This window comes from Pan paniscus, chromosome 1, assembly GCF_029289425.2.
Source record: "Pan paniscus chromosome 1, NHGRI_mPanPan1-v2.0_pri, whole genome shotgun sequence".
Lineage (NCBI taxonomy): Eukaryota > Metazoa > Chordata > Mammalia > Primates > Hominidae > Pan > Pan paniscus.
Genome location: NC_073249.2, coordinates 195,057,049 through 195,109,742, shown reverse-complemented (window position 1 = coordinate 195,109,742; position 52,694 = coordinate 195,057,049). Strand labels below are relative to the sequence as shown.

General features: G+C 57.4%; 1 protein-coding gene across 16 annotated transcripts; it reads right to left on the bottom strand.

Moving 5' to 3' along the window:
* Positions 1-6,998: 6,998 nt before the first annotated feature.
* On the bottom strand, positions 6,999-43,975 carry ADGRB2 (adhesion G protein-coupled receptor B2). 16 transcript variants are annotated; one of them, XM_008953476.4, is made up of 31 exons: positions 43,823-43,975; positions 35,941-36,757; positions 24,536-24,619; positions 24,081-24,245; positions 22,725-22,889; positions 21,940-22,104; positions 21,687-21,854; positions 21,511-21,612; positions 21,260-21,366; positions 20,240-20,434; positions 20,003-20,071; positions 19,819-19,927; positions 19,201-19,528; positions 18,725-18,830; positions 18,480-18,523; positions 18,093-18,219; positions 17,545-17,648; positions 17,322-17,424; positions 16,466-16,616; positions 16,214-16,283; positions 15,720-15,786; positions 15,473-15,558; positions 15,077-15,175; positions 12,866-13,037; positions 12,411-12,506; positions 12,010-12,049; positions 10,695-11,314; positions 8,480-8,515; positions 8,064-8,162; positions 7,907-7,963; positions 6,999-7,487 (listed from the first exon to the last, which is right to left on the bottom strand). In XM_008953476.4, the coding sequence occupies exons 2-31, from the start codon at positions 36,740-36,742 to the stop codon at positions 7,302-7,304; spliced, it is 4,722 nt and encodes a 1,573-aa protein (XP_008951724.3). In that variant the 5' UTR covers positions 36,743-36,757; positions 43,823-43,975; the 3' UTR covers positions 6,999-7,301. The 16 variants fall into 16 exon arrangements, with proteins under 16 accessions (XP_008951724.3, XP_008951725.4, XP_034815922.3 ...); XM_008953477.5 differs by lacking the exon at positions 43,823-43,975 and adding an exon at positions 40,629-41,198; XM_034960031.3 differs by lacking the exon at positions 43,823-43,975 and adding an exon at positions 40,629-41,198 and having other exon boundaries at positions 8,064-8,159.
* Positions 43,976-52,694: the final 8,719 nt, after the last annotated feature.

Below are 52,694 nucleotides of genomic sequence, written 5' to 3'. Positions count from 1 at the left end.
AACTGAACTCAGTCTGCCCATTGATCACCCAGTGCTAGATGGCAGGGCTTGCCCAACCATCCCCTCAATGACATGGTCTTGGCTTCTGCACTCTGGATAACGAGGAGGACCAAGGGTGCCGTTGTGGCCCAGGCCTAATTGACAGCAAGCAGCCCTACAGGTAGGAAGAAGGCAGTAGCACTGTCAGCAGGTTTTGGGAGCTGCTCATTGTGAGAACTCTGGGAAATAACCCTCCTTGGACCATCAAGCTTGCTCCTGCCCATCCCTGACCCTCTAAAAACAGTACCAAGTGACCAAGGTCCAAGAGGTCTCTCAGAGGAGGTATCTAAGGCTCAGAGAGGTTGCTTAACTTGTCCAAGGTCACTCAGCAAGTTGGAGATGGAGTTGCAGTTGGGACCCAAGCCTGGCCCCTGAAGCAGACTGGAGGCATTCCCTCCCTGGGTGAGCCGGGCTGGGGAAGAATGCTGAGGGGCCCCTATCTGGATCCACAGAACTGATTAGAACAAACTGGAAGTTGGACCCAGCCAAGCCTTTAAATGGGGTCTGCCCTTACCCCAGCCCCTCTGTCGCTACCCAGCTGAGCCCTAAACCTCTAAGCTCAATGCTCCCTCAGCCTCCTCTCTGGGTCCTAGAGATGGACCACATCTCAGGTCCCCCATGTGACTTCCACAGCATCACACAGACACAGAACTGGGCACCCAGGAAGGATCCAGAAGCCGAGTCTCAAATTTGTTCTCACTTCTCTCCCAGTGGCCTATGTCACAGGTGCTAGCCCTCCTTCACTCAGTCAACCCCCAACCACACCTGCTTTATGTATGGCCCCAGAAGGGAATTAGACTCAATGTGGGGGCCTGGGAGAAAAGTTGACCTCCCCTCCCCACTTCACTGACCTCCCCAGGGATGGCACTTAGGAAACTCAGACAAAGCAGCTCAGTGATTCTCAGGGGATTGGAAGCTGGGTGGTTGAGGGGAGCACCTCCACATGCAGGCCAGTTTTCCCAGGCCAAGTCCAGGCTGAGCTCTGCCTCTACTAGGCTGCACCCCACCCCACCCCCAGTGAGTGGGAAGTGACAAATGAGCCTGAGGAAGGAGGAGGGAGCTGGCGATCGATGGCATTAACATGGTGCCCAAATTAAATATTGACTTTCTTGGTTGACTCTAGGGACACTTGGATTGATGGCTGAGGCTTTGCCATGCCACCACAGGGGATAGGGACATAACAGCCTGGAGCAGGTCCATAGGGAAGCTGAGGCCTGGAGAGGAGGGGCTCACCTTTGCTTCCACCTGCTCAGGAGGAGTAGAAGTGAGGGCTTCAGGGAGCCTGGAGCACCGTGCCTGCTTCTCCACCTTCCCCATGGAGTCCAGAGTCCCATCCTTCCAGAAGGTCTTGGAGTCCAGGCCTTGTTGAGTGTCCCCCCAACCCCATTCCCACCTCCAGGAACTGTGGCTAACCTGAAGTGCAACAAATGAGCAGAATCAATCTCTGTGATGATAACCATTACTGGGTCTCAGGACCCGGCCTCCCAAGGCGGTAGGGCTGGTTATTTCTGATCATTATGTAGGATCTTGGGGAGGAGGTAGGGACAGCCTCTCTGTTCATGGAAATCTCCCATCATCCTCTCCAGCTAACTCACCTTCAGAGACTACAGTAAGCCCTGAGCTTTCTCTCCCTCTTTTCTCTTTTTTTTCACCTGTCCTGAACAAAGGGAGTCTCCCTCTTTTCAAAGCTCCATTTTAAGAACTGTCTCTAGTCCCTTGGTTTATTCACCTCCCACCCCACTCTACAACCCACCTCAGTGCTGGTTCCTCCCATAGTAATGACTCCAGCCCAGCCCCTCATTCTGAGTTCCAGCCCTGTGTGTTCAACTACCTACTTTCCACTTGACATCTCCCCTTGACCATCTCAAAGTTGACATGCCTGCTATGGTTTGAATGTGTCCCCCAAAAAGCATGTGTTGGAAACTTAATCCCCAGTGCAACGGTGTTGGGAGATGGGGTCAATGGGGGGGTGTGTGTTTAGGTCATGAGGGCACCGCCCTCATGAATGGATTAACACTGATTATAAAAGAGCTTGAGTCTTTGAATTCAATCTCTTGCTCTCTCTCTCACCCTTCTGCCTTCTGCCATAAGATGATGCAGCAAAAAAGACCTTGCCAGATGACAGCCCCACAACCTTGGACTTCCCAGCCTCCAGAACTGCAAGAAATGAATCTCTGTTCTTTATAAATGACCCAGTCTCAGGTATTGTTATAGCAGCACAAAATGGACTAAGACAATGCCCAAGGCCAAATTAATGACTGTCTCCCCCAAAGCTGGTCCTCTTCCTGTACCTCTATGCCAATGACACGGTCATCCATCCAGGTGTGTAAGACAGAAGCCCAGGTGTCATCCTTGGCTCCTCTCTGATACCCAATCCACACCAGGAGCTGAGTGCTGACAATTCTACCCACTACATATATAGAAACTCCATTCCTCCTCCATAGCACCCTCTAAAGTCTCCATGCAGATCATCTCCTTGCTGGTCTCTCTCTCCACCCTCACTCTTCAGTGTCCCTGCCCCCACCAATCCATTTTCCATCCACTCAAGAGAAATCGTGTTGATATAGAAATCTGATCATGCCAGTACTCTGCTCAACACTCTTCCTTAGCTTCCCACTCTCCTTAAAGGCCAAAACCCTCAATGGGGTCTCCTCTGCCTTGGACACTTAGCATGTGTTTTGAGGGCCTGAGAGGGTGGAAGTCTTCCCAGAGTCAGTGGCCTTGGAGGAGTGGAGGGAGGAATACGATGGGTACTGGGGACTGGATTAGAAAAGCCCCAACTGGGGGACCCCATGAGGTGCCAGGGTGGGCATGAAGAAGCCTGAAGGGAAATGAGTCCTGAGAAGCAGAAGTCAGCAGCATCCCGCACCCAGGTCCTCCCTCAGGCCACCTAATTTCCTTTTAATTGGTGCCTAATGGAAGTGATTTAAGCCCAATTAAGTTTTAACGTGTCTGTTCCAGTCTAGCCTCAACTTGCTTCCCTTCTCCCAGAGTCTAGGGCTGCAGGGGTAAGGGTAAGGGTGAGGGTAAGGGTGACCCCTTCCCCCAGTGCTGCTGAGGGAGGCCTGATACCAGTCCACAGGTCTCCTCAGGACCTTCCCCTACTTCCCCAACACCTCCTCCCTACCCACCAGTATCCCCAGGATATGTGGAGCCCAGGAACCCTGGCTTTGGACCTCCCTTGTGCGGGCACTGTGCTGGCAACTTTCCCTCCATCACCTCCTTAAGCCCTCTCCATGGCCCCATGAGGCAGGCTGTGCGGAAGTACCTCCTTTTCACAGAGGGCACTGAGTTCACTCGCTCAAGGTCACTGCCTTTGTTCTGCCTAGAGCTGTGCTGTCCGACATGGTAGCCTCATGGGAGTACTGAGCAGTCAGAAGGTGGTGAGACTGACTTGAGATGCACTGTAGCACTGTATGTATAAAACACACACGAGATTTCCAAGACTCCGTATAAAAAAAGAATGTTAAATATCTCAGTCATTTTTTATATTGATTATATGTTGAAATGATCGTTTTTTAATATATTGAATGAAATATATTATTAAAATGAATTTCACCTTTTTAAACTTTTAAAGAATGGTTACTAGAAAATTCTAAATTACATATGTCGTTTACATTGTATTTTTATTGGACATCTCCCAGGGTCTGTTCTCATGAAGGTAGGGATGGTCTGCTCATCCTTGACCCTGCCAGTCTGGAAAGCAAGAAAAGGCTGCAGCTGAGCTTGTGCGGGCGGGCCTCTCAGTCTCGTCTCCTCATTCTTTGGGTGAAGACAAGTCCCTTTCAGCACCCTGGACAGCAGCCAGGGCTGGCTTCCCACTTGGGGTTGAGGAAGGAATAACTGTGGGAGGAGTAGATTAACACCTATAAAATGCTTCCCATGAATCATCTTAAGTCATGCTCCGGATATCCAGTGAGGAAGACTGGGTAGAGATTGTCATTATCCCAATTTTGCAGATGAGGAAATCAATGTTCAGGGAGATTTGTGTATTCCACCCTTCACCCGCTAAAGATTCACTGATGCCTGCTTCATGTGGGCCTCTGAGTGCACAAACCAGAGCAAGGCCAACACAGATGACAGCAGTTCTGTGTGATCAGTGCTGTAGTGACAGTGCACGCCAAGGCCTGTGGGGGCCCAGCGAGTGCTGACTGCTGGGCCAGGGAGTTCAGGGACAGCATCACACAGGGGGCTACTTGGGCTGGGTCTGGAAGGCTGAAGGAGAGTTTCCCCTCTGTGAGGAGGAGGGAGTTTCAGGCAGCACAGGCATGGAGGTCAGAGAGATGGGCCAGAGGAGGGAGGCAAGGGCCACATCACCAAGGGCCTTGAACTCTAGGCTAATTCCAGGATCCACAGAAGGCATCTGAGCAGTGGCCTGGCCAGATCTGCATTTTGGAAAGATCACTTGGGCCATGTGGATGAAGGGCTGGAGACTGAAGGCAGAGAAAATGAGGGCAATGATGTGAGAAATTTGAGTCCAGGAAAGAAATGACAGGTTGTTAGATATTAGCTCAAATGGAAGGGAGATCGAGCCAACTCATTTTACAGATAGGGAAACCCATGTCAGACAGGGTCCAGTGGCCTGTCCAAGGTCACGCAGCAAGTCAGTGCCTGGGGGAGCAGGGACTGAGGGCAAGGGAGGGACAAAGCCCCCACCCCAGGAAAGCTAAGTGGCTGGTCTCAAAGCCAGCAGAGGCCTCTGCAGGTAGCTGTGGTTTGTGTTTGAGCAGAATCAACTAGGTAAATACTAAACTTCCTCTTCAACCAGATGCAAAGCAAGAATGGACAGGAGGGCAGGGACGTGCACATCACACCTCAGCCCCAGAGGGCCCCAGAGGTGGTGACCAGCGGAGCCTAAGACCAGGAAGGAGGGAGGTGCGAGCACAGGACAAGGCATTAAGAGGGCCTTTAGGTGATGGTCAGAGGAAGGAATGTGGAGTAGGATCTGCTGGTACATGGTCGGGGATGGGGGCTTTGTTTGTGCAAACCCCCTTTTAGGAACAGGCCCCCCTTTCTCAGAGACCTGCTCCCTCTCCTCCCTCTCCCTCTCCCCCATGGTTCCTGATGGGACTGCCAATCACAGTGCCCCAGCCTCCTTCCTGGGGCCAGCCAGAGCTCTTCCTTCCTTGGGGGTTTTCTAATTGGAATTCAAGAGAGAAAGTTTCTTCCCCTCTAGGGGCAATGCTGAGTGATCGAGCTGGGAGGAGGAAGCCTGGCAGGCCCAGGGGGAAGAGGCCTTAAAGAATGAAGCCGACACACATTCGAGAGAATGCCAGGAGAGGATGAAACATGCGGTGGCACTCCTGATCCCGGGTCCCATCACGAAGGCCAGCCGCACTTGCCCACTGCTGTCCTTGCGGCAGCGCGCTCCTGGGTGAACAAAGCTCCCAGGTGCCTAAGCTGGCTGGTATCGGATTCTGCCACTCCCAGCCACAAGTCCCAGTCACAAGCTGAGCTGTGGGAGCTTGGGAAAGTCATGTCCCCTCTCCCAGCCTCGATTTACTCATCTCCAAAATGGGGCAGTCACAATACCTACCTTGAAGAATCAAATGAGGTAGTGCTTGAGTGAACTCTGTGTACACTTAAGTGCTGGGGCTGCCCGAAGGGAGGGAGGCGGAGGAGTGAGTCACAGGAGCTCCAAGGGTCTAGGAGCACAGTCCTGAGTGGACTCTGCCCGCACGGCTCCTCTGACCAGGTCTCACAGCAGGCAGGATTGGAATGAGACCAGAGCAAGCCTGTGCCATCAAGGCCTGCAAAACTCTGAAGAGGCCTCCGCCCCTCCTCCAGCACCCCTGGGCAGGCCATTATCTGTGATACCCTCTACCCCAGCAGCCAGTCACTTCTGTCACTCCCACCCAGGCTGCTGCAGCACCTAACCCTCCCTCAGCTCTCCAGGGACCTGTCTGTGTCTCCGAGTCCCTGGGAAGGGGCCCAGAGGTGCCCATGTTCCTAAATGACCCTAAAAGGCAAGCAAGGACCTGTGACCCTGCTAACCGTGCCTCTGCTCCAGCTGCTGCCTGACTCCAGAATGTGTTTCCACATGTAATCCTGTGCCCCCTCTTTCTGGGGGCCTGAAAACTGAGCAAGGATCCGCTCACTCAGGCATGTAATGAATGCAACTCAGTACAAGCCTCCAGCCCCTGGCACCAAGCCAGCCTGGCTCCAACACCCCACCCCAGCCCTGGCCCGGTCCAACACCTGCCTCTCCACCACAACCCAGCATCTGCGGCTCCCCTGCAGCCATGGTCAAGTTCCAGGAAGCTGAGCTGAAGCCCCACCTCCATCAAGCGTGGGTTTGAAGTCCCAGCTCTGCCTCTGACTGTGGCCTTGAGCAGGGCACTGCCCATCTCTGGCCTCATTTTCCTATCCACAAAATGGGCAACCTAAAACCTTCCAACAGGGTTGTTGTGAGGGGCCAGGGGATATGTGTGTGAAGCTCGTAGCTTAGAGCACTGCATGAGACTGGTGCCACGTGGTCACAGCTAACCCTTCAAGAGCTTATCCTGTCCCAGGTATTTGCTGAACACTTTACAAATAGGAATTTGTTTCATCCCTGTAACAACCCTGTGAGGTGGGCACTCTTACCATCCCCATTTCACAGATGTGAAACCAAGGTCACTAAGCTCTGTCTTGGCTCTAGCCCAGGAAGTCTGGCCTCTGTGCCCCAGTGAATGGCAGCCACGACCATCACAGCCACCAGGAAAAGCCAGCCATAAGAGGTCCCCTCCCACACTCCCAATCTGCTTCCCACAGCCCAGATCGGGGAAAGGATGAATCACCCAGAGAGTCAGGGACAAAGATGGGGTCAGAGCCTAGGCCGCCCCCTTCCAGGCAGGGCTGGACTGACCCCATCACATCATCTGATGAGATCAAGTGAGTTCAACCCAGGAGACAGAAACAAAGTCGGGGTCCCAGAGCTGGGCCTTTACCTGAGGGAAGCAAACAGCTCAGCAGCAAAATCCACAGAGTGAAGTTTATTCCCAACAAAGTTCCCCTCCCCCCTCCCCAGCCCGGGACAGGGACGGACAGGCTGGGCTGAAGATGGGGTTCCAGTGGCTGAGGGGCCTCTGAGAAACAAGGAAGGGCCCTGGGACCCCAGGCCAAGCCATGTCCGGCTCCCCCAGCCTGGCTGAGTCCACGGCGCCTCCCTGCCCAGCCCTCGGGAGAGGGGAGAGGGCGCTGGCTCCTGGGTAGTTCCAAAGTGGAGTGTGAAAATAGAGAGATATATATATTTATATGCAGTGGGCAGTCCAGCGTGGCACTCACACCTCTGTCTGGAAGTCACCATCTGGTGGTTCTGTGGGCTCCCAGGCTGCTGCCCGGTGCAGAGTCAGCCGTTCTCGGGGCTTGGGGGGCAGCGAGCCCAGTGTCATAGATTTGAAGGTGCTCCAGCTCTGATGGCGCCGATGTTGGGACAAGCTGGGGCGCTCCCCAGGGCTGGGCTTATCCTGTGGAGGGAGCGGGAGGGGCCGTGGAGATGGGCCAATATCCTTACCCATTGTACAGACGAACAAACTGAGGAGTCCCAGAGAGGGCTGGTAATGCCCAAAGTTATGGAGCAATCAGGTGTCAAGCAGAATTCAAATACAGACCTGCCTGGTTCCAGGGTGGGGCTCCTGACCCCTGTTCTCAGTGGCCCCCAGGACATGTCTCCTGCTGACCGCTCTCCCTCCCAATCCTGGAGGACCTCCACCCCTGTTCGCCATCTGCAGCACCTTCCCCACCCCCAGGCGGCCCCAGACTGTTGCCCATGCCGTGGGGGAGGCCCTTGGTGAGACAGGCTGGGGTTGCCTGGGAGGGGCAGGAGGGCAGGGAGGGCACGGGTCCCTCAGGCCCACCTCACCCCACCCAGCCCGGGGGGACTCACGGTGCACACGCTCCGCTCGGCCGCCCCACCCGAGGACACACTCCACCGCTTCTCCCTCTGCAACGGGGGCCACCGGTCAGGCTCCAACCCCAGGGGCCACTGCACCAGGTCAGGCCCTGAGCTTCGGGGCAGGGGCAGCCACGGGAGGAGCCCTCACCTTGGCCGTGGACTGGCTGCGGTAGCGGTCGAAAGTGTGGAACTTCTGGTTGAGCTCGTGGTAGAGTTCTGAATGCCGTTTCCGGGTGTGCATCACCTTCTAGGGGCCACAGGGCATCAGAGGGTCGCTCCCCGGGGCAGCACCATGATCCCCCCTACCCAGGGCACTCAGCACCCCAAGCCCCCCACATCCCTCCCTGCTGCCAGCCCCTCTGGGACAAGACCTAGTTCTCTCTTCACGTCGGTGCTATGGGCTTGGGCAGGGAGGGAATCATGGGAAGATCCCACAGAACCCCCGGGCTTGGGCTCCTGGGGTCAGGCTCTGCAACAGAGCTTGGACTACTTTTAGGAGTGAGCCCTCCAGGGACAGACACCACAGCCAGATGTCCCATCGCCCAGCACACACATGGCCCTTACCTCAAAGTCCAGGTCTGAATACCGTAATTTCTTTCGCTGGGAAGGAGCAACAAGGAGGCAATGGAGGAGAAGAAAGCTTTTTACCACTGGCAGGGGCTTTAGAGACAGGAAGCCTGGCATCCCAGGGGTCTGCCCGCTGCACCTTCCCCCCAACCCAGGCCCAGAAGTTGCGGACCTTCATGGGGCAGCTTTTCAGGCCTCACTGAACACACACACACACACACACACACACACACACACACACACACACACACACACACACACGTCAAATGGCATGGTGCGGACTTCCAACATGACAGGCCCAGATGTCCACATGGAATCAGAGCCAGTGCTCATTCTCTGTGCCCTAGAGCCCACCCTGCATCCTTCCCCATCTTGCCCCATTCTCTCTGCCAGCCATAGCCACCCCTCCCCTTGGAACCTTCCACTTGTCCTGCAAACACAGGTATTCAGGCTTTCAGAAACCTTCCTTTGACCTCACACTGCCCCTTTTCCTGCCAAACCAGGCGCTGCCTCCCTGGCCTCTCTGCTCCCTCATGCCTCTCCTGGCCCTCCTTGTCCCAGACCACTTTCAAGGCCCCAGTAAGCTGTACTGTACCCAGTGCTACTCAAGAAAGAGGCCTGAGAGTCTTAAAATGTCGGCACAGGGAGACCCATGAAGCCAAGGCCAACTTTCCCAGGTTACAGATAGGGAAAGTGAGACCCAGGGAGGTGAAGGAATTGCTCCCAGGCCTTCGAAGGTGATACTAGGACCACCATCTGGATCTCCCAGGCCTGTGGGCATGCTCACCACCATGGACCCATGGCATTCACTCTCCTGGTTTTCCTCTCCTCTCCCTACCTGCTTTCTCTCCGCTGCCTACCCTGGCTTCTGTAATACTAGGCACTCACACTCTGCCCCGGCACCTTCTCCTGCCTTTACCACACACACGTGTATCCTCCCCATCCCGGCCGCATCTCTCTTTCTGGGGGCAACAGGGCACCTCTCCCTGTCTGATGCCCCACAGGCACTGCACATGCAGCTCACACCAATGGAATACACTTGTAATTCCCTGCCCAAACCTGTTCCTCCGCCCATCACGGTTGCCCACGCCCGAATTCTGGATGTCATCCTTGACCCCTCAAAGCGCTGCTGCATTTACTACTGCCTCCCACACAAGGAGCCTGATGTCCGCCCTCAACAGTGGCTGGCAGGCAGGTGTCCACAGAACAAAACCCGCCATGACGCCAAGCGCGCCCTTCTCCGACACTGGCGTTGCGTTTTGTCTTTGTTACGCCTTCCTGTTTTTGCCATCTGTGGCAGAAGCAGGCACCAAATGTTCCAGAAACACTTTGGGAGAAAAACTAAACTTGTGAGCCCCGTAGCTACTAACTTAATTTTCGTCTTGTGGCGGATGGGGAGTGGGTTTCTGAGGCCGAGCAGGAACAGCCAATTGTGGCTAAGCCACGACTTCTGTCCCTTTCCTTAACCACATCCCCTTCATGACGCCAATAAAGTTGCAGAATGTTCTAGAGTTCCACAGCAGGCCACTACTGTCTGTTCTCAGTGATCCTCTGCAGGGAGCAGACCTGAGGAGGCCAGCGGGAAGGTGAAGGATTCACAGAACACACACAGGCAGGGACCCGGAGGGGTTTGCTTTTCTCCGGAAGAGAGGGTCAGTTACCACAGGCCTGTGGGCAGCATCTGCAGCTGATTTCAGGGATGCTAACAGCAGCAATCCCCAATTATCTAGCACTTTCTACTTGCTCCACATAAATGTTTTACATCACTCAATCCTCAAAACGACTCCACAAAGAGACTGCTACGGTATCCCCACTTTACACACGAGAAAATGAAGGCTCACTGATCTCACTGCCAATCAGAGTCCAGACTGGAACTCAGACCTGCATGACGCAGAGGCCCAGGCTCACACATTGCCTGAGCCACAGTCTCCTGAAATGAGGACTCATCCTAACCAGTCACCCCAAAGTAGGCCCTAAAGCAAGTGTGAACGAGTCGAGAAGTACACTTCTACTGTGTGAAGTCCCAGCCTGTCTGAAGGATTCACAGACACCACGGAGCTGCCATGAGCAGAAACAGAGAAATGCTCAGTGTATCCACTCCCAGTGACTTTTACGAGAGGCCGCTCTGGGGAGGATGAGGCTGTCCCCTCCTGGCTGCAGCCTGTGATTGACACAGTCTCAGACACACACCCCATTCCCTACAGCCCCTCACCTCCAGGGAGCCCATCTTCATGGTAGAGCCGGGCACGGTGCGAGGCATGGTCCGGCTGCGCTCCCCTGGCTCGGGCACTTGGCGGGCGCTGGGTGTCGGCGGTGGCGGTTGGAAGGTCATTCCATAGGGATTCTGGAGAGATCCATAGGCAGGGCCCAGCCCCAGGCCCGAGTGGTCCACGGACAGGAAGCTGGGGTAGCCTTCAGTGTGGGCCACTGTCTTGGCAGCTCGCCGGGGGGTCCCCTCGGGCCGGGCCCTGGGGGCATCCTCACCACCTCCACCCCCACTGCCAGGCTGCAGGCTCAAAGTCCGCCGGGGCAGCACCATGTAGTCTCCCTCAGAGCCTGGCTCAGTGGGCCGCAGCCATGTGAGGTCCAGCTGCCGCAGGCCGCCCTCCCCACACATGTAAACAGGGTTGGCCTCCTGTGGGGGCGGAGGCTCCCCCAGCCCTGGTGAGGCTGCCATGGGCACCAGGATATTCCCAGGCAGTGGTGAGAAGCTGAGGCTGCCCTCAGGGCCCACGAGGCAGGACTTGGGCTCCTCATCCTCATCCAGGGACAGGCGGGATAGTGTGCCCGTGATGGTGGACGGGTTGCAAGTGTTGACCTCCTTGAACAGCACTGGGGGCAGGAGTGGGAGGGAGGGGGTGAGTCCTGAGGAGAAGGAACCTCCAGATGCCATTGCCCAGGCTGGGGAGGTACCAAGCTTCTGCGCTTGGACAGGAAAGGAAACTGGGTCCTGGAGAGATGGCTGGGTGGTTGGTAATCTCTCACATATAAGAGGGGTTAAGAAGACAACGGCTCCAAAGTCCCCACATTGAGACAGGGCAAGAAACAAAGGCAGGGCCCAGCTCCCAATGTCCTGGTGCAGGTCCCGACTTTGACCCCACAGCCCCACGGCTGTCAAAGGGCTTTGTCTTCCCACCTCCCTGTGCATCAGCTCCCCAGGAGACAGAAATGGAAAGATTCTGGTAAGAATCTGGAAATGATATAATAACGTAACACTCTGTGCCATGGGTCCCGCTAAGAACTCGATGTCCCCGAATTCATGCATGCCCCTAAGCCCCCCACCTGCCCTGGGAGGACAGTATTCTCTCCTTTACAGGTGTGTTAACTGAGGCTTAGAGAGGCAGGTTGTTTGCCCAGGGTCATACAATAAGGGACATTCGCAGCCTTGCGTCCAGCTCAGGGCTGTCTAACTTCGAAGCTGGACTCCAGCAGCCAGAACTCCATCAGGGCCTCCCATGATGGGGCTCAAGGCCTCCCCTTCTTCTCCAACCCCAGGACCATTCTCAGTTCTGCCACGGCACACTCACCTGTTTGACAAGCCAGATCCACATCCTTTTCAAAGTCTGACTATAGGCAGAAAGGGAGGGGCAGGTGGCAGAGGGAGGATTAATGTATCAGGGTGGGAGGAGGCTCAGGCCCTCCCCAGCCAGCTTTGCCCAGTCTGCCTGCCTTAGGGCTGCCCATGGCCCATAGCCCATGGCCCAGCAGAGCCCAGGCATGGCCTACCCCAGCCCACCTGATGGCTAGGAAAACTGAGTGGGGGAAGGATTTGCCCAATGCCACCCAGGTGTTAGTGGCTGAGCCTGAATCAAACCCAATCCCTGTCCCAACCCTGCCATGGATGGGGAAGGTAAATGGTCTAGGGCAGGAGGACTGGGGTGGGGGGTGCCCAGAATCTGCCCAGGCCCTGCCCAGGCCCCTAACTCACCAGGATCTGCAGCTGCCCGTTCTTACACGAGTCAGGGGAGTCTTCGCTCTCATCAGCCCGGCACACCCCCATCTGGCACTTCACCACATCCTGGACCTGGGGACAGAGGGCGCCTGCTGGGCCTGAGGCCACTGCAGGGCCCCCGACCACAGATGGCTGTGCTTCCCACCCCAGATGCCCAGGCAAGTGTAGAAGGAAGGCAACACATCCAACCTTGGGGAAGGTGATGACACCTGGGCAGGGTGCAAGGGGAGGAGGAGACCCAGGAGGCCAAGGATAAGCATAAGGGACAGTTGTGGGTACCCCGGGCTATCAGCTTCCACAGTAAGGGCTGCCCAGATGGGGCCTGGGGCACCCTAGTCGGGGCCTCGATCCTCCTGGTCTGCACAGTGGGGAGAAGCCAAGGGCCTGGCAGGTGTGGTGGGCACACACGGGCGGGAGAGGCCCAGCCCCACCTCTCGGCGCAGGAAGCAGTGCACAGCAGTGATGACAAAGCCCTGCGCGGAGTTGAAGACAGCAAAGAGGGCCTGGAAGAGGACGGAACGGCGGTCTGTCATAGCCAGGACGGCAGACATCCAGGTGAGCGCCAGCAGGGGCAGCACCACGCAGGAGCTCCAGAGTGAGGCCCTGAGGGGACAGTGGCAGAGCCCATCAGAGTGACACTCCGGGGGACAGGATGGCTGGAGCCTAGGCCTCCACTCAGCTGGAGCTCTTCAGCTGCCCAAGACTGGGAGGGCCCCAAACCCCAGGGCCTCAGTAATGTCCCCAAGCAGAGAGGGGCTGAGGAGCCAGAGCCAGAGAAACAGAACAGAGACCGAAAGCAGCGAACTACGGGGTCAGAGCAGGGACCAGGAAGGTGGGGAAGGACACGCAGACACAGTGGGACCGAGCCACAGACAGTGGAAAGGGACGGGGAGAGAGAAGAGGAGGCAGACAGATGCACAGAATCACCTGAGGAGCTTTTTAAAAATGCACGGGGCCTGGACGGCATCCCCAGAGCCTAACTGGGTAGGCTGGAGAGGGGGACTGGAAGAGGGACAAAGCAACAACAACCACAGTGAGAGAACACATGCGACAGAGACACCCAGACAGAAAGATTAAACAGGCAGAGCACGCGGGGGACATCCAGAGCACGAATCCTCAGGGAGAAGACAGGGGGCCAGGACCAGTGAAGCAGAACTCCCCCCACACACAGAGAAGACGCCAGGCTCCCACGGACTGCTCAGAGCCTTGGGCAGAAGGCTCAGAGCTGGGGCTAAAAGCTGGGGTTGGGCCAGGCCTACACCTCCCTGGCCTCCCTGCCAGGGGAGGGCAGAAAAAAAGCAGATGGGGCCTGGCATCCAAGCCATTCCCATCCCTCCCTAACCTGCTATAGCACATGAGGGACAGCGGGGCCACCATACCCTCCCGGGCCAGGTGCCACACTCAGCCCACTCTCCTTCGCAAACACCCCCGGTGGGAGAGTCAGGCACAGCTCTAGGCATGGCAGAGGGTGGCACCATTCCGCAGAGACAGCCGGGGGAGGCCAAAGCAGAGAGATGGGCAGGGGGCCAAGACCTGCCCTAGGAAGTGCAGTTCAGGGCTGTTCAGCCTGGCAGGGGGCAGGCACAATGGACTCTGAAGCCCCCGGAGGTGTAGCCAAGACTAAGAGAGGGTCTAATCACAGTAATAAGAGCTACGCTGATTAACCACCAATTCTCTACCAGGCCCTACACTGAACACTTTACATATATTACTTCAAATCATGATCAAAACAACTCCAATTAACAGGCATGGGATTATTATCCCAATTTACAGATGAGGAAACTGGAGTGTGCCCAGCTGGGCAGGGAGAGGCACAGTTGGGATACAAACACAGCTTGACCGACTCCAAAGCCCAAGCATTGAAACAGCTAGTGCAGACGGGGTGAGGGAGGCAGACGGCAGCCCAAGACAGAGGGAGCTTCGTGGTGACGGTGCCAGCTGCCTCCAGAGGCCCTGAGCTCCCTGACCCTGCAGGTGTGCAAGATAAAGCTGGACCTCACTGGGCATGGAGGCTTGGGTGGATTTCTGGACCTGGGTGGGAGGTTGAGCCTAAGGTCTTTGTGGATTTGTTTTACCCTTGCATAGCTGGGATTTTAAGATTCTCAGATGCTAGGGCGGGGGTCTCAGTGAAATAATTCTCTACCTCTGTGATTCTCTGTCTCCAATTGAGTGTGAGATTCAATGCCTCTGAAATGCTAAGTCTCAGATTCTATGACAGATGATAAGACTGGATGATTCACTCATTCTAACATTCTTAGCTTCTGATTGTCTTATTCTAAGATTCTATCATTCTAATTCTAAGGTTCTATAGCTCAAAAATTCTAAGGCTTAAGATTGTCTGAGCCTCTGTAGGTTGGGGGTGTGGGGCTGTGCAGGATAGAACATTAGCTGGGAGTGAGGGCAGGGGCGGGATCCAAGGGTGGGCGAAGGAACTGGGCACCTGTGGGAGGCACAGACATCCACTCCTCATCGCCTTGGCCACCTCTTGCCGAGCCCTTGAGAGTGTGTGGTGGCTGGCAGGAAAGGGCAAGCTTTCCAGGGCACTGGGCTGATATCCCTCCTCCTCCCCCCACCATGGGCACTGCCCCCCCCAATTCCTTTGCCCCACCCACCCCCACCGCCCCCCAGGGGGCACGACTAACATGGCGTTCCTGGCCGAGGCTGAGCTGAGCAGGGGGCTGGGGACCGCTCCACACGCTGAGCAGGGGAGGAGCAGGCTGGCCCAGGGGCACCGCTCCGACCTCGGGGGCGGCACAGACATGGGAGAAGGAGGGGAAACACATGGGAAGCCGGGAGATGGGGCAGAATGAGCCCCGAGTGGGGTGGGAGGGGAGGGCAGACGAGAGAGAGAGAGCTGGGTTAGGGTGGGTGAGGGGCTGCGGCTGAGCACTCCGGGTGCCCACCTTGCCTGCAACCTTGATGCACCAAGGTTGGGGAGCCCCGGTCGCATCATCGAGCCCTGAGTCTCCAAGAGCACCCATGTCCCTCCCTCCCTGCACCATTTCCAGAAAGGCCAAGTCTCAGAGGCCCCCCCTTACCCGGCCCTCTGCTTCTTGGATTTGTCGGAGATGCCATCACGTGCCATGAGCTTGTTGAAGACGATGATTCCGATGAGCATGTTCACCTGGGGGCCCAGCAGAGTGGAATGGGGGAGACAGGATCACCAGGTGCCCTCCTGGCAGGGAAATCCCCATGTGGGAGCTGGAGCGCAGGGAGGAGGTAGAGGGAGAAACAGGATGACCCTCTGGGGCCATGCCCCTTCCAAGATGCTGAACGGGCACATACCAGGACAATGACGGCTGCAGGGCCCACAAAGGCGTAGAGCAGGCCGCCCTCCAGGGAGAGCCAGCAGCTGGGGTGGGGGAGAAGAAGGGTGTCAGACACCCAGCAGCCTCCCTCCCCACCCTCAAACACCATCCCTCAGTCCTCCCAGGCTGCCATGCCCACATCACCAGTGCAGTCTGAGCCCCAGACGGTGAGAGTGAGCCACTGGCTCCTGCTGAGCCTCGGTTTCCCCTCCAACAAAGGTCCAGAACATTAGGCTCATCCCCCAGTGCTCCCATGGGGATGAAGCAAGGCTGACTCCTGAGCTAAACAGTCCCTTAGGGATTACCCAGTCCTAGCACATTCCCTCAGTCAGGGAAACTGAAGCTCAGAAATGGGGAGGAACTTGCCCAAAGACCCAAAACAGGCATGGGCTAGGATTTCAGCCAGCGGCCCAGTCCGGTTCCCTAACAGATCCACTACCCGCTACCACCCACCACGGGAGGCCCACGTACTAGCTGGATGTACCGTATCCTTTCGTTCGGGTAAAGCCAACAGACACGGCCACCACCAGGGCAGGCAGACCTGGGGGAGCAGGGGTGCCAGAGTGAGACGGTTGCTGGTCTTCAGGGACCCCTTGTTCTCCCAGACTCCCATCCCAGCTGACCCCTGTGCCCAGAGAGCTGGGCCAGGGCCAAGGCTGAACCTCTCTTGCTGCCCCTGCCCACCAAGGCCCAGCAGCAGAGTCCAGCACTGGCCCTGCTCACCCCAGCCCAGGCAGAGGAAGCGCTTGCGAACGAGGCGGGTGCGCATCCGCCCAATGACAGCCAGGTAGGACTGCCAGGCCTCGGTAAGCACCCAGCAAAAGGAGGAGAGAAAGAAGAAGTGCAGGAAGGCAGCCGTCATGGTGCACACGCCCTGCAGGGAGAGGGAATGGGAGGGAGTGGCCCTGAGCAGCCGCCAGGGCAGGAGGCGCCGGGCTTCCCACGCCCGCTGCTGGGCGCTGCCACAGCCGCCCACCTGAGCCCCGCCCCCCACAGAGCCCTGCCAGGCACCCCCGCCTTCCTGCACCCACACACAGCACGACACGGGCCTGGTGACACACACACAGCACTCGGCATCCAGGGAGGCGGGTGGGCAGGCTGCCCACGCACAGACGGGGCTGGCAGGGAGGGGGACAGACATGAGCACCTGCCACGTCACAGCTGGGCAGGCCCTGTGCCTGGCATGCATGGTGCTGGCACTGTGCAGAGAAGGCCAAGGCGGCATAGGGAAGAGTCTGCACAGGTCGTCCACAGGTAGGTGGCAAAAGGAGGCCTCACTCAGGCTTCCACACGCTCACAGACACAAGGAGGCCCAATGCCACCTGCCCAACACACACCCAGCGCTCAGCTCACACACACGTTTACTGATGTTCACAGAAGTTCCTCACTTGAGTACACACCCCCTCTCCAATGTCCTCACATATGGTCTCACACACTATTTCATACACACTCTAATCCCAACATGGGGCACACATACGCCACCACTAATGGACGTACAAGCAAACACACACACTGCGCTCTCCACCCTCACCCCTCCACCCCACTCACAACCCTGGCAGCCCTGGAAGCCTGCACCTGCCTTGCTCAGCACCCGGGACTGGCCCACGAGGATCAGGATGTTGGATGCCAAGATGGACAGGCAGAAGTTCAGCAAGATGATGGAGCGTTCAGATTTTATGAACCTGCCGGGGCACAGCAGGCAGGGACAGAGGCGCTGGCTGCCCCACCCGACCTGGTGTGGCTGGCCACCTTCTGCACCTGCCCCCCCTCCCCCAGCCACAAGAGCCAGGTGTCAGACCTACCTCCAAAAGGCGGCATAGATGGCGAGCAGGGTGAGCAGCGCCATGCACGACACTGCACAGCCGATCACCAGGGGGACCGAGGGGGAGCCCGCCAGCTCCAGGGTCTGGGGAAGATGGGCAGACAGTCAGATGGGTTCCTGGGAGGGGGGAGCTGCAGGGGTGCCCTGTCCCCTCATCTACCATAGACTGGCATACCCACAGGCAGAAGGGCAACACCTTCTTGCTGTTGTACTCATGTATGCACAGAACAGACCCGGGTATCTATGTGGACACATATTTATGCTCAGTCACCTGCACTCTTCTACACACAACCAGACACACACATGTGCACACACACACATACAACTGGCCACTGCCGCATACTCCCAGGCAAATATCATTGCTGTGAGCACAATCCCAGGGGCACAGACATCCACGTACAATCCCACAAGCGCACCTGCAGATGCACATTCAGGATCACCCAGGCGCCTGCCAACATCATCACTGATGGCTGCTGGAAGCCCAGGGCCTCCTCCCTTATTCAGCCCAGGCACCTCTGTTCCACTCACCAGGTCCTTGGGCGGCTGGGCTAGTACAGCAAAGGTGGACAGGTGCTGGCACTGGCAGCGGGTGTGAGCTGCCTGGGTCTCCAGGGTCTGGCAATTTTCAGTGTCCCAGTCTCCTGAGCTGGCATCTCTTGGGTAGGGGAGAGATTCAGTGAGCCCCAGGCCAGCTACGTGGCCCTGCCCCCAGTCCTGGCCACTGCCCAAGGACAGGCTAAATCCACAGTAAGGCCACATCCACGAGGCAACAGCAGGGAGTCCCAGGATACGTTCTTGACCCCTTAGGCTAGGATGGCACCAAAAATCCCTCTTGCCTTTTAGGCAGGAGACCCCTTTCTGGCAAAGGGCCCTAGGGCTGCTCCCTTCCTCACCCAGAGGAGCCACCCAACTCACGCTCTGGAGTAGTCCCAGCTGGCGCAATGGGGATCCGTGGTCCCCTGGGGAGCAAAAGACATGAGTGCAGTCTAGGGAGGGAAGCTCACCACACCCCACCACTGCCCATGCCGTGGGGGCCACAGCAGCTCCCACACAGGTCCAGGGTTCAGCCCACCATCAGGGACAGAGTGCTTCCCACCAGCCAGGCCTCTGGCCACCCAGGTTGAGGTGCACCCAAGGTCTCTGCATGGATCTCCACTCACATTGATGATGTAGGAGAGCTCCACAGTGATGAGGGGCTCAGCTGGAGGCTGGGTAGGGGGGCGCACAGTCACTGTCATCACCCGGGATGTGACGGCCAGCGGGGGCCTGCGGGACAGGTACCGAAGTCAGCTCCTGCCAGCGGGTGCCAGCCCCAGTCAGAAACCCTGAAGCCACTTTGGATGGGTGTGCAGAGGCTTCCAAGGAGCCAAGGCCCAGGGGAAAGCCTAACTCAGTTGGGTCCAGGACTTCGGGTGAGGTCTAGAGCTCTGTCCCTCACCCCCTGGGTGGCAGCCCAGCCTCTGAGAGCAGTATGGATAAATTTGAGAAGCATGTGTCCAGAGCCAGGCAAGGGGTTCCTGAAGGTGGAGGAGGCTGCCATGGATCTCTCTGCAGCCAGCACTGGCTCAGTCCTCCTTCCCTTACCTGGGCCTTCCTGGACCCTCAGCAGCCCCAGCCACCCATCCCCAGGACTCACCTGGGAGGCGGCAGGATGAGGCCAAGGGTGCGGTAGAGTACAGCACCGATCACAAAGTAGGAGGACTCATCAGGGTCTGCTGGGAGGAGGCGCTGGTGGGAGTGGCCTGGGCCAGGAGGCACCGTTCCTGGGCCCCTCCCCCTGCCAGGGCTGCCTGCTGCCCCAGATGTGGCTGGCTTCCCTGGGGAGGAGAGGCTGAGCACCTCCTTGGGCAGGAAGAGGCGGTCCTCTGAGTGCCGCACCCAGTCCTTCATGCCCCGGCGGCCCCGCATGGGGAACGTGATGTCACTGGACACAGCTGAGACGGGCTCTCGCTGAATGCTGATCACTGCAGTGGGAGGAGGGTGGACAGAGACAGACAGAGGGGCAGAGACAAAGGGTGGCAGACCAGGGGAAGAGACAGATGTAGGGGAAACACGTACCAGGAAAGGTAGATGTGGACACCGAAGTTGGTACAAACACAGAGACAGACATACACAGAGAAACAGACCACACATAGATGAAGGAGAGGGTAGAATGTGGACAGAAAGATACAAATACGGGGTTAGGTAGAGGAAAGACAGAACGTCTTGAGTTCTGGCACATTCAGGACCCCCGCCCTTGCCTGACTCCTTCTACCTAGATTATCTGTGACAATCAGAGAGCTCTGGAAGGCCTTGAGAGCATCGCCCACCAGGTGAATGAAGTCCTCCACGACACGGAGCAGGTGCACAGAGCCAGGGGACACCTGGGGACAGAAAGTGTGTAAGGGTCCAAGGCAGGGTGGGTCACGGGAGGAGAAGCTGGCAGCTGTGCCCCGCACCTGCTGAGCATCGTCCCACTTCTCCTTGTTTTCCGCATCCACCATGAAGCTCACCACCTGGAAGAAGCGCTGAGGAGAGAGCAATGAGTGGCAGGGGGTCCTAGCCCCAGGGAACAGGGGGCTTCCCCCACTATAGCCACATTTGCCGCCTCTACAGCAGACTCTGCCTAGGGGCCTGGCCTCCCGCTTCAGTTTGGGCCTTCTCCACCCTCCGCCCTCCTTCCTCTTAGGCAGTACCTGCACATCATCAGCCGAGGGCACGTAGGTGGCCCTCTTAAAGGTGTCAGTGACATTCCTCAGAATGTCCACAGAGAAGAGCAGGTCCCCACTATAGTAGGTGCGCCGGGCCAGTAGCTCCTGCAGGCTGCGCACCACCTGCGACATGCCCTCGCCTGCCAGCATGCGCTGCCCCTTGGCCAGGTGCTCCCTAAGCTGTAGGTGATGAGGGGGCCACAGTCACTGAAGTGTCAGGAGCTGGAACCAGACCCTGGCCCATCCCACTCCAGTCCACCCACTGCTTGCATCCACAGGGAGAGAAAGGGGGAAAAGGTCAGAGAGGCTCAAAGGGGCACACAGGGGAGACAGAGTCCGAGAAAGAGACTCATAAAGAGAGAGAGAATCCCAAAGGGTACTTTAAAAAAGACTGAAATAGAAACACCTAGAGAAAAAAGGTGTTCAGATGTACATATAAAAGATATAAGCACAGTATGGGAACAGGGTACCTCCCCATCCCAAAGGGGTCATGTACATTCTGGAGTGTAATGAGCGTGTGTGTGGGCGCGCGTGCACACACACACACACACACACACACACACTGTCTTTCTCTCACTCTCTCTCAACACAAGCTCTAAATGCATTCACACAATTAATACCCAATTACAGTCAAACATGTACACACATTCACTGATGCTACTCTTACCCCATGACTGGCCCTGGGCTGGATGCTGGGGACACAAAAATAAATTCAAGGAGGCCCCAGTCTAGCAGCACACACAGACACTTGGATGAGCACCTAATGACTGAGGAGCTCATTCTGCAGGAGCGCAGAGGTAGGCACCAGGGATAAAAGAAGACACTTGAGAGTCAGGCCTTGAGGTATGAGTAGGAGTTTGCCAGACAAGGAGAGGCACAGCCAGGCAGAAGTGGGCACAGTATATGCCAAGGCACGTGGGAACGAGCGAGAATCACGCTCCCTCCACCCCCTAGCAGAGTCTGAGACAGATTCTGCTGTGCCCCAGCCCAGCAGGGTGCACTCACTGACAGATACAGGTAGCGGTACTCGTGGGAGATGCAGCGAGCAAAGCTGGGCAGCCCCCAGTACGCCACGCCTTGGGCACTGAGGAGACAGCGGCGGCTGGCAGACCCTGCAGGGCAATAGGACAGAGGTCTGGGCATGGGGGCCGAGCTCTCACCCACACTCCTCCGTATCTCAGAGAGGCTGGGGGCACAGAAGGGGGCAATGAGAATGGCAGGGGTGGTGGTGGTGGGGAAAGCCACCTGCCCTTTACCTGAGGCATTCGGGGGGCACTTGTTGTAGATGATCTCGCCAGCAGCTGCCTTCTTCCACGTCATCAGCATCACGTACTCATCCCTGCACATCTCATGGAAGGCTGTGGGTGCAGGGGTAAGGTTCAGCTGGGTCCACACATGGGGCCCCCAGCCCCCAGGGTCATTAGGGCAGTACCTGGACACCTCTTCTCACTACAAGGCTTCACCTCCTCTCCGGTGCCCTCGCAGGGGTAGCCCTGCGTGCCCGTGGCCTGGCACATGCGGAAGCGGCGCTGCCAGCCTGTGTCACACGTCTTAGAGCACAGGCTCCATGCATTCCATGGCCCCCACTTGCTATCAGTGGCTGTGGGAGAGGGGAGGCATATGAGTGGGCCCAGGTACCCCCGTGGTCAGAGCTGCAACTTGCCACCACTGTGCCAAGCACTCACCCGGGCACTCGAGGTTGCTGCACTCCCGGGTGTCAGTGAGGGCACCCGTGCATGTGGCCCAGGCTGGGCCCGCCACGCTGCACTTCCGGCTGCGCTGTTGGGTCCCATTGGCACAGGACGTGGAGCATGGGCCCCAGGGACCCCATTCTAGCCACTGGCCTTCCACTGCATGGGGAGACACAAGCAGGGGTGGCTGTTGAGCAGGATGTGTGAGGGCTGGTGGTGTGGAGAACCACAGGAAGACCCAGAGCCTGCTAGGCATTCAGATTTGAGCCAGGCCAGACCCACTGGAGTGGGGAGGGGAGGGGGTTATGAGGGAGGCTGGAGTGAGCAGGTAGTGCCTGGGCCTCATGCTGCCTGCCTGCCACCAGCTCCAGAAATACAGGACACCTCTCCTCTTAGCACAAGGCACAACTCACTTCTGGCTAAGGGAAGGGGCTGCAGGGGTGTCTTCTGATCTTTGCCAGCACTTCAGCCCAGCTTTGTGTCCTCTCACAGTCCAGCTGGCCATGCACCAAAATGCAAGGGCAGCCCAGGGCTTGGAGAAAGAGCTGTCCCCTCTTGATGGCGTCACAGGGTACTAACTCATGTCAGGGCTAGGGGTCAAATCAGGGCTAGGGGGTCACCTCGCACACAGGCAGGCATACTTCTCCAGTCTCCCCATGCTTGGTCAAAGTTTAAGGGGCCCCCAGGGGCAGGTCACTGGACCTGACTGCCTCCCCAGGTCTCCCGACCCCCCACCGGGCTGGGCAGCGCCCTCATGGAAGCCCACGGGTGCTACTGACCCGGGCAGGCAGCCATACTGCAGAGCTTAGTCTGCAGCTCAGGACCCTCGCAGGCCTTGCCGCCGTGCTGGGGGGGCACGCAGGTCCGCATCCGGCTCCGGGACCCCCGCCCGCAGCTGCGGGAGCACAGGCTCCAGGACCCCCACTCCTCCCACACGCCGTGCACTGCAAGGAAGCACGTGGCCGGTGGCTGGGCGGCACCATGGCCCCGCCCACCACCGGCGCCTGCCCATCCGCCCACCAATCAGGAGCTCCGCAGCTCTGCGGCTGCTCCTCATTGGCTCTGCCCCGGGATCTGTTGCCAGGGGGATCTCCCAGGGCCCCACCAAGGCGCGACCCTTTGAAGGGATGTGCAAGACACAGGCTTCTGGTCCTAATTCACATAGGACAGGCCCTGTGGACGCCTGGACAAGGGGGCCAGGACCAACAGGAGGGGAACCAGGGGTCCTCCTCTCCTGCGGGCACAGGAAAATTCAGGAAAGGACCCAGGACCCACGCCATTCCACCCCTCCCCACCCCACCCCACCCCTAGACCCAGAGCCTGAATACAACACAGCAGTCCGGGGGCAAGAGAAGCGCCCTTCCCAGCCCCAAGCGCACAGACACACAAATAAACATGAACCTCTACATGGACACCGACACACCGAGCTCACACGCTGGAACACAGCTTTGCCCCAGGCCTTTGCAAACTCCTGCCATACCCCCAGGTACCAAGAGCCCTTCCCAGGTAGGCCCTGCTCTAAATCCACAGCACCACTGGCATGGCCTAGGCCCCACTTCACCCACTTAGGGAGCAAGGAGCAGGACTGGCTGAGGCTGCCCTGCCCTTGCCGTCTCAAGCAAGCACATGCATTTCCTTAACAACTACACACTCAACTGAGGGAGGCTTAGGGGAGGCTCCCTTGAGAGGGGGTGTCCAAAGGAAGGAGGGGAAGGTCAGGGAAGTGGCGTTTGTCTTAGATCTTGAAAGACAGGCTGAATTTGAATAGCCAAGGTCAGGGAGAAAGGATAGGACAAGAATCAGCAAATGCAGGGAGGTGGGAAAGTGCGCAAGCTACTGATATGGCCAGAGCGGAGTGGGTAAAAACACGAGCCTTGGTTACCAGGATGCAGGCACTGGGGGAATGATGTGCCCAGAACCGGGCCCAGTAGCATGGGCCCTGGTCTGATCCATCTGTGCCCCCAGTGCCCTGCACCGGGCTGGCATGGTGCGCAGAGTTGGGCATGGTGTGGGGAACAGCCACATTTGTTGAATGAAAGGAGGAGGCAACCAACCATTTTGGAGATTAATCTGCCCAAGTCCCAGGCAGGACCTAACCCTGCAGGCAGGTGGGGTGGGGAGGAGGATGGGCCTACCTGGGCAGGTGGCTGAATTGTTGCAGGGCCGGGTCTCCCGCAGGGGCCCGCTGCACAGGGTCCCATAGGGGGAGGACACACAGGAGCGGGTCCGCACCTGCAGACCCTGCCCACACGTCAGGGAACACACGCTCCACGGGGACCACTCCTCAGCCGCCGGGTCGCCTACGAGAAAGGGACAGCGTCGGCGGCAGGGGGCACCTCCCAAGCACTCAGTCTCATAGGGATAGGGGGAGTGGCAGTAAGGTGGGGGCAGGCATCAGAGGGCTCCTCCTACCCTGACCCCAAGTAACAGGCTCTTCAGGAGGCCACCCAGCCCTTCCCACAAGCTTCATGTGGCACAGACGCGACTGAACTGCAGGACAGAGACAGATAGGCACACACCAAGCACACACACCACCAGACGCACGCAGTCGGGCCCCCGCCGCAGAGGAAGGGAGGCGGGCCCGAGTTACCTGTCTGCGCCATGTATAGCCCAGGCTCATCTGCAGACCTCGGCCACTGGGTTTTCACTTTCGGTTCCTCTTCCGGCTCCTCACCTGGAACACGGAGGTGGTGGCAGGGGCTCAGCAAAGGCCAGCTAGGTTCTGTTACAGTGGCACAGTGAAGGCAGCCTTGCTTGCCCTCCGCCTGAGGGCCTGGAACCAACTGCATGATGCTCTCTCAGGATCACATTCTGCCCTCTGCCCCACCACCACTATTTCACAGACAAGGAAACTGAGGTTCAGAAGGCTACACAGGACTAGGCCCTGACCTCACAGTCATCTTTTCCACCTCTTGCCTCAGCCAGATGTGGGGGAGATTTAAGGGGCATGGCTGCCCATATGAAAGAGCTCTGGGAACGCTTCTGTGCCAAGTGCGGCCCATACCCCTCTCCTTTAGTCCTCTCACTGGAAAGAAGAACCATCATCTCTGTTTACAGATGAGGAAACTGAGGGCTAGACAGGGGAAGTGCCTTGTCCAAGAGCACACAGCTGCATTTGCTCCTCCATTGTACTGACTCCTAGGGGCTGAAAAAACATCCAAGCTGAGCTGCTGCAACCCTGGCCCCGAGCCTATCTCTGAGATACAGTTCATGCTCCCCAAGCAGCACTGGACTGTGACCTGGAGGCACAGGTCAGAATGCCACTCCTCTGAGACCCAAGGGGCCTAAGGCAGGTGCCCACATCCAACAGACCTTTCTCCTGCTGGCCCTGAGGCCAGGAGAGCAGCAGGTGCTCGAGGAGGCCAGGCTACCTTGACCCTGGCCTCACCAGGCTCTCAGCTGCCCTGATTTATGTGTCTGGGCTAGGCCTTGGAAGTACTACCAGCCCTGGTGGCTTCCATTCTCCAAAGCCTGGCCCTCCTGCACAGACATGAGCTCATCAGGGCCCTCTCCCACAATGGGGTGTCAGAGAGGGGCAGACATGGGCACAGAAGGGAAAGGCCCAGCAGCCTCTGCATGAGCAGGTGGGACTGGAAGAGCCTTTGAGGATGGGCTCACCCCATGCTATCCCCAGACTATTAGGTGCTCCTCTCCCCCACCTCCAGGCTCCTTCCTATCTCTAAAAGCCAGCAGTACCGGACAGGCATGCTGAGTGTGAAGGGACCCACCAGGGCTGCCTCTTCCTGCCCCCTGCTGCCCAGCCCGGGCTCTGCAGCTGAGAGGAAGCTCTTTCTCACCAAGCATGACGAGCAGCCACCCTGAGCAAATCCGCTGCTGGGGACTCAGAACTGCCACCCAGCCCAGCCTCTGGTCTCATCCACTCTGGGGCCTTTCCCTCCACGTCAGTCACCAGCCCCAGGGCCTGATCCACATGATCCCTGAAATTTCTCCATCTCTGAAACCTGGACTCCCAGAAGAGCTTTGGAGTGAGTTAACCCTGGATCCCAAATGGGGTGTGGACATTGACCAGCTGTGTGGCCTCGGGCATGTCTCTTCACCTCTCTGACCCTGCTTTATCCTCTGGAGAACAACATTCATTATACTCCGCCCCCAGGACTCACGTGAGGACCCCCTGCCAGGAGGGCCTTGAAACCCTCAGCACCCTGCTTGGCACACGGCAAGTGCTCAGAAGACAGTCGGTCTCGTTTATTTTTATCATCTCCCTTCTCTTCACAGCCTCCACCCCTTCCAGCCCCTCATGTGCCACCCGAGCCTACTCCCTCTGAATAGCATCTGCAGTTCCACTTGGCCCCTGCCTCTCTTGGGACCACAGAGGAGGTGGCGGGGCCAGGCGTGCCAGCTCCTCGATCCCCTCCCCCAGCCCTGGAGCCTTGTGACAAGCTACCCTCTCCACGCCCACCCCCAGGCTGCTGAAGAAATCTATGGCTGTGCCAACTGGCACCATGACAGCTTCAGGGGCTCCACATCCGCTGGGCGCCCGGGACTTCTCAGTGGCCCTTCTTGGCTCTGTTCCTTCCTCATTCCCCGCTGTGGCCATACTGCACCTTGTCCTCTCTCCTCAAGCTCATCTCTGCCCACTCTCTCAGCGATGACCTCAACATCGGGAGCCCCCAGCTTCTTGCCCAGCCTCTCCAACTACCAACTTCCCTGCAGCCCTTCTCCCCACAAAGGCCAGCCCCGTGGCCTGGGCCTGCATCCCCCTCCTCCAGCCTTCTCAGGAGGGCTCCACCCATTATCCCCTCTCATCAGCACCCTGTCAGCATTCTCCCCTTGCGGCAGCCCAGGAACAGATCCAGGCCTCCTTCACTCTCGGAGAGGCCCTCCTCTGACCCTCCGTTTCCCTCCTCCATCAGTGACTGCTCTGCAGCCAGCACTCTGGTTTTTCACCTGACACTCACTTCCTGGCTCAAATGTCACCTCCCCTGTTAATCCACTGCAGTCTGGCTTCTGCCCACATCTCTCTGCTGAACGTGCTCTTGATAAAGTCATCAGTGTCCTCCTTGTTGCTAAATCCTGTGGATACTTTGCAGACCTGGTCTCACTTGACCCCTCAGCAGCATTTGGTCCTGCTGACTCGTCCTCCCTTGAAGCACTCTCCTGGTTTCCCACCTCTCTAGCTACTCTGTCCCCATCTCCTTGAGGGGTCTATTTTCCTGCTGTTTCCCATATCAGGAGTCCATGCTTTGTCCTGTTTTCACTGCACGTGCTCCCCACCAGGCTTAATTAACCCCCTCTGAACCAATGCTCCCAAATCATCATCCCCAGGCCCTGCCTCTCCTGTGCTCCATTCCTGGACATCCTCCTGCCTCCTGAGCAGTTCTCCTGACCATCAAATTCAGCATGTCCAAGAAGCCCACCATCTCCTCTCAAATCTCTACTTGCTTGTTTCCCCACCCTCTTTGCCTAGAAAACTCCTACTTGACCTTCAAAACCCACCTCAAATGACCTCTCATCTATGGAAACTTCCATATTGTCAACTCCCCAGGCAGAGTTGGCCACCCCCTCTTCTATGTGCCCTTTCATCACAGATGGGTCCATCTTCTGACTGTCAGAAATACCCCCAACTCTCTACCATAAGCCCGTTGAGGAAAGGCTGTGAGTCCTCTCCTTGACCCCCAGGGAATGCCAGCACAAAACTCAGCCCAGCGAAATACCAAGAAATAAGCACCAATGAATACATTGTTCCCAGCTTCCCCCACAATGGGGCTCACAAGGAATGGTCATTTGTAATCTTGACTCCCCATGCAAAGTATCAGCTCCGTCCCACAGCACCAGCATTCAGATTTGATATGCCAGCCTGCACCAAAGGGACCACTAAGACAGGCTCAAAGACAGAGCTCCTGGCCCCTATTTATTCACAAACACTTTGGAGGTACAAATCCAGCTGAGAGTCCTCCCATCCAGCTCCTGTGTGGGCTTCCTGCCCATCATCGTGTCTGGGGCATCTACCAGTCTGGCATCCAGTGCCCACCAAACGCGGACACGTGAGAGACCAGCCTGACCTGCTTGTCGGGGTCTCACACTGTTTCCTGTGGTCCCTGCTCCTCTTCTAACCACTCACAGACCATCTGCTGGCTAGCCCCACAATGTAACAGGAGGGGCAGGGCGAAGGGGGAGTGGGTTGGGGTCAGTGGTTTCCAGAATTCACCCTATTTGAAAATCAGAACATGTCCGAGGTTCAGTTTTTGGATCCCTTTTCCGGCCTCCTGAGCTGGGCCAGAGAGGGGAAGGTACAAGCCCAAGGCCACACAGCCAGGCCCTACACTGCCTGCCTGCCCCTCCATTCCCACCCATCCCACTCAGAGGAGAGGAGAGGCCAGCAATTCATTCCCACACAGGGGAAGGCTGGTTCTCCCTGGAGGGGGAAGAAGACGGATAAGAGCAGAGGTGTCATTTACTGAAACAAACACTTAGTCAGCACACACTGTGTGCAGGCCCCAGCCAGCCCTGAGGCCAAAACAGGGCAAGCCAAGAGGAAGCTGAGCCAGGCAGGGTCCAAGAGGACAAGGAGGGGCCCCCAGAAGGGAAGTGAGTACCCCCAAGAACTCCTGAGTGTTCCACCCAGTGAGCTCAGCGGCTTGTGGGCCAGGTGCCCCAAGGCCTGCAGTCCTGCAATCTATCAGCTTTCCCGTCGGGCTGCCAGTCGTGGGCACAAACAGATGTGCTGCCTGGGACACACTTCCCCACTTGACCACCTGATCACCTCATAAATATTCTGTTCTGAATAAGGCAACATTTACTAAACAACTCCTACATGCCAGTCACTGTGCACTCAGCATCACCTCATTTCATCCTCATCAGGGCTGGTTTCCCCCATTTTACTAATGAGAAAGGAAGCTCCAAGGTCTCATACTAGAGAGAGGCTGAGGTGGGATTCAAACCCAGGCCTGCCTGACTCCAGAGGCCGTGCTCTTTCCACTGTACTGCACTGGCTCTGACAAAATGCCACTCAACTTGGACCTCCTCGGAGACACCTTCCCTAATTTGCATGGGACCCCGAGTCACTCCCCGCCTCCATCTAAGCCCCGGTCCTTGCCCCTCTTATCCTGTTTTCGTGCTACTGTTTAATTGCTCCTTTGCACACCTGCTCCCCTTTCCCCTGACATGAGCCTGATTCTCCTCTGTGTAACCTCCAAAGTGAGCCTCGGGGATCCCAGCCCCAACCACACCACTCCCCAGCTGAGGAAATCTTCAGCGGCTCCTCCACGGCTACAGCCAGAGTGTGAAACTCTGAGCCTGGCATGCTCCAGCCCCTGCTGACCTGTCCAATACTGTTTCCCACACCCCACTGGGCAGCCAAGCACACTGCAAAGCCATATGGACCTGTGGAAAGGGCACAGATTCTAGAGCCAGACACATGTGGGTTTGATTCCCAGCTCTGCCACCGTCTTGCTGTGTACCCTTGGGCAAGACACCTCATCTCTCTGAGCTTCAGATTCTCTGAAGGTAAGGAGGACACTTTCTACCACATAGGTTCATTGTGAGAATTCAGTGAAACCAGAGATGTGGACTGTCTGGAGCACAATCCGCTCTCAATGAAAAGGAGATGTTAGCTGAATGAGGTGGCTCACGCCTGCAATCAAGCCCTTTGGGAAGCCGAGGAGGGCGGATCGTTTGAGCCCAGGAATTCAAGACCAGCCTGGGAAACATGGTGAAACCCCGTCTCTACAAAGAAATACAAAAAAATTTTAGCTGGGTTTGGTGGCATGTGCCTGTAGTCCCAGCTACTTGGGAAGCTGAGGTGGGAGGATTTTTGAGGCCACGAGTTCGAGGCTGCAGTAAGCCATGATTGTGCCACTGCACTCCAGTCTGGAAGACAGAGGAGTCCCTGTTTCAGAAAAAGAGAGAGAGAGAGGGAGAGAGAGAGAAAGAAAGAAAGGAAAGAAAGAAAGAAAGAAAGAAAGAAAGAAAGAAAGAAAGAAAGAAAGAAAGAGAAAAAGAACAAAAAAGAAAGAAAGAAAGGGAGATGTAACCCCTTTTCATTATCCCTAGAATGTACAAATGCTTTCCTCCCTCCACACATCTGCTAACACTATTCCCTGCCCTTGAAATATCCTTCCCTCTATTGCAATCTGCCAAAATCATCTACATGTCAGTTGCCACCTCCTCCAGGAAGCCTTCCTAGACTGACAATACAGTGGTTTGGATATGCTGGTCCTCTTTTCTATGGCCTAGTCCCCAGGCCACCTTCTTCTATACCTGTGAGGATCCTGGGCTCATCCCTCCCTCCTGTGGTCCCTGAGGAAGGGTCTCAGTCTCCCATGCTGCTCTTGTTCAGATGGCCTAGCTTCTGGGAAGACAGGCATTCAGCAAACATGGGCCAGATATTGCTGGGAGTTCCTCCACCCCAACCACAGAGAGGCCCCTCTTGCTTCATCCCTGGTGCCAGCAGGCGGGGTGAGCACAGGCTCTTTGTCACTTGCACAGGACTGCAGATACCTGCTATGCTGTGCTTCACAGACCCCGCCCCCCAAACTCCACACAGTCCTGTGCCCTCAGCCTACTATGGTATGAATGTGTTAAAAATAACCACAATAATCATCACTTCCACATGGAGAGAGCGCTGTGATTTACAAAGCAATCGTCCCTTCCCTGGGCTCCCTGCTTCCTTCCTGAGGCTGGTCCCAGAGCCCTGAGCAGGAGCCGACTGATCCCCTTGACACATGCTCTGTCATGTCCCCCCATGGCACCCTATCCCCAGCAGTGCTTCTTGCACCCCACAGTGTATCAGAATCACAGGGCGCAGTGGGGGAAAGAGGTGGCTTTTGAAAGGCACAGGCTCTACCCCTGCAGTCCAATGAAACTGGGTACCCCTATGAGATCATGTACCTAGCCAGAATGCCAGACCCCCCCCCCCCACCAATAATTCTTCCTCCCCAGGCTGCTGACCTATCTACTCAGCCTCCCACCACAGAGAGCTGGGTCCCTGCCACCTCCCCCATGTGGCCAGAAGCTCCTCGAGAGCAGGGATCGTGTCTGACTCAGCCTGCTTCCCCCAAGACGCCCAGTTTCTTGCTGCCATAAAGCCCTTGGCCAAGAGGATGAGGCCCCAGTGTCCTGGGATGGCAGTCAAAGCCCTGGCCCCGTCTCCCTCCACCAGGGCTACCATCCAGCAGCTCCAGTCTCTTTATAGCTCCTACCCCCAGCGTGGTTCACACCTCCACGCCCTTGCACAGGCTGTTTCCTCTACCTCGAAAGCCCTTCCTCCTGAGAGCTTCCCCAAAGCATGGGGCGGAAGATGACTTGGGGCGGCTCACAAATGTGCCATTAAATGACACTGGATCCTGGACTGAGGATGTCAGGCTCTCCCAGGTCTCTTCATCAGTTTGTACGGGATAGTCTGGTTTGTGCCTGTTGTCCTGATGTAATTGATGGTACCCACCTCTTCCCTTTCATAACCTCAGATGTGTCACAGTTTAGATGATAAATTACATGGTCACTTTAATCCTTCCAACTGCATGAGAGATAAAGCCTGTGCAGTTCCAGACTTTAACACATCCCCAATGTGTGCTAATTCCTCTCTCTAACAAATGGAGAGGTAGGAAAAGCATCTAGCTAGAAGTTAATAACGGCGCTTTGTTTTCACTGTGGTTGTTTCTTTGGTTATCTTCTATTTCAGATAAATGATACTCTTTCCATTTAGGATATGAAACTTATTTTTAATATATTAAATTTAAAAAATGATACAATTGAAAGAGAAATTTCACAGGCTAGTGAATTCCTATTCACTCCTTAAAACTCAACTCCAAATCACCTTCTTTAGACCACCTTCCTCCCCTTTGTGGTTTAATCCCTTCCTCTTCCTCTTCCTTTGACATCTGGCAGGGTCACAATCGTACCTATTACACTAAATTATGATGACCCAGCTACTACTTTGTTAGGCATCTACCATGTGCCAGGCACTGGGCACTTACTCTCATCCTCTCACTGAACCCTCCCCACAGCTCTGTGAAATAGCTCTCACTACCCCTGCTTTACAGGTGATGAAGTGGGAGTGAAGGAACTTATCAACAGTCACTCAGCTAGTCAGTGGTAAGGTCCAAAACTGAACCCGGACTGGGCGACTTCAGTCTGTGGCCTTGACCACCACTGTCCTAGTTAGTGCTCTCCCTCCCCCACCGGTGGGCAGACAGTGTGCCTAGCTCACCTCCTACTCATTCAGAGCCAGCCCTAGGCCTGGCACAAACTCTACTCTGATAAAGACATGAAGATGTGTGTGAGGGATTGGCTGGAACTCAGTCCCTGCTGAGATGTCTGGGGATGTCTGGGCCCCGCTCCCCACCCTATGGTAGAGCACACAGAGCCCCACCAGCACAGATCTGGGCTGGAAGGACCTTCCGGGAAATACCACCACCGTGTGTGCTGGGTCTCCCCGCCCCCACCCTGCCTCCTCACTGCCTGGGCCCCCAACAGGCAGGGAAGGCCCCCACTTCCTGCTGCCAGACCAGGATGGCCGAGAGAGCAGCAGGGTCTGAGCGCTGGGAGGGAAACGCCAATCTTAGGACAGGGCTGGGCAAATCAGAGGCAGCTTCCTAGAGGGGACAGGGCTTGAGCAGTGCTTAGAAGGATGCAAGAGTTCTGGATAACCAAGGGCAAACACCATTCGAGGAGCCTCAGTTGAAAGGGTGGGGGAGAATTCGAAAGAAGGCTCAAAAGCAGGTGGTAGCTAGGTCCCGGGTGGGGCTTGGACACCAGGCTGAGGAGTTTCAGTAGCACTGGGGATTTGCTGGGGGCTCGATCAGGGGGTGACACACAGATAACTGGGGGTTCTGAGGCCCCAAGATGGGCAGCACCTTGTCCAAGTCACAGAGCAGCAGTGGCAGGTGGGGTTTTGAGCCCACTCTTGCCTCCCAGGAGACCCCAGGTTCACCTGGTGGCCACACCTCAAGGATGGAGCCTGATGATGGGGAGGGTGAGCCTGCAGCAAGCAGCCAGGGGAGGCCAGTACCCACAGGGGAGGTAGGGATTGTGGCCAAGGAGAGAGGTGTGCATGAGGCGGGGTTCTTTCTCCCAAGTATCACTGGGCACAGCCATTCCCACTGCCCAGTGCCTCCTCAGGATTAGAGGGTCAGTGGGCAGGAACTGCAGGCTGGCACTGGCCATCAGGAGCTGAGCCCTGCAGCTGGCACTAACTCTGCGGCCCGCCTTCCAGCCCTGACCTCAGCCAGCCTCCGTGCCAGTCCTCCACCAAGCTCCTTCCTGCCTGCCTTTCTTTTCTTCCTTTTCCCCCACTTAACAGATTGCGGCAGCAAGATGGCACAAATTTATGGCTCAACTCACCAAAAATAACAAGAGATCTATCAAAGGCAGTTTGCGTGAAATTAACAGGCGCCTGTACCCTCTTGTCAAACTCACTCGGCTCTGAGGCGTCCCAGGCACTCTGCCCAGTCACTGCCCACCAGCCCCCAGCCCAGTGCTCTTCCGGTACCAGCCCAAGCCCACCCTGCTAGGCCTCGCTGTGGATCCTCCTTGGGGGTGTCCCAGAGAAGATGAACACAGCTTCCCTGCCCTGGCGCCTGGGAGAGGGGCCAGGACAAGGGTCTCACCCTTCCTGTTCACTACCATCCCCACGAATCTTGCTCTCAGTCTGGCAGCTGCAGGTGCCAGTCCATTCTCCTGCAGCCCAGTGGGGAGGAGACAAGGGGAGGAATGGAGGGGGCCAAAGGCTCGGCAAAGGTGGTGCTGCCACAAGGCACAGACGGTGCCACGGACCCTCAGACATGCCCTGACATGTGGAACAAACAGTCATGTGCCCGCTATGTCTCACACCAGAAAGGCTGGGCAGGAGGGAGGGGATGGCAGAATAGAAGAGCTTCCTGCCTGCCAAGGGAGGGGAAGGGGCTGTGCCAGCCCAGCTCTGGGCACCAGTGTGCCATGTGAGCCCACTTATGACAGCTGATGCCACATCATCCCATGCCAACTCCCTACAGGGGCCCTCCCTGAAAAGCAACCCCAAGGAAACATGCCAAGTAGGACAAGGGGCAAGAGCAGAGGTCAGGCTTGGGAACAGCTGGGAGCCCCAGCTCAGGGCTCCCTGCTCAGAGAGACACCTGGCCTCATGCCCAGGAATAATCAGGCATCCAATCTCCACCCATCTCTAGCCCCAGAGGCCTCTGCAGAGGCTCTGATGATGGTGCCTTTCCCATCACCGGCCCTCTCTGATCCCCAAAGACACCCCAGCTACCAACCAACTCCTGCTTCCGGCTTCAACCAAGCCCAGCTGGCTGCTCCTGGCTCTGTGCTCTACATGGCAGCCCGCCCAGATGGTGCCCGCCCATGAGGGCAGAGCCTTGCTCCGTCCACTGCAGATCACTGGGCCGATGGACCGCAGGGAAAGCCAGACAAAAGAACCCGCCTGCAGCTGAGCACGATGGGGGAGACCCCCACAGAGTGACAGGCAGTGGCGGCCATGCAGGAAGAGCCATAAACCTCCTGATATACGCCTGGCGTTCTCCACCGATGTTCAACAAAGAAGCAAAATTCAATTTCTTCCTACAGGCACTAAATCCCAGGCCAGCCTCCAGGGCCTGTAACCTACCCGCGGCCCGGCTGTCACTCGGACGGCTTCATTGACCGCCGTTAGAGGCCAAGCTAGCCTGGGAGAGAGGCCACAGCAAAGCCACCGGGCACTTGCCGTGGATGGGCACGATGTCAGATGTCTCATTGGAGAAGCCAAGAAGGCCCCCATCGAAAGTACTGGGTTAGGCTACTTTCAAGATAACTACCCCCTCTGATTAATTCAGGGATACCTCCCCATTCTGCAAAGAAACCACTGCCCACCAAAAATAAAGGGATCAACTCAAGGTAACAGTCAAAGGTAGAGGCCAACTCCAGGGCTCTAGCCAGCAGAGCAGGGCTGGGGACAGGCCGCTCTCCTCCAGCACTCCTAGCAGCCCTCACATGATACCCTGTCTCCTTGTAAACACTCTCCCAGTGAAATCCAGATGCCCTTTCCATCCTCTATCCCTGCATCCTTGATCCTCATGAGGATAGGCCAGCACCTGTATCCCAAATGGGGAAACTGAGGCCCAGAGAGAGGAGAGGCCTCCCTGTCGGTACCAGAGCTGCAGACCAGACCCCAGACCTGCCTCCTTCCCATCCCCATGTCATCGGTCCCTGTTCCCTCCAGGTCTCCTGGTCAGTCCCCGGCCCAGCACTGTTCAGCGGGCACACAGGATCCAGCTGAGGCCCTCAGGGCCTTGAAGCTGCAGGAAGCAGGGTCTGTAGAAGGCAGCCGTGGCTGAGGGAGCTGGGGTGGGAGCCGGAGCAGGCAGGACTCAAGGGCTCGCAGAGCTTTTGCCCAGTCAGCAGGAAGCTCTAGCAGCTGGCGGCCTCGGTCCCAGAAGACATGGGCCCTGATGGGGGAGACAGGGGACACCGGGAGCTGAGCCAGCCCAGCCCTCCAAGGCAGCCTGGAAGCTCAGGCCTCTTCACCCAGGGACACTCTTCCTTGCCTCTCTCTGCCCTGACCCCAGGGCAACTGCCAAAACTCACTGACCTGTGTGGACAGGAATGCATCCCTGCTCCCTGCCTACTCCAGCCTCCAGGCAAACTTGTCAACTTGCAGCGCCAGGGCCTGCCACGATCACTCCCAGCCTTGGGCCTTTGTGCACGCTTCTTGCTCTGCCTAGAATGCCCTCATCTCACTTCTGCTTGTCCTTCAGGTCTCTGTTCCTGTATTACTTCCTTCAGGGAGCCTCCCCTGGCTGCCCAGTTAGGAGGTCCCTCCCTGGGTTTATATATCACCCTGCATTATCTGATCTGTGCCCCCATTCATCTAGCCAGTCTGCAAACTCTTCAAGAGTGAGGTCTCACTGCCATGCATTTTGGTGACCGCAACATTTGGACAAGGCTCAGCAGAGGGATGACATCAGTGAACAGCTACATGCATGGCCAAGGATCTGCCAGGATGGACACCAGGGACACTGTCAGCCCCTGCAGACCCCGCCCCACCCAGGCCCTGCTCAGACTCACCATATCTCATCTCGGTTGTGAACAGATCATTGCTGCTCCCCGAGTGCAAATCGGCCTCAGCAGGTGGGGCTGGGCCCCCGGGCACCAGGGCATTGGACAGGGTGTGGGCAGCAGGAGGGCCTGGAGATGTGGTGGTGGCGGAGCCGGCCCCCGCCTCTCCAGGGCAGCTGCAGCCTGGCTGAGCAAAGCCGCAGGCCCTGCCGGCAGCGCGGCCACACTCCTCACTCCAGCGGCAGAGCACACCACAGGTGAATTGGCTAGAGTTGTTGTTGTTGATGAGCAAGACCTCGACAAAGCGGAAGGCTAGGGCAGCGGGCGCCAGCAGGCGCGGGGCCTCGGAGGGCTCAGCCGACAGGCACAGCTGCACGAAGTTCTTGTCGAAGTGCAGGAAGGTAAAGGGGCCCGAGCCGCTGCACAGCTCCAACCCCGCTGCCGCCTCTGCCTCCTCCTCTTCTGGCCGCCCCACCTCTGACTCCGCCTGGGCCACCGCCTCCTCGGGGCTAGGCCGCAGGCAGGTAAAGTTGACCAGGTAGTGGTCCAGGGGCAGCAGGCGGGGGGCAAAGTGTGCACACACCTGCTCCTGGCGGTTGAAGCGCAGGTAGAGGGAGTACTTGGTGGGGTCAGGGTTCTCCAGGGTCCAGGAGCAGCCCGAGGCGATGGTAGGAAAGAGGTCCTGCAGCGAGAAGGCCCCGTAGAGCACACCCGAGGCCAGGGCAGAGCAGGCACTGGGGGCGGGGTCGAAGGCGGCGGCCAGGCGCAGGGACAGAATCACAGACAGTAAGAGGGGACAGGCTGGGGTCATCCTATGTCCCTTGCCCTGTGGAGAGAGACACTGGTCAGCGGGCCCCCAGCACAGCCAGCATGGGCTCTGAACCTTCTATGGTGAGCTGCGGGAGTGGGCCTCATAAGTTAAGACCCTGGTCTTTGAAGTGTCACCTGGGTCCACCTGTGTGAACTTAGACAAGGGACTTGACCTCTCTGAGCCTCAGTTTCCTTACCTGTAAAATGGACCAATGATAGGACCTATCGCACAAGTTTCCTACAAGGGTGAAATGAGATAAGTAAGGGAAAGGACTCGCGAGAGTGCCTGGAATCTTGTGAGCCCTGAAGAAACAGTAGTTGTTGTTGCCATCGTTCTGTTTCCTCAGAGTCAGCCCATCAACTACAAGCATATTCGCCTTGCATTCAGATCCAGCCCCAGCCTCACCATCCAACCTGTATTCTCCATAACTCTTGCTCTCCGTCCCTGTGTGTCATGATCAGCTGTGAGGCATGTCACCGCGTAATCCTGTGGTAATTGTCAAAGTGGTGATGTTTGACTACGATTTGCTTTTTTATAAATTAGAGCAATTTGAGGTTATTCCTGGAACAATGTCATTCTCACTTGCTTTACTGAGAGGGAGAGAAAGGGGCGGAGTTACAGCCAGTGTGCCAGGAACTGCGCACAACCTGAGCCATGCCCACAGGAGGGCACTGTCAGTGTGGATGTCACATGTATCACTGCTGTGGATTTCCTGGTTGGAATAAGGGGGAGAGGCACCGAGTAAGGGGACATTGGGCTTGAGCCCCAACCCAGCCAGCCACCTGCTGGGTGGGTGACCCTCATGAGCCTCAGTTTTCTCATCTGTAAAATGGGTGCAGAAACTCCCCCTCTTACTTCCCTCTTCCCCTCCAGCTCCATGGGATTATCTTCCAAGGCCTGGTTCAGGGCCTGCTACCCCACCCCCCACTACCCACCTGTGAAGCCACCAGCCAGTCGTGACCTCTCTCCTATACTGTTTCCCCAAGGCTAGTTCATTCAGCTTATGGGTCTTCCAGTTCCTAAGAGTGGGGACCCAAGCTTGTTGCTTTCTACCTTCCCTTAAAGTGCTGCCCTAAGCTGAGCTCCCAACAGGTGTGAATGTACTCCAGGTGTGGGTGGGCACCTAGGACCCAAGCCCGACCCATACAGACACACAGAGCAGTCAGGCCAGAGTGGGTAAGGGCTGAGGATGGGGGGAGCTGCGGGTGCCCTCCCACCCACCAGGCCAGGGCTGTGTCACTGCCCACAGCCTGCGCAGCCTCTACCCAACTGCCCAGAAAATGGAACCTAGCGCGTGGTCTGAATCAGCCCCACTTCCAATCCTACCCCCCAAGTAATCCAAGCGGCCTCCCTCCTGCATGCCACAGGATAGCTCACAGCACTGCATGGGCCCCCTAGAGCCCAGCTGGTCCTCATCAGAGGAGAAAAGATGGGGCTAGGAAAAGGGAGACAACCCGCTCCAGATCACACAAAGGTGGCCAGAGAGGATGCAAGCCCAGGATCTGAGGCCCAGCCCAGGCCTGTCTCCCTCCACCAGTAGCCTCTGCTCCTTCCCTAGGCTTGCTGCTCAGGCTTCAGGCCAGATGGACCAGCTATTAGCTCTGGGGACTGAATCAGAAACACAGGACAATTCACAGGTATGACTAGATTCTCCCAAGACACAGTTGCTCCCAGGGAACAGACTTCCCCTTGGGTCTTCAGGAGTCTAAACAGCAGGCAGAGGGGGGACAGAATTTAGAACCCCAACTTTCCAGTCCCTGTGCAGCATCCATGGAGCTCCCCACTGCTCCAGATCCCACATCCCTTCATGCTGCACCTCCAAGCCAGGCCCAAGCAAACATCTTCCCCTCCCAGCCATACAGGGGCTGGGGGAGATGGTGGAGTAGCTCCAGGCAGACCTACTCACTGCAGAGGAGCCACCCCACCCTCCTCCCAAGACCCACATGGAGTTATTCGGCGGAAGCCAGACAGGCTGTGCCTCTCCCCCCAACCACCCACCCTCCTCCTCAGAGCTGAAAAAGGGATCAGACCCCTGGTCTTTCCCACCCTACATCATGCCTGTCCCAAACTGCTCAGCTCGCCCCACCTGCTGCGGCACTAGCCAAGCCAGCGGCTGATGATGAGTGACATCCAATCCCCCTGCTGCCCCCAATTATTTTTAAGCTGCAAAATTCAGGCCATGGCTGCGGCTCAGTGGAGGGGAGGTAGGGGCTCATTATAATCGGCCTCCCCTCCCCCACTTACAGCAGCTCAGGGAACCTCCCCTCACATACACACCAACACACATGGGTTTGAACACCCTTGTGCCCTGAGGACACACACACCAAAGCATGAGGGCACAGATGTTCACAGGAGTTCTGCATATGAACGGATACATATGTACACGGACATGCACACAGGTGAAACCCACAGATTCATGCTGTCACACACACTCAGGAGTTAACACGCACACACAGGGGTGTAGAGGCTCACACTTGTACACATGCACAGAGGTGCACACGCATTCTCGACTGAGAACATACATGAGTATCTGGCCCTCTGAGGCTCAGCATATGACAGCTAAGTGTCAGGCAGGATCCTCTGCGGGGTCTTCCTTTGCATGTCTGAAGCTGGATCTCCCTCCCCTACCCTGCTCCTAGGCTGCTGCTCCCTACTCCACAGCCCCGCCCCATCAAGAAGCACAAGGTCCACATCCTTCAGAGCCACAGGCTGGCTTCTCCAGAACGGAGTCACTTTTAACCCAATCCAACCCCCCTCCTCCCCTCAGTCTCCTTCAGACACCTTCACGCTCATTCTGGGATTTCGTCCTGGACATGCGTAACCCTCACTGTGCCGGCTATGACATAAGACCTTTTGGGGCACCTTTTTATATTACTTCCCACCATTCAAAATAAGGCAAAGACCCAATTCCAAGCTGGGTCACAGACAGCCACTGGTTCATTGAAGACCCTCCTGCCTGTGTATAGCCAGGCCTGTCCTCCTGGGGGCACTGATGACCCAGAGGCCTCTCCCTGAGCCACCCGGGAAGGGGACCTAGAAGGATGATCCTTGCCTCACAGGCAGCCCAAGTGGCTCTTAGTCATGATTAACCCCCCTGAGCCTCAGTTTCCCTCTCTGTGCAATGCAGACCATGAGCCTTGCCCTGGGGATGGTAGACACCTCATCAGCCTCCCAACAAGTTCCCAGCACAGAGCCTAGCTCACAGCCCTGTCTCCTCTCTGTCTTTTCAGGACCTCATAAACGCTGCCCTCTTGCCTGCTGAGGTACAGGGCACTGCCTCTGGGAAGGCTCTTTGGGTTGAACCATAAGTGGCTGGCTACCTCCAAACCCAGGAAGACCACAGACCCATCCCTGCACAAGAGTTAGATAGGAGAGGTACTAAAGTCAGCTCTGAGGAAGAACTTCCTGGGCCAGAGGTGGCTGATAGAGAGGAGGATCAAAAGGCCTCCTGCCTCAGAGATGGGTGCGGAGCTGGCTGAAGTAGTCTCCCTCTCACTTTTAACCCTACCAAGGCCCCTCCTCTAGGGGGCTGGGGGCTGCCTTCACCACATGCCCCTGACCCCAGCAAACCCAAGAATCTCACTCTGCCCAAACACACTCAAGTCCCCTTTCTTTCCACCCCTCAGGGCTCCCCAGCTTCCCTTCTGCACCAATAAAGGAATTCAAAGCTTTCAGCAGCTGAAAGGGCCAAGGCAAGACTGTGGGGTAAGGGGCAGAGCAGCGGGAGAGGGGTGTCTCAGGCCCAGGGCCGGTCCGGGATTCCCAGGATGACTCCCATTCACGCTGGGTGGCGGGGGAGGGGCGGGCCGGGGGAAGGGGCGCGGCGACGCGCACATCCGTCGCGTTTATCCACCTGGCAGCTCCAATTCGCCCGCCCGTCACTCACCCTCCGCCTCCCCGGCGCTCGCCGCCCGACCTGCCCAGGCCGCCACGCAGGCGGTGACCCCCACTCGGTGCCTTTGGGTCCTCTGCCAGCGCTCGGACCCAAGGACAGGGTCCTCAGGAGCCGCTCTCCCAGAGCTCTGTCGCCCTGGGGGACGCACACCCTCCATCCTGCCTCCGGAGCTGGGGACTGGGCCGAGGGGAGGGAGCGACCCCCTCTGTGCAGTCCTCCCGCTCCGACTGCCAGAGAGGGTCGCTCTCTTAGGGGAGGGGGTTCCTCCTCAAGGAGGAAAACGCGGGCAGAACTGGAAGGGGGACAAGGGGCAGCCCTCGGCCCCTGGGGGCGGTGCCGCGCGGGCGGCGGGGGAGGGGGCGGTGACTCAGCCGCCCTCCACCCGCCTCCCCGGAACTTTGCAGCAGCTGGAGCCGCCGTTGCTACAGGAACCGAATGCTTTTGTTCCCCAATGTCAGGGCTGCCGGGGCAGGCGGGTGATGAGGAGGCTGCCACTCCCCGGTGGGACCCAGGTCCGGCCACACTACCCAGAGGACTTCCAGCCATCACAGGTTCGAGTCCCCTTCCTCCGTGCCACCTTCCCTGCCCCCAAGCTACTCAGGCCAAAGCCAGGTTTCTTCAAACTCCTCAGGCCCTCAGGCCCGGTTGCCCTGCTAACTCTGACCCGAGGCAAAGGGCCCTGGGAAATTCCTGATGGTGTCTGACCTCCTGGGGTCAGTAGAGGCTCTTCTGTGGCTGAGTGATTTCCCACCTGGGCTCCCCCTAACAGGCTGCCTGCCTTCGGGGACTCTGACTGGGGTTTCTTCTCTGTACTTCTCCCACCTCAGCAGCCTCTACACTTGAACCAAGACCCCAGAGACCATGGCCTGGCTTTCACTAACATCCCTCTGGCCAGAGCTGATCCCAGAGAAATATAGTGGGAAGTTGCAGGACCAAGGAGGAGATGAGGGAAACTGACAGTCACTGGCTCCCCCTGCACCCATACTTTGGGGGAAAAGTGGGGACTGGGGGCTAAAGGTGTTTCTGTCTTTATTATACTGGGGGTTGGAGTGAAGGCGCTGGAACCTGTTTTTCATTTTTCTCCTTTGGGATTAGGAGTGGAGTGGAGAGGGGCCTGACCTTGGCCTTGAACAGAAACAGCCCTACACCCCTATCAATATTGAGCATTGCTAGGTGCCAGACACTCTATACAAACAACCTAACTTCATTCTCCCAACAGCTATATGAGGCAGTGATCACTGACCCATTTTATAGAGGGTCAACTGAGGCTCAGAAAGATTAAGTAGCTTGCCCATGTCACACAGCTTTTGAACGTAGGTCGTCTGACCGAAAGCTGAGTTCCTAACTACTTACTCAGCTTCATTACTTGGGGGTGGGAAGGGAGGGAGGGATGGGGGCAGATACCAGATGGAACCTCACTTTGTGTTACAGAAATGCAGACCACGCACGCACACCCCAGACTAGACATGTCCTTTTGAAGAGTGATACAGAAAGGGGGCAGAAGAGAGAGCGGAAGGAGGAGAGAGGGAAGAAGAGGGGAAGATCTCTTCTCTCAATCTTGGTCCAGAGAAGACCCTCCCTAACCTCCCCACTACCATCACCAGGACATATCCTGCGCAGAGTCCACACTGCCCCTCACCCCAGTAGCAGTGCAGAGGATACTCCCCAGGTGCTTGCTCTGTCCCAGGGTCAGGTGGATTCCCCCACAACCGACTCCATGCGCAAGCCAAGCAGAGCCCACCTTTGCCCCCAGCCCTCACCTCATGGGAAATGCCATGGGGTAGAGGCTCTCTGGCAACACCTGACCAAGCACAAACAAGCCCAACCAGGCGTCCTGGAGCCCGCGGCCAATCCTGCTGGTCTGTGCGTGAAGGCTCAAAGGACTCTTGACTTGCTGCTGGGGTGAGCCCTCCACCCCACCCCAACCCATCCCCAGAACATATGGCCTGACAACCAGGAGTGTTTGGGCATGGCTAGCACGAGGAGGCACCTGGCCTGGCCCACCAATCTCCTCTCCCCAGGGACTTCCCAGCGTCAGTCCTGCAGCCACCGCTGATGCTCTGGCTGCGGAAACCCGGGGTTGCCCGCGGGAGAAGGGGTGGCGGGTCCCGGGCTTCGGGCAGGGGGCGCCAGAGGACGCCCAAGAGCCCGGCCGGCAGCTGGCGAGGCGGGCAGGCAGGCGGCATCTCTCGGCCCGGGCGCCCCTCCCCCCGGCGGGCAACAGACCCGTCGCCTGCTCTGCACGGGCCGCGGCGCGGAGGACTTCCCCCGGCTGTGCCCTCGGACCAAGCTGACTGCGGGAGCGGCCGCCAACTTCACAGCCTACAACCCCCTCCGGATCATGCCGGCCCTGGGGCTGCGGGAGGGTGCGTCTGGTGCCCAGCTCTATGACCAAGGGTGGGAGGATAGGGATGGGGGATGGACAGATAGACTCCGGCCAAAGATGGACACGGGAGTCAGGGATGCGGGTCCAGTCGGGATCTCAGCTGGAGGGGAAGGGGCGCGGGGCAGACACGGGGGACACGGCCCCAATTCCAAGCTGGGGGGAGGGGACTTGCAGCAAAATTGGCGAGGGAAGGCGGGACTCTGGTCAGATAGATATGGGGGAGGGGGCACTAGGGGCAGAAATAGAGAAGAAGCATGGTCGGGGTACAGGCGCGGGGGAGGGTAGAAACTATGGGCAGACACGGATGGGGACAGGAAAGACTCCGGGCAGTGATGAAGTGGAAGAGAGGAGCAGGGTCCGGCATTCAGACCGTGATGGGAAATAGAGGGGGAGACACAGTTGAGCTGCAGGTTAATGGGGGGGCTCTAATAAAGGTGGGGGGCGCACTGCCCGGATCCAGGCCGAGATAGGGAAAGACTCGAGACAGCAAGCACGGTCTGTGTCAGAATTCTGGAGGGGGAGACTTTAGCATAGATGGGTAAGAGGGTCGGTCCAGGCTGGGGGAGGGGGGTCCGAGATTAGAGATTCACCAGCGATTAAGGGGGCCTCGGCCCTAGGTTTGGGAGTTCCCCAGAAGATGGGGGTGGGCGAACGCTGAACGAACTCAGTTCGGGCTGGGGGAGAATTCAGCAGAGACGGGTTAGGAGAGCGCCCCGAGTCCGGGCCGGTGCGGAAACTCGGGACCGCGCCGGCAGGGCTCGGTGCGAGGCCAGGTCGGGGTCTGGGGCCGAGCACTCACCTGGGCGCCGTCAGCAGCAGGAGCGGGGGCCGGCGCTGGCGGGGGAGGCCACGGGTCGCAAGTTTGCCATCCCTAAGTCGGGGACCGGGCCGGGCGCAGGGCAGGTAGCTGCAGCCGCGCGGAGGGCCGAGGCTCCCGCTCTCCCGGGCGGCGGGTGCAGAAAAGGCGCCGCGGAGCAGCGCGGGGCGGGCGGGCGGGCGCCGGGCCGGGCGCGGGCTCCTGCCGCCGCCGCCGCCGCCGCCTCCTTGCCGCGCCGCCCCCCGCTCCCCCGCTTCCCCGCCCGGAGCACCGCCCGCGCCGCGCGCCGCCTCCTATTTGCGGGCGGCGGCCGCAGCCCCGGGCTCTGAGAGCCGGTGCCGCATCCTCCTCGGTCTCTGAGCGCCGCCGCAGCTGCCGCCGAACCCGGTTCCTCCGGCCGCTCCGGCCGCTGCCCGCAGCGCGCGCCGGGCCGAGTGACGGCCGAGGCGGGACGCGGCGCCTGCGCGGGCCGGGCCCGGGAGGGGGCGCGCGCCGGGCCGGGCGCGAGGAGCCGCGGGAGAAGGGGCGGGGGGCGGGGGGCGGGGGCGACGCGCGCCGCCTCCTGTTAAAGGGGGAACAGCGCCAGCCGAGCCGATCGCGCCCCCCACCTCCCCGCCTTGGGCCCCAGGCGCCGGCGCGGGAGAAGCCCTGGGTAAGCCCCCGCCCAGCCCGCTGCTTCTTGGACCGCAGAATGAGGCGATCCGCGACGCCCCTCCAGCTATACCCATGCCGGAGGCTTGTCGCGCCGCCAGGGTGTCCCGGGCCCTGCAGGCTGAAGCATTTGCTCACCTTCCCATGTGCATTGCATATTGCATGTCCCTGTGCATGCAGGTGCCAGTCATGTGCGCTGAACTTTGCATATGCATACAGGTGCCCTAAGCGTGCACTGCCATGTTGCCTGCGTAGGTGCATGCAAGTGCCACACACATGCACAGTGTATTAACATGTGCCCAAGTCCTGAATGCATGTTGCTTGTTCCTGTGCGCAGGGATGCTGTATGTATGCAAGCTTACAGGTGCCACATGTGTGCTGAGGACTGTGGGTAACTCATGTAGCAGCCACATATGTATACTGCAATGTGACATGTTTGATGCATACTGTAAACTGCAATGTTGCACGTCCTTAGGCACGGGGATGCTACACGTGTGCAGTGTGTTACATGTTTTCCTGAGTCCCTGTCTATTCCCACAAGTGCCTTTCCCTGTGCCAGGGGCGCCCCCATGTTGCATCTGTTTGTGTAGAAGCAGCAGAGATGTACAGACCCACCCCTTCCCCATCTTGGCACTAAGCCCAGAAACAGTTGGGTGGGGCCTGATCCCTCATGGTTCAGGCGGTACACAGGGAGATGCCCATGGTTCAGGGCTCTGGTCAGGCAGTTTGTGGCCTGGGCATGTTGCCATCAGTAAGGTAGGCCGACCAGGGACGCACCATTGCAGCCAACACAAGTAGGTTAATCCCATGGCTTTGGTCAGAGGAGAAACCAGCAGGGGGCAGCTTTGCAATAAGGGTGGGATGGTTTCAGCTTTGCAATGAGGGTGGGATGGTTTCAGGACCATACTTTTTGAAGGTTCACTAGCCAGGAAGGGCCAAATTTTCAGTGCAAAGAAGTCCTCATTTCAGCAAATACCAACCCCACCTCTCCACTGATGCCCCTTAAGTTGTGTCACCCTCGAGATGGGGCAAGAAGAGAAAAGCCTACCTCTTCCCAGGGGCAGTACCAGGAAGAGGCATAGAACCGCCCTCTTTTCCCTCCTTCCGTCCCTCCCACCTCCAGCAGCCTCGGTGGCATTTGTTGTGAGTGATTGTGAGAGATTATCGACTTTAATGGAAGGAGGTAATAAGGGGCGATGAAGGAATCTCACCTGTCACCTTAAGAGAATTTATGAGGCCTTATGAGGCAGGGAGGAGGGCTGGGCCGGCACCTTCCCTTTCGCTGCGGATGCCCAAGGAGGCCTGTGCCTTGGGCCTAGCACTGGCAAGCAAGGCTCCCAGGGTTTGCTAGGCACCCTCAAACACAGACATCTCTGGATTTCAAGGCTCAGCTGCTATGTGAAAGCCAGGCCAGGCAGGCCTTGCCAGCTGCAAAGTATGTTGAAAGCCACCCCAGGGCAGTGGGAAATCCGGGCCCCCTCCTTACATGGGCACTGGGAGGGGCAATGGGGTTGCTAGACTGGGGCTTCAAGGAGGTGGGCAAAAGTGGGGAAAATGGTGGAGACATGGGTTGCCCACAAGGATGCAAGCCCCTTAGAAATCTCCAGGACCCTGTCCAAAGCTCCAGCCCCCTCCTCTCCTACAGGGAGCTTGCTTCCCTCTTTATGAATATTCATGATCATTAGCATATTAGAGACCCGGAGCCCAGAGAAACCTAGGCAGGTCTCTAGCAGATGTGATGCAGCTGGATGCCTGAGGCCCCCCCTCTTCCTTCCCCAGGATGCAGCTGGGTGAGAGGTGATGGGAGGGACTGGCCCCAGATCGACAGCAGCGTTTTTGTCTGTCTCTCTGTTCCTCGCTAGCCCTCTGACTTCTTGACCCCTTCTATCAGCCACAAAAATGTACGCCCAAGGAAGCATAGGTAGACAGAGTGAGGGACTGACAGAGATGGTGTCCCTTAGCCGGGGGCTCAGTAGGGGCAAGGTGGGGAGGTCAGCAAGGCAAAGGGGGTTGTGGGAGCTGTGTGGGGAGAGCAGGACCTCCCCAGGGTTGTACAGGAGTGAGCAGGCGAGACTAGGGCTGACCTCTGGAAGGCTCTCCCTGGAGGCACCTCTCTGCATCAGGGTTTCCCCACCTCCTTTCCCAGGAGCCCCTGCCCTTCCAGACTCACTCTGGTAATAATGCCGCCCAGGAGGACTTGGAGTAATTACAAATCGTTTCCATATTCAAATCCAGCTGGTTGAAGATAAATTACTTCTCTGATGCTCAGACGGGGGTGAAAAGAGCAAGTCTTAGCCCCAGGAGGGGCCTCCAGGGAGCCTGGGGCAGAGACTGGGCATGGGAAGGGGCACCGGCCAGAGCTTGAGCACAGAGGGCTTGAGCAGAATAAAGGGACATCCCTCTGAACCCCCTAAGCTGGACCAAGGACAATCACTTCAGCCCTTTAGCCCCATTGGGGCCCCCTCTGGAACCTCTGATGGGATTATGGGGATCCACTCCACAAGGGCAACTGCCTTGCTGTCACCCTGCCATGCTAGATGACCTTGAGAAAGTCCCTTCAGCTTTCTGGGCCTCTGTTTCCTTATCTGGGAAATGGTATAAATGATCTCAGTCTGGGATCCAGTGAGATAAAAGATGGATTAGCAAGGGTTATGTCCCTGAAGGGGCCTTTCTAAGTAATTATTTTATTACCAATTAATATTTTTGTCAACAATAACAACCATCAATGGCCCAGTTGGAAGGCAGACAGCCCTCAAGGCCTAAGCCGGTGGGGCTGCTCAGGAGAGGATGGGTGTGTCGAGGAAGGGAGCTGCCCTGGCCTCACCCGCTTGGCCTCAGCCTTGCCTCCCGCTGGGCTGGCCGCTGCTATGCTTCGTTGCCCTTTAAACAGATGAGAAAATGTTCTTCTTCCCTTCCCAATGATTTATTTGGCCCACAGCCTAGGCAGGTTTCCTTCCAGCCAGTGGGACCTAGGAGCACCCCTCACTCAGCCTTGTTCACCACTGCCATTCAACTAGGCACCGTCCAGGGCCACCCAAAGCTGTGGGTGCCAAGGTCTCCTTCCAGTCCCGCTCCTACCCCATACGCCTATCAGGCGCTCATAACCTGTCCCTAAAGACACCCAAATCCATGTGACAATCTTCTGCCCCAGAGTTCCTATGACCAACACCTGAGAGCTCTGAATGGCATGCATCCTGGAGGCCATCCTGGAAAAGGTAGACTGGCCTTCTCTGCCTGTGGGAAATCCTTCATGTCTAGCTTCCATCCTTCCTGCTGCAGATGCCAAAGGGGTTAGGAGCCTGGGGCAACCCAGGTAGGGTGTTTCTTGCTGCTGCGATTGGGGAAAGAAGGGAGGATGCCTTGCTCGCTAGCCAAATCTTCCCAGAAATGCCTGGTTTGTGTGCAACTCCTTGAGCAGCACCTGCATTCTCTGGCCCCTGGCCCCTAGGGCAGAGGATAGAGCAGCCCTTTAGGGTCTTGGGTGATCTTTACATACGTGCCTCATACCAGAGGATGCACACAAGTGTATATAGAGCCTGGCGCCTTTATTCATTTATTCAACAAATATTTATTGAGTCTACTATGTTCTAGGCACTGGGATCCCGGCCATCAGCAAGTCTTGTTGCTTCTACCTCCCAAAATATCCCACATCTATCCACTCTTTACATCCCCACTGCCAACAGGGGAGTCCACGCCACCATCATCCAGTGCCCAGATTCTCCCTTACTTAATTTCTGGGCTTCCACTCCTACCTCCCCCACCTCAGTCCATTCTCCTGGAGCCCACTGAACTGAGCCATCTCTTTAAAAGTGTAAATCAGGGCACCTCTTAAGCCTGCTAGTGGCTTCCCACTGCACTTGACAATGTGGCCTTCCAGACCCTGCATAGCCTGGCCCTTAGCAGCCTTTCAGACCCATCTCCATTCCCCTACCCCCACCCCACACCATGCTGCAGCCACACAGTTCTCCTTGCTGCTCTTAGAAAACTCCAAACCCTTCCCCCGGCAATTCCCATGGCTGACTCCTTATCAAGAAGGTCTCAGCTCCAAGGTCACTTCCTCCAGGGAGTCTCCCCTGACCACACCTCTAAAATAGCCCTACCCCACCCCCAGGTGCTTCATCCCATACCCCTGTTATATTTCCTTGGCAATACTCATTGCTCTGAAAATATGTTGTTTATTTACACACATGTAACTTGTTGCCCCCCTGGACTGTGAGTTCTGTGAAGTCAGGGACCTTGTCCATCCATTCACAGCTGGGGCCCGTGGCACCCACCACCAGGTACAAGGTAAGTAGTCAGCAAATATTCACTGAGTGAATGAATGGTGAAATGGCAAGCAGACACCTTGCCCTCACAGAGCTTTTGATCTGTGACTCTTGACTGATGTTTGTGCAGTAAAACACTGGTTCACAGTTTCCCATGTGATGAACCAGAAGACTTCAGGCTCCGAAGCCACACAGATCTGGATTCCTGCCTCTGTCCCCTCACCGGTTGTGTGACCTTGGGCAGATCACTTATGATATCCAAGCCTCAGTTTTCTCTTCTGTAAAATGGAAACAATGATTCCAACTTAGCAGATCTGATGTGGGTCACATCAGATGAAAAAGAGGAAGTGTCTCACACAGTGCTATGCCCAGATGTCATCTGCATATAGATGTCATCTGCATGAATGTGGGCCCGTTTCAGACTTACTAGGACTATGAGCTGTTCCAGGTTCTGGGGACACAGAGATAACTCAGAATTGCGGCCCTGACCTTAACACCTTCCCAGCAACCCCCATATCCCCAAAAGGGAGAGAGGTGTACCAGCGGGAGCTCTTTTCTGCTGATATCATTGCAGATAAGGAGGCAGGAGCCAAGGTTTTGCCAGTGTGATGGAGACAGTGTGTGGGGGGGATCCCTGCAGAGAAACTGAATCTGGATCCACTTCTCTGCAGCACCTCTTCTCCTTATTTGGAAGTTCCTCTTCCTTTTCAGCCTTCCATGTCTGTGTAAACACACACACACACCATTCATGTACAGATAAAGCCATATCTACACACTGACACAGTTGCTGGCCCATAGACGTATACCCTTGACACAACCCCAGGACATAAGCCCCCTCCATTTTTCTGGTCCAATGGGTATCTGTCTGGCTTTTTTATTAGTCCCATCACCTCTGGCTCTAGACTGAGGTCAGCCACAGTCCCTCACAGGAGGGAGCCCAGGCACTCCCCCTTGGTAAATTCTTCCTGAGGTCTAATCCCACACTCCCCTGCTATAGGTCTTAAGGTCAGTGAGCCCTGGCAGCCATTCCAGACGGCCGGGGATGACAGCACCATACCCTGTACCCACACCCGAGGCTGGTGGATATTCAGGGGGCGGAGGCGCCTGAGAAGAGCTGCTCCCAGCTTCCTGCCATGGGCGGGGGTGAGGAGCATCCCTCAGGGAGGGGCTGAGACACTCTCAGCAGGCATGGGGCACGCTGGCAGTGGGGGAGGGCCCGTGTGTTCCACTGCCTGGGATGCCCCAGGTCCTCTCTCCTGGGCTCTGTGCCACCTGGATCCTGCTGAACTGGGCTTGTGCCAAGCAGGACACATGGGCTTAGCAGGCAGGGGTGCAGGGACCTAGAGGTTTGGAGGCACTGGCTTATCCAGCCAAGCCCCTCTGTGGGCCTGACACTCTGCCAGCTGCTCTGCACCTATTGTTCAAATGAGCCCTCAGAACAACCCTTGCAATCGGTCTGGTCACCCGCATTTCACAGATAAGGAAGCTGCTTTACAGAGAGACTGAGACAAGAGCCAGGCCTCTGCCCCATTCAGGGTTTGCTAGAGGCCCTGCTTCAGTTCTGCCTCATCCTGCCTCGGCCTGGTCCTCCTTGCCACCTCCCAGAGGACAGACCAAGCACCAACTTTTGAAACAATTTATTTCGGGATTAGAGTTGATCTTCCAAAGAAGACCAGCTCCCTCGGGGTGAGAGATTTGGTCGGTGGGGGTCTGACTCCCAGGGCTCGACACCTGCTAGAAGAGGCTGAGGCTGGACACCTAGGTTTTGGGGGAGGCAACCAGAGTTGCTGAGGGTGCTGAGAAGGACAAAATGCAGGACCAGTGACACCTACATGCCTCCCTGGTTGGCACAACCACACTTCTTATAGGACCACACGATGACACACCCCAGGAGGACATCTGTCCCTCTTGCTGGAGAGAAACGTACACTAACTCATGCTGGCAATAAAGCAATCACTGCAGGGTTGGGGGGGTTGCTTCTGGCTTACCACCAACCCTGGCACAACTCTGACCTCAGAGGGTCCCAGGCTTGGGGGTGAAGCCTGTGGATGGGGCGGGGGTAGGGGTGTAAGATTCCCGAGCCTTGTGGTTGGAGGGAAGGGCCCTGGAGCACCTCGCCAAGTAAGTGTTCTGTGTGTCAGAGTGGGAGTGAGTGGGGCTGAGCTCCGGTACACGTGTGGGTGGTTGTGTGCGTCAATGTGTAGGGGGAGAGTCTGTGTGTGTATATGGTGTGCCTGTGTGCAGGTTTCGTGTGTGTCTGCCTAGGCTTTGTACGTCAGAAGCCGGACCTGGCTCTGGGATCTCTGCTGCATGTGCGTGTGTGTGCCTTTGTTTGCAGGGTATGTGGTGTATTCATGCATTTCTTTCTCTGTCTGTGCGTGTGTGTGGTGTAGAATGCATACACACCTACGATGCTGGGGTTTGGCATCCACTCAGTGTCTGGGCGAATGTGAGGTGTATTGACAGGGCAGTGTTTGCGTGTCATTGGAGTTTGTGTGCAGCCAGAGTGTGATGTTTCCTGGGGTTCAGTGTGTGCCTGAACCCGTGTGTGTGTGTGTGTGTGTGTGTGTGGAAAGTGTTTGCAGGCCTGTGTGTGTCTGTGCCTTTGGTTAGTCAGGGTGCCTGGCATTTGCAGGCCCAAGTGTGACTGCGTCTGCATGTCAGTGGTATGTGTCTGTGCCAGCCTGTGGTGCGTGTCTCTGTGTGTGCCTGGCAATGCTGGCAGGCCCTCGACTTCCAGTGAGGTCTGTGTGTGATACTGTTGGGTATGTGTCTCTGGGTGTCCTATATCTGTGTCTGGATGAGGGGTTTGGCTCCACTGTGGTGCATGTCTGCAGATCTGTACCTGTGGCCTTGGGATTCTTGTCTTCGGAGACTTTGGGAACTAATCCTTCCCTGGAAGCCCCCCACCCCCTCCTATTCCCAGGCTGAATCCTCCATCGGGCCCTCCCTTACAACCAGCTTGGCCAGCTTGGAGCCTGACTTTCCACTGGAGGTCCCGCTCCTGAGGGAACCCTGAGGCTGCACAGCCACCGGATCAAGGTCACATATGGGGGGACAGAGGCTCCCACTCCTATGGTGCCCTTACCCCTTACCCTCACAAAGGGCCCCACCGCCGGAAGCCGCCCGCGCTCCCACACCTTGTGCAGGTCTCCCCTGAAATGAATTTTAATTTCCGCTGAGGGCAGGCGGCGTCGTGAGTCCTGAGCCCGTGGCGGCGGCGGCGGCGCGAGTGTGGGGCCGCGCGGCCGGGAGCGGGCGGAAGAGAGCGCGAATTTGAATTTCAAAGGCATCTGGGCCCCAAGTGCTTCTGCGTTGCCCGATTGTGTGTGTGGCGCTTTTGTGTGTCCGCGAATGCGCGCGTGCGTGTGTGGCGTGTGTCTGGGTGTTTTATGACTGTCCTCCGTGAGGCCGTGTGTGAGCCCTTGCGTGGGCTGTGAGTGCGGCAGGGAGCGCGGTGTCCGTGGGCCGCCTGTCGGTGTGTCTGTGCGTGCTTGTGCGCTAGCCTTTGCCTCTGCGAGTGCGTATTTTTAGGACCGAGCCTGTCTATATGAGCCTGTGTCTGTGTGTGTGCGCTCCCGGCCCTGCGTGTGTCTGTGAGCGTCTGCCGGGGCGCGTGTGTGCTCGGAACCCCGCGGTGGTGTGCGGGTGTGTCCGTGTGTCTGTGCACGTGCAGGCGAGCGTTCCCATCTGTGTGTGTGCATCTGAGTCTGGGCTATGTGTGACTCAGGGACGAATCTATGAGCCTGCCTGTGCCTTTGAGCCAATACCTGTGTGTGACTCAGGGACGAGTCTATGAGCCGATACCTGTGTGTGCTTGGGTGTCTGTGTCGTGGTGTGTCCTTGCAAGCGTTTGTGCCTGCAGGTGCTGGAGTGTGTAGCTGTGGGAATGAGTGCGTGTGAGTGTGCGGAAGGGGCACCGCGCGAGGGAGCCCCGG

What these genes read in the sequence shown, in the direction of transcription:
- ADGRB2 (XM_008953477.5), bottom strand. Translation starts at nt 41,183, where the DNA reads ATGGCTGGAAGTCCTCTGGGTAGTGTGGCCGGACCTGGGTCCCACCGG. An exon ending in CACAACCGAGATGAGATATG is followed by an intron (nt 24,620 to 35,940) that starts GTGAGTCTGAGC and finishes TCCGTGTTCCAG; the next exon opens with GTGAGGAGCCGGAAGAGGAA. An exon ending in CCGAGCGGAGCGTGTGCACC is followed by an intron (nt 7,488 to 7,906) that starts GTGAGTCCCCCC and finishes CTCCCTCCACAG; the next exon opens with GATAAGCCCAGCCCTGGGGA.